Source organism: Eurosta solidaginis, chromosome 5 (genome assembly GCF_040869045.1).
Source record: "Eurosta solidaginis isolate ZX-2024a chromosome 5, ASM4086904v1, whole genome shotgun sequence".
In the NCBI taxonomy this organism is placed as follows: Eukaryota; Metazoa; Arthropoda; class Insecta; order Diptera; family Tephritidae; genus Eurosta; species Eurosta solidaginis.
The window spans coordinates 113,993,529-114,065,617 of NC_090323.1; the positions used below are offsets into that span (position 1 = coordinate 113,993,529).

General features: G+C 40.0%; 1 pseudogene; it reads right to left on the minus strand.

The window, feature by feature from the left end:
- Positions 1 to 19,510: 19,510 nt before the first annotated feature.
- LOC137254258 (protein transport protein Sec61 subunit alpha pseudogene) lies at positions 19,511 to 37,525 on the minus strand (annotated as a pseudogene).
- Positions 37,526 to 72,089: the final 34,564 nt, after the last annotated feature.

Genomic DNA, 72,089 nt, shown 5'->3' on the forward strand with positions numbered 1-72,089 from the left:
CTGAAGTTTTTTGCACTTGCTTATCACTTCTAAGGTACATATGTAGTTATCAGAATAGCAAAAAGAATTCAATTCAAACTATGAAATTAATGTAGCACTTGTTTGAATGTCTGAATTTATATTTGAAACTCAAGTGTTGAGGAAAAAGAGAAAAAAAAATGTTATAAAAGGGAACTGATTTACAGGTGAATAGTTGCTAATGAAATATTTGACAGTTTGTTAGAAGAATTAATTGAAATTGCAGTATACTTGTATTAAAAATCTGTAAAAAGTAATTGAATTTAAAATGGCTCAAAAGTATGTAAGTATGAATTGGTAAAAATCTCAAAATATGGTAATCACGGACGCACCGCTTTATTCAAAAAATCTCAATTGGTTTTTCACGGAACCACCGCTTAAATCAAAAAAATTTTAATTGGTTTTTAACGGACCCACCGCGTATATCAAAAACTATTAATTGGTTTTTAACGGAACCACCGCATATTTCAAAACAATTTTATTGTTTTTTGACGGAACCACCGCATATATCAAAAATCCAAAATTTACACGTTACAAACTGCTTATCAAGTTCAACAGTCTTATATGGTGACAATTAATATTATGTTGGAAAAGGAGCGTATACATAAACATTTTTGTTTGTTTTTTACTTGAAGTAAATAAAAATCTGAAAAATGAAAGATCCGATATTTGAAATTTTAAATAGAAGGTTTGTGAAATGAATTGCAAATTTGAAGAATGGAAGCTTGAAAATTGTGAATTTGTAAAATAAATTGATGAATTTTTAATTTAGAATTTTGAAAACATGAAAAAGGAGAAGTTGGTGAAAATGTTGGACTTTATAAAATGCTTCTAAAATTTAAAAATTGTTGGAAACTGAATTAGTTAAATCTAGAACACACCACTTTATCGTTTTAGTAAAAAAATCCGAAATGTATATATATATTGTACGCACCGCATAAAAGAATTTTTCTGTTTTCTATACATACATATATGTGTTATAAAAAAAACGTAGGTAAAAATGTATCAATACATATACATATATACTTGTTTCGCTGCTTCAACTGTTTGCTGCTGCCTATTTCCGCTATTGCTGATGCTGCTGCTTGTGTCCGCTGTTGTCGCTGCTGCTGATGTTAATTGCTAGTGGTGGTGTTTAAAAATGGCGATGTTTTACAGTTGAATAGCGGCGTGGGTTTTAAATTCCGTTAGTTAGTAGCGTTATATTGTATGAAAAATTTTTCCATTTTTACTTTATATTATCTCCGTTATGTTTATTGTAGTTTTTAGTTGGTTCATTTCATTTTCATTTCATTTTTATTGAGCATTTTTCTTATACCTATCTATTTACATATGTAGCAAAGTTACAATAGCAAAAAAAAAATAAAAAAGTTTAACATTATGAAGTATAAATTAATGAATGCATAATATGTGTATGAGACCGTGTAGATATAAGAAAAATGTAAGGCATTTTTTATGTTAAGCTTAACATAGTGGCAAATGTCATATCTATCAAAAATATTGAAACATTAGTGCAGTGGGGTGACTGCTAAATATAGAAATTAAGTTATAATTTTTTTAAAACCTACATATGATTTTTAGCCTTATTACAAGATGCTACTATTGGAAAAGCTAAAAGTAAGTAAAAGAAAAAATTATGGTGTAGGTATATAAAATAAAGTAAAGAAAGTTACTACTATTATTTGCTTTAAGTCTCTGTTAATAAGCTGCTTATTGAATAGGTCGTAGCAAAACTTCGATTTCATTATGTGAGAAACTCAGAAGAAAGGATTTCACACATTTTGTAAATTGTAGAACATTCCTCTTGGCCCGAATTTCGGAGGGTAGTATGTTGAAGAGTTTCCTGGATACAATTGTATAAAACTTTGTTGAGCGTGTGGTTCTGGAAGGAGGAACAATAACTGTAGGATGAAAGTTTATCCTAAGGTTATAAGTTTCCGACCTCATACTCTGCAGATAACCACACCTAATGAAAAAGATTTTTAAAACTTTAAAATAATAAAGGTCCCTTATTGGAAGAATCCTTAGATCTCTAAAAAGCTCTCTTGAGGGATGCAGTCGATTTACACTAGATATTTTACGAATAACGAATTTTTGTAAAACTAGGATAGACTGAATTTTATTAAAGGATGCTCCCCCCCAACAGCTGATACCATATAACAATTTAGAATGAACAAGCGCATAATAAACTGTTTTAAGGGTGTAGTTAGAGCAGCAACCTCTGAGATGATAGAAACAACGTAAAGAATATTGGAGATAATGCTTTAGGCGGGATATGTGGATGCCCCAGTTCATATTTTGATCTACAGTTACACCTAGATACCGAAAGTCTTCAACAACGTCAATTATAAAGCACTCGTTATTACAAATAGCGAGCGGATTAAAAATACCATACTGAGCCATTTGGCACGAATTATCGTGGAGAGCGAGACGCTCACAACTGGAGGAGTGGAAAACAATGTCTACGTCTGGTCTTATTTTTGCATTCAAGCTAAAAAACATTAGCTTGGTCTTGTTGCTAACAACGAGCTTGTGTTTAGCGAACCACGTTCTTAAAACATGTACATCATGATTTATGCTACTTATCAAGTCGAACGTATTTGATGAGCCGTAAGCTATCGCTAGATCATCTGCAAATGCAGTGACCTTCCCTAAGAATGGCATGTCGAAAATTGAATTTACGTAGACCAGAAATAAAATAGGACCGAGGACGGAACCTTGTGGAACGCCAACTTTAATTGGATTAGAGCTACTGAGGGTTCCGCAGACTTTAACGCGTTGTACTCTTCCAGTAAGATACGATTTGAACCACTCATGTATAAATCCTCGAAAGCCAGTATGATATAATTTATCAAGTAGAATTACATGATCCACAGTATCAAAAGCTTTTGTGATGTCAACGAAAAGTCTCGCGAAATGTTTTTTACTGTCTAATTCTTGGTGAATAAATATACAAAAATCTAATAGAGCATCCTCGGTTGACCGGTTGGCTCTAAATCCAAACTGCCTTGGGCTGAAAAAGCTCTTGCTTTCAAGAAAAAGTAAAATACGGCTTTCTCGAAAACCTTAGAAATGGAAGGTACTAATGAAATTGGCCTATAATTTTTTTATCTTCCCTGTTACCCTTTTTGAACAGAGGAATAATAATCGCACATTTCAAGTCTTCTGGAAAAGTTCCTGAGTATACACTAACATTAAAGAGATGTTTCAGAATGTCTAGTAGGTTAAGGGCTATATTTTTAAGCAATTGGTTGGAAATAGCATCATGACCACAAGAACCGGAGTTGTTAAGTTGTTTTATTATTGTTAGGATCTCAGAGCCAGAGAAAGGTTAAAACAAAAAACTATTGCCTGAACTAGTTCCTTCCCTACCTGACATCACACAATTGCAGGAAGCGGCATTAGATTGACCGACTGAAGCAAAAAAATCATTAAATATATTAGATACAGCAGAGGAGTCGTCAATGATGTTGCCAGGATCACTTAGAGCAATAAACTTTTCATCACCGATGCCGTTTGGGTTGATAATACTATTAACAATTTCCCATTCCTTCTTTGCGTTGCCGCTACATTCTAGTAACCTGTTACGAAAATAAGTATCTCTCTGGCACTTAATATTCTTTTGTAATTGTTTACACAACTTTTTATACCTGGAATGGAGCTCTTGATTATTTGGGTGTTTCCTACACTTTGCACCCAGTCTATTCTTAAGCTTTGTCTTCTTGATAAGGTCACAACTTATCCAAGTGTTTAAGGGGGTGGTAGTATAAAATTTACCTTTTCTTCTTGTGGGATGTAGCTGATGCGGATGGTTCCGGCGGCGGTGGAGAATTGATGTTGACGTTGGTGCTTGGATGATGGTGGTGAAGGTGCGGCTGCAATAGTGGCTCGTTCCAAGTTTATGGTGCTGCAAATGCACTAGAAGTGGAGAATGTTTACCACACAAGTATTCCGCAGAAAAAAACAAAAGGAAGGCACTTGGCAATTTTACAAGAAAAAAAAGAACTGTTTTCACTTTAAGTTCACTTATATATTGTAGTTATATCTTTTAAAAGAGGTTTTACAAATTTTCGTGTCACACCGAGTAGAGTAAAAATTTCGAGTAATAAAATATAAAAAGAAATGTCAAAGCAATAATAAATATATGTATGTGTAGATAGTCACATCTGTCAACCCATTGTTGGGGTTGCCAGAGAGGTGAAATACGCTGGCGTGTTAGCGTACAATACAAACGTCTCAAATACTTAAAGTTAATAAGGAATATGTACGTCATATAGAATATACGTATTTGTACATGCAAATAATTCACGATGCATACTTATACGTAAAAGGTACATATGTAAAAAACTTCAATATAAAATTCAGCTAAATTCATTTAAATTCATGTTTAGGTTTTCTTAAGCCTAAGTTCTATTAAATAGAAGGGTTGGCTGTTGGCGACTACGACAGTCGCTCAAACATCGTCCCCGCCCTAGGCGCGTTCAGCGGCTAGAGCCTCTTGCAGCTCTTGAAGAGTCCGTAGCGCATCTCGTACGAGGAGGTCAGACACCTTTCCCCTGAAAGTGGCAGTTTGCAGCCCTTGAGCGGTGCACCGAACGGTGCGTCGAGCGGCAGTAGATGCTGGCGGTTGTGCTACGGTAGCTGGACGAGACCGAGAGACAGCTGGGCGAGAACGGGGTCGCACGGTGGGGGCAGAGGGTACCTGAGGTGGTACTACTTGGCGACCAGGCCGGGGTGCCTGGGTATGACGTGGGATGCTCGGGGTTGCATCCCGTCGATGTAGCAGAGAGTGATGTCGTAAGCCGCAAGTTCGGCAGCGATCATGTGAGCTGCATTCATCTGTGGCGTGCGATAGCGCTAAGCAATTTAGGCAGAATTTATGCGCCCTCGCGAGAATCCATAGTTGTGGCGGCTTCAGTTGCTTGAAGACTCTGCAATTGCGAAGAGCGTGGGTTTGCATACATACGCGGCATCGTCGGTAGTCGATTTGCAGCGGCGGGCTGCGCGCGACCACTGCTGACCGCAAGGAGTTTCGGGGTGCCCGTTGCTGCTCGCGATTCATGACAATCTGAAAGTATAGTTGTAAATGCCTTTTAGGTGAGAGAAATGTTAAGGCAGGGAGTTTCAGTTGGCATTATGTTGCGAAATACGACTATTAGTGACGGCGATGTGGTAAGAGTGGACAGAGGTGGTTTGAGAGTAGCTACGAATTCTCCGGGGTTGCCCGAGAGGGTGGGCTTCCAATCTGAGGGAGGAAACAGAGCTTGACAAGTGGTCGTGTGAGGGTGCCGGTTTGAGTACGAACGTCAACAACACGTATATGGCCGTCAGGACCTGGATGTATTTTTTCAATACGTCCAAGGCGCCATTCAGTCGGGGGAAGTGAGTCGTCGTGAATGTAGACACACTCACCGACCTTGGGTTCGGGTTGTGGATTTTTCCACTTCTGCCTTTTTTGGAGATCCTTTAGGTAGTCTTCCTTCCACCTTTTGCTGAACTGATGATGTAAACTTTTTACCCTGTCCCATCGGTTTATAAGAGATAAATCCGCGTGATCCACTTCAGGGATAGCGAGGAGGGGGCTACCTCGGAGAAAGTGGCCGGGGGTCAGCGCGGTAAACTCTGTGGGATCTTGGGATAAAGGTGAGATAGGACGAGAGTTTAATACGGCTTCAATTCTTACCAAGAGGGTGGTAAATTCTTCAAATGTGAACTTTTGGGCTCCTGCAGTCCTCTTGAAGTGCAGTTTGAAACTCTTCACTGCAGACTCCCACAAGCCGCCCATGTGGGGAGCTCCGGGTGGAATAAATTTCCAATTAATGCCCTGGGGAGAGTATTTTGCGATTACTTCTTGAGAGAAAGTTTTCATGAAGTCAACGAACTCTTTTTCCGTCGCTCTTTTAGCTCCAATAAACGTTTTGCGTTGTCACTCATCATTGTGGCAGGATATCCACGACGTCCGACGAAGCGAGCGAATGCTGCGAGAAAGGCATTTGTTGTTAGGTCCGAGCACAGCTCAAGGTGGACAGCTTTTGTCACGAAACAGACAAAAACGGCCACGTAGCCTTTCAGTAAGGTGTGAGACCTTAGCAAGGAGGCTTTTATTTGAAAAGGCCCCGCAAAGTCGACACCGGTAGTGGTGAAAGGCGGAGCATATGTGCATCGTTCCGGGGGCAAAGCCGCCATGATTTGCGATCGCATTTGCTGCTTGTGGAGGGTACAAGTTTTGCACTGATGTATGCATCTCTTTATGAGGGGTTTAAGTCGTGGAATATAGAGATCCTGTCTGAGGCATTGCTGCATGAGACGTATTTCGGCATGGAGAAGAAGTTCATGGAGGTACTGTATATAGAGGACAGCGAATCTTGATTTTTCTGGGATAATAACGGGATGTTTTTCATTGTAAGTCAACGTCGAATGAACTAGTCTACCATGAACCCTGAGGAGCCCGTTTTCATCGAGGTATGGGTTGAGGGTTAGTAGAGAGCTTCTTTTATCAATGGGTTTTGCATTTCCTAAGCATTCTCTTTCGCGAGGAAAATATCGGGTTTGCGTTAACGTCACAAGTTTATTTTTCGCTTTGCGGAGATCTTCATGAGACAGAGAGGGAGTGTAAGCGGGTTTACTGCCTCGAATTCGGTCCTTGAGATTATTAATGAACCTGAAGGCATATGCCATGACCCTGAGGGCGCGAGGAAATGAGGAAAATCGATCCAATACATCGGGGTCATCTTCAGCTGAGTATAGTGCTTCGACTCGGCGCATTTCAGGCGGGTTGATGCTGCGGGTAGATGGGTTTGGCCAAGCTTCGGGGGGCTGGGTCAGCCACGCAGGGCCATTCCACCACAGCGAAGAATTTGCCAAGTCCATGGGTTTGCACCCTCTAGTGCCCATGTCTGCTGGATTGTCGCGACTGCCTACATGCTTCCAGGAGGCGCTTCCGACGAGATCCATAATTTCAGCTGTTCGATTGGATACGAAAGTTTTCCAAGCGTGGGGAGGCTTTTCGAGCCATGCTAACACAATTTCCGAGTCAGACCACATGTAAAGATTTGTAAGAGAGAGCTCGAGATGGGATTGTACGACGGCGATTAGTCGGGCAAGGAGTAGAGCTGCACATAGTTCTAGTCTTGGAAGACTGGTAGTGCGAAGAGGGGCAACCTTGCCTTTAGCGACCAGAAGGTGGGACGACGTGGTGGCACCGTGAGTTGTTCGCAGATATATAGTGGCGCAATATGCCTTTTCTGACGCATCGCAGAAACCATGCAGTTCAACCTGCTGGTTCGGCATGTAGTCAACCCATCGAGGTATCTTTATCTCTGAGATGTTGGGTAAATTTTTTGCGAACTGAGTCCATTTAATGAAGCGGAGGGGCTTCACTGGTTCGTCCCAGCCAGTTCCGTCTATCCATAGCTCTTGGAGTAAAATCTTGGCTTGAATCATAATCGGCGTAAGCCACCCTGCGGGGTCAAAAAGTTTTGCGACCGAGGAGAGAATTTGTCGTTTTGTATTAGCGGACGAGAGGGGTATTGAGTCCACTGTATACGAAAACATGTCGGTCAGAGCGTTCCACTGTATGCCGACAGTTTTGGTGTTGCTTGCTTTCTCGAATTCCAAAAGATTGGTATCTAGCAAGTCCTCTTCTTTGATGTTTTTTATTATACTGGGGTGATTGGCCGTTATTTTCCGTAATGGAAATCCTGCTGACGCTAACACTTGGATGACTTGGGAGAGAAATGTTTCAGCAGAGAGAATTTCATGGCTGCCAGAGAGAATGTCATCTACATTTGTTTCTTTCGTCAAAACAGGGACGGCTTTGGGGAAAGTTTCCTTTACATCTTTGGCCAGTTGGTGAAGAGTACGTATGGCGAGGTAGGGGGCACAGTTCACACCAAATGTGACTGTTTTCAGACGATAGTCTTTTATGGGGTCGCTCGGAGATGAGCGAAAGACGATCCTCTGATAGTCTCTGTCGTCTTCATGCATTATGATTTGACGATACATTTTTTCTACGTCTCCGTTGAAAACAAATTGGTAGGTACGCCACTTGAGAATCAGAAGCATCAGATCGGGCTGGAGGGTAGGGCCGGTATAAAGAACGTCGTTGAGCGCATGTCCAGATGCCGACTTCTTTGAGGCGTTAAACACGACCCGCACCTTTGATGTCTTTTTCTCGGGTTTGACAACTGCGTGATGAGGAAGATGAAATGAGAGGCATTTTCCTCCGTAAAATTTTTCATAGGAGCCGGTTTCCTCCATATGATCGAGGGTGAGGTATTCTTCTAGAACACTATCATATTGAGTCTTTAAATCCCCTTTCTTCTGCAGACTTCTCTCCATTCCAAGAAACTGGCTTAGAGCTGAAGACCGAGAGTGGGATAATGGGATTGACTCTGGGAAGCTGGGTTTAAACGGCAGCCTTACGATATAACGACCGTTATCATCGCGTGAGGTTGTGGCTGCATAGAAATTTTCGCAAAACTCGTCTTCTGGGATTATTTGGGGTTTGGTGGGAACTTCCTCCAATTCCCAGAATTTACGCAATAGAGAGTTAAGATCATCGTTCGACACTTCTGACACTTGCATGCAGAAAGCGTTTACCATCACAGGAGCTCTACCGCTCAGAATCCATCCAAAAATGGTTTTCTGCGCTAGAAGATGGGGGGAAAGTTTCTCAACGCCATTTTGGATGATTTGCGGTATTACATCACTGCCTAGGACGAGATCTATTTGCGAGGGGGAGTGACAGTTCGAGTCTGCGAGGTTGAGGTGTGCACATTTTGCTTGGAGCTCGCTAGTGAGCTTAAGCGAGGGGAGCATTTTAGTTAGCCGGGGTAATACTATTGCCTCTGCACTTATTCTGGTTTTGAAATCGGGGGATACCAAAGTCAGAGAGCACAATTTGTTTGAGGTCTGAACTACCTTGCCGCCCATCCCTGATATTTCAAATCTAGAGGGTTTGAATGGGAGTTTGAGTCTATCTTTGGCTCTGGTAGAGATAAAGGTTCGTTCAGATCAATGATCCACAAGAGCTCGTAGTTTAAAAATTTCTCCTTTATGCTCTACGGGAACGATAGCCGTGGGTAAAATTATTTCACAATCGTTTTCGGAATAAAACGATTGCACTTGGCTTTTCTGCGAGCATGAAGGGCTTTCATCCAGAGCATTGGCTTGATCGGGAGTATTGCCGGGTGAGACTGTGGAATTCGTGGTCGCGGCTTGTGAGGCTGTCCTTTGCAATCGTGCAAACATTGATTGCAAGTTTGAGTACTGGAACAGTCTTTCAATATGTGTGACTTAAAGAGGCAATTGAAACACATATTGTTTTCTCTCACAAACCTTCTGTGATCAGAGGTCGACAGCTTCTTAAATTTGAAGCAACCTATAAGGGGGTGAGATGATGTTTTACACAAAGCGCACTTGTACATTGTTCGCTGCTCTGTCATATGAGATTGGGTGTGGGAGGTTGATCTATTTTGAAAGGGATGCGACTGCTGGGGTTTGAATGGTGGCCTAGCTTGTGGGGTGGCTTTAAATTTATTTGGTCGCCATTGATCGACTCGCTCTACGACTTCATATCGAGTTGTGAGGAACTGGTCCATTTGGGGCCAGTTAGGAAGTTCTCTTCTTGAAGTCAGAGACTGCTCCCATAACGTGACTGTATTTTCAGGGAGTTTAGAGGTCACGAGATAAATAAGTATGGGGTCCCAGTTATCTGTGGATACTTGTTGCGTAGCGAGAATTTGTAGGCAGTTATTTACCGACGATTGCAACTTTTGTATATCCTCACTATTTTCCGTAGTGATAGTTTTTAAGTTCATCAGGGCCCGTATTTGGTTATCTACGAGAACTCGTCTGTTCTCGTATCGGGACTTTAGGGCTTCCCACGCTAAGGCAAAGTTGTCATCAGTCAAGGGAAATTGGTTGACTATTTGAGCTGCCTTTCCTTGGGTTTTGTATCTGAGGTGATACAATTTTTGCGCTTGGGAGAGTTTCGGGTGGTTAATATAAACGGCTGTGAACATGTCACGAAATGAGGGCCATTTTTCATAACCACCATAAAATATTTCGGTATCGCAGGGAGGAATTTTTAGCGAAATGCCGGAGTTGTCAGATGGAGCTGGTGTGATGGTAGGGGGAGCGGGGGCATTTGCTTGTTTAAGCAAGTGAAGCTGGTCTTCGATCTGGGCTTTTGTGTCTTCGTATGCTATGAGACAGGACCTGTATATGCTATTAGCAGATGTTGGAAAGTCTTCGGGCAGGTCCTGATCTGGGGTTTCGACAATCTTATCGAAGACGGTTTGAACTCTATTCCAGAATTTTTCTATATTCGAGTTTTTTATTTTGAGTGAGGACTCCGTGTTGTCTTGGAGCGACGTCGACCTAAACCGAGCACAATATTCCAAAAAATTGTCCGTTTCGGATGTAAATTTTTTGGGGGCAGACGAGATTTTAAATTTTTTAACTCCTTGAATTTTGGAGCCACCTTTTTTGGTTTCATCGTCACTCATTTTTGAGCTTTGTTTTATGTCGCTTAGAGTTGAGAATTAATAAAATTTAACTAAGAGAGAAAAAACTTTTTTTTTTGAATAGAGAGTATTTATTTGCTTTTAACTATGTGTGAGGGAGTTACGTTTATATTCACGTTAAATAGCAAGAGAGAATAATTTTCAAAACCAAAAAAAATTTTTTTTAGTTAAATTTATTTGAGGGGTTTGAGTATGTGTAAAACCTAATAGAGAGAGGGGGACAAATTTCCGAAGTAAAGAGGTTTTACTTAATTTGAATTTGAGGGTATGACGAGACAAAATTGACCACTGTGCCGCGGTGCACTGTATTTAATATGTATATATGCGTGAGGGTTAAATATACGTGGGAAAAATACAAATATATATATATGTAAATATGAGTAATTATTTTTTAAGATTTTCACTATCGATATTTTTGTGGACTGTATAAATGGGGATACAGAGTGAAATACTAAATTACTCGGGAAAATTTTTTAGCTTTACACAAGAGAGATATATTTTTTAAACGCTAGTGTACGCACTGAACCACTCTTGTACCACTGTATGAGATTTTGTTTCACCGCTTATGTCGCTTTCTTTCTTTTGTTTATCCCTATGTATGTATACGCAAGTATGGAGATTTACAAGTGTTTTTTGCGTTTTATATTAATTTAAATTGGGAAAAATCAGAAGTTAGCAGAGGTTGTGCAATATATTTAATTAACGACAAGAGATATTTTAATTTAAAATAAGGAAATTTTAAATTATTAAGAGATTTGTCGCATTAAAATATAAGGGGTGCTTTTAGCAAGTGTGCCCACTGTAGCTAACCACGGATTTTTTCTTATTTTGCTTTGCACATATACCGTACTGAGTTTTTCAATATGGGGTTATTGCTATATGTATATATGTATATATATACGAAATGGTATGTGCAAATTTAGTGGGAACTTGAGAAAATTTGGCGGGAAATGAGGATTATTGGCGGGAACTTGTAATCCTCGAAAATGAAAATTGCCTTGATTTTTCTCGTTTATGTGTATTTTTCCGTGATTGGATTGTATTATATCTCATTTAATACTCACGGTTTACGAAAAGGGCGAAGGTACTTGCGTTTTTATTGCGCTGGTTTCCTTAGTGGCGTCGAAGGACCACTGGTTAAGGGGGTGGTAGTATAAAATTTACCTTTTCTTCTTGTGGGATGTAGCTGATGCGGATGGTTCCGGCGGCGGTGGAGAATTGATGTTGACGTTGGTGCTTGGATGATGGTGGTGAAGGTGCGGCTGCAATAGTGGCTCGTTCCAAGTTTATGGTGCTGCAAATGCACTAGAAGTGGAGAATGTTTACCACACAAGTATTCCGCAGAAAAAAACAAAAGGAAGGCACTTGGCAATTTTACAAGAAAAAAAGAACTGTTTTCACTTTAAGTTCACTTATATATTGTAGTTATATCTTTTAAAAGAGGTTTTTCGTGTCACACCGAGTAGAGTAAAAATTTCGAGTAATAAAATATAAAAAGAAATGTCAAAGCAATAATAAATATATGTATGTGTAGATAGTCACATCTGTCAACCCATTGTTGGGGTTGCCAGAGAGGTGAAATACGCTGGCGTGTTAGCGTACAATACAAACGTCTCAAATACTTAAAGTTAATAAGGAATATGTACGTCATATAGAATATACGTATTTGTACATGCAAATAATTCACGATGCATACTTATACGTAAAAGGTACATATGTAAAAAACTTCAATATAAAATTCAGCTAAATTCATTTAAATTCATGTTTAGGTTTTCTTAAGCCTAAGTTCTATTAAATAGAAGGGTTGGCTGTTGGCGACTACGACAGTCGCTCAAGCACCAAGGTTTAATTTTATTTTTTCGTGGAGCGCGGGTAAAGCTAGCAAACTGGATATAATTTTGAAGCAAATTTAAAAATGTAGAGTACGCCTTGGATATGTCAGTCTCTGAATAAACATCAACCCAATCCTCTTGACGTAATTTTTCATTTAGTAGTGAATAGTTAATTTTTGTTATTTTTGGTTTCTCCTTTTTTTTTTCCTTGAAAGGGAAATCCTATCTGGACACCCGTCATGGAGTGATCTGTAATATCCAGATCCAGATTAATACCAGTGAAGGTGCACAAACTGTTGGAACGGCAAAAAATATGATCCAAGCAGGTGCCAGAAGAAATCCTTGTTGGTTCGTTTAAATAGGAAATAAATCCGTTACTCGCCATTAATGCTAGATAGTTCTCAGAACTTGCATTAAATTGTAAACTATCTAAATTCAAATCACCTAGTACAACTGCAAAACTCGATTTTTCATTAATTAAAAGGTTTGAGAATTCCTCCAGAAAGGATTGACTAGATTCAGAGTGAAACCTGTAAACGTAAATCAGGGCTAAAACCTTATTCCCATATTTTAATGAAACTTTCAAGATATCTGCGCTCGTTAAACTATATTTAAAAAATTTGCAATCCATTGAATTGCGTACAAAAACTCTTACTCCACCTGCAGAATATTCATCATTATAGTTAGCAAAAAAATCGTAATTAGGAATATTGTAAAAATTCGTCTCATGAGAATATATCCATATTTCGGATACAAATATTATATCTGGGTAGACTGGAAATGTTTCTAAGTTACACAGTAATGAGTCGAAGTTCTGCCGTAGACTAGGAATATTTTGATGAATAATAAAAAGAGCATATCTGTCAGAAATAACCTGGTCTACAGAATTTAAAGAGCTGTTAATGATGAGGTTGTTGGTGTTGATATCATTAATTTCCATTGGTTTAAAGATAATAATTTAATAATAATAATATTTAGAAATAAAACTAGTCTGGAATCCCAGGCAAGTCATCAAAAGAACGCACAAAAACAACCTTATCATTATCAGCTGTTTGCATTATACTTGAATTGCTAAACCATGCATATTTATAACCCTTTTCCTTTTTAATTTTGCTAACAGCAGCATACAAAGCTCTATTGTAATTAGTTAAGATATTATTTATGTAAATCTTTTGTTTATTGTTGGTCCCTGAAAACAATCCGGTAGTTAGTTTATTCTTGGCCTTAGATTTTGCACTCATTACTTTGCGCTTTACTTCCATTGAAGAGAACCGAACATATAGCACTTTACGTGGTGAAGACGAAGAGCTATTGACCGTTTTTATGTATCGCCTCTCGATTTGGCCAGGCGACACAGAAACACCTACCGCTCTCACAACTATTTGTTCAAGACATTCGTCAATTTTATCATTAGTTAAGTTAGGCAAACCAACAATTTCAATGTCCCTCTCCATGTGTTTCTGCTCACTCCAATTCAGCTTATGCTCCAGCTTAGCGACTCTCTTTTGTAACGCATCATTCTCCCCTTTTAGACTATTTATTGTTGCCAAAAAGTCAGTGTTAATTCCTTTGAGGCTAATGATCTCTTTGTACAAGAGTTCAAGAGTTATTACATTATCACTCTCCACGCTATTTACTGCATTTTCGTTTTCCGAGTTTTTGCTGCTAGACATGTTATCAGCATTGCTCTGCACGGTAGTATGTTGTTGTTGTTGCAGATCATTTGGAAAACCTGTTGTGCTTGGTGTCTTTGGCTTACTATTTTTCTGCAGGTTGACATTTGTGGGTTTAAATTGTTGTTGTAAAAGCTGAGTTGGCGGTAAAGCATCTCGGTGTAGAGAGCTTCGGCGGGCAGATGAGCACGAATCGCACCGATACTTAGCATTCGAGGCTTTCATATATTCTATCTCCGCTGTAGTTATTTTGACACATAAGCCGTGAAAAATGCGATTGCATTCTACACAAACAACTTTAGTTGGATCAAAGCGATCAACCTTATCCTTGCATAGTACACAGTTCATGATTTTGTATTTTAAGTTATTGGCGGCAAATATGTATTTAACAGATTTAATAACTTAGATATTTATTGTCACTTTTTTTTTTTTTTTTTTATTTTGTTGTTTGTACTCTTATTGGTTTTCTATTATTTTTTTGGTTTGTTATTAATTATTAAACGTGAAAACTCAGCGCGCACCCCACACAGCACAAGCAAACACGTCCGTACTCGGCAACAATTTCCACTTATGTGTTTTATTAAATTAAAGATTTTGTAATATTTCTGTTGGATTTATTCGCAGTATTAGTTTCTTTGTTAAATATTTTCTTTTATAAAAGTCTTTAATTTCGTATTACTTCCGTTTAATTTATTCGAATTTTTTTTAAGGTAGTTTTATTATTTAGCCAATGTCCTTTCGTTCTATTATCTCTGCTTCTTTTAAATTTTAGCATTATTTGTCGTATTAGTTTTATTTTATTAATAATTTTCTCTTTGTATTAAAGAATGTTTGTTATTTCACTGCCACTGTTACTTTTTCTACACCACTCTACTCACCACTGCTGCCAAAATAGAAAATGGACGAGGCTCCAGCCTCACGGTCGCTATGTGAGGTTCCATTTACGGAACCTCTGAAAAATTGTCCTTGTGCACTTTGCACGCGCAACGCACTCCATCCCAAACACCAATTGCCACACACAGTACCTTTAGTTTAGTTTTAGTTCTTTATTTATGTTTCTTTTTAGTACAACAAATGTTTTATAGTTTGCTTTACATTTAGTTTATTTTGTAGGATTAGATTAATTATTTTATTTTTTTATAACTTTACTTCTGCTTTGTGTGCGCGTCGCCAAGTTCAAATTTTAATTAATGATGGCGGTGATCTTATTCTTTCTTACATGCTAAACCACAATAAATGAGCATATATTGGCATGTGTTTTATTTTTTCTGTTTATGCTGTTCACAATTAAATATGTCATTGTGAGCAACGATGTTGCCAGATGCTTTACAAAAGTTGATTTTGGGTATTTTAGCCTTACACAATTTAATAACGTCATTCATAGATTTGCGATGATGAGCTTATTTTCGGCCATGTTAGCGCACGATTTCCTGGCTCATGCCACGACGCCGGTATGTGGACGACATCGCCAGTACGTATCAATATCATAAGGGAGCATGTTGCAGGGTCCTTCAAATGGCTCTTGGGGGACTCAGGCTACCCATTGGAACCGTGGCTACTTACTCCGATAGGAACCCCTTCGTCAGCCAATGAAGAGCGGTATAACAAGGTACACCCACAGGAATGCAGCTTTTATTATTGTTACGTGTGCTATATTGCACAACGTCCTAACAAAATGTGGCATTACTCGGTCAGATGATGTAATGGCAGAAAGCACAGCTCCTGGTGATGCAGGCCACTTCAATTGCATCGACGGAGTATGAAGCTGAAGGCAGAAGGGCACGTCAGAGCTGCCCAAATGCTCTGGGGATGTAAGTCGTAGCCACTATCCAGTGGGAAAGTTGGTAATGCTTTACCTTTTCCATCAATAAAAAGAACCATGTAGCAGTAATCAATGAGAAGATCTTTGAAAAAGCAAGCGAATGTACAAAATGTAATTTATGCTGTAAGGTTTATGTCATATACATTACTTTCCTATGACATCGCTGTAGAAAAATTCATTCTTGTTTTCGTTCATAGCTTACATTGTCAAAATTTACTTTGTGAACGAAAACATGCATGCATATTTCTACAGCGATGTCACAGGAAAGTAATGTATATGACATATTAAACCTTACAAAATACATTACATTTTATACATTCGCTTGCTTTTTCAAAGATATTTTCATTGATGACTGCTTCATGCTTCTCTTCATTGATGAAAAATGTAATGCAATACCCACTTCCCCACTAGGTGGTTTATAAGAATAGATTTAAAAAAGAATGTTAGATGTAATAACTTTGGTATAGCTTTTAAATTTGTATACTTTCAATGAAATAGAAAAACAAAACTAAATGATTTTAAAAACAGTTTTATTATTCATAGCTTTAAAGTTTAAACATTTCAATTCAATTTGTGATAAATATTATATTAATAGCATTTTGATGTAATAACCTGTTGAGTTTTTGTTGAGCTTTAGGCCAATATTTTGAAAGAAAAACTTTGTTAAGTTTTATATTCAAATTTTATTTGGTCGATATTTCGGCCTCAGTCTGAGGCCATCTTCGGGACCTGGACAACAATAAAACAATAAAAACAATAAGTGACTATTATTAAACATAGGAAAAGGTATCAAAATATTCGTTTTGCCCTCGATGTCAATAGTCCGAAAGCGAAGATTAATATGTTTATTTCTGTCTAGAGATATTTGCAATCGAAGTTGACAATTTTCTGTCAATTCCAATTTTGTGTCAATTTCTTGTTGGTGCCATCACACATAAGGGTGTTTGGAATCAATTTTTTTGCCAATAACTCTTCACTGAGACAAAAAATTACTTCCGCTTTTTGATTAATAATATCGAAGTCAAAACGCTTCTTTTGATACCCCTCTCAACGTTTATACAATTAGCGACAAGACATTCATATGCTCATTTCATTTGTCACTATTTCATAATTATATAGCAACTTACATTTTTCCATTTCGCAGGAGTCCGCGTCGGTCCTCTTAGGGCGTTAAGGTGCTCCGCCAATTCCGCCCACAACTCCTCCATTCTTCTAGAATTCGTCGGGTCATTTTTATTTTGTTTTATTCAGGTGTGGCTTTGCAAAAACGACAAATAGCAGTCTATTTGCTCTTTGCTTGTGCGATACTGTTTATATATACCCTTAAAAGAATTTATATTATTTATATGCATTAAAATTAACAAAATATAAACGCTTTGCATTTGTTTACACTAACCATTTCCAGCCATTTTTTACCGCCAATTTTATACAATGATACAATGCGAATAGTGATGCAAAGCGGCTGTTATCGATTACTCGTTTTCTGGCCCCATGGTATTCGTTCAATTGTTTTTGGCACACATTTTTTAAACACACATTTCAAACGTGTGTGTGTACATGCTTGTTACAAATAATATTCTTCAAGTTTTAAATAAATAATTTTCTTTATTACATGTGTTTGAAAACCTATTTTCATATGAAATCGATAAAAAATCATTTTGTTGTCATCTCCAATGGAAGATGCAAACCGCTGACTGTCTCAGTATGTTCTCACAACATATCATTGGTGAATTTCTTGTGATTTGGCCTTATAGAATACCAATATGATACCAAGTCACAAAAATGGTCTCTAAAGGAAAATCTCAAATTTAGTGATAGAAGTACAAAATTTAGCTATAAGAATACAAATCGCTAGTTGGGAAACATCGGTAACGTCCGTACTAAAAAAATTTGCAATCATGAAAAATATTTTCGATTTAATGATCATGCCTAACTGATCCGTACGAAACACCAGAGTTCTCAGAGATAAAGGCACTCTTTCAATAAATTCTTTAAACAAGGCATTTTTCTTCGCTTCGTTTAATTTGTCTATATTTTTATGCAAAAAAAATTAATATCTCTTAGGGAAGAAATATGTGTAAATAAAAAAGGTTTATACAATAAAATACATTGTATTTGACCAAAAGGGTTGGTCAAAATATAATAGTTTTCCCTTGTGCGCATTGAAAAAATTCGAATAAATAATCTTTGCGTGTTGCTTGCTAACAAGCAAATCAACAGTATAAAAATGCATGATTTTAAACTTTGCCAATTCTACTCAGTAAACTAATGGTTTATCCTAAGCAGAGCTGGGTAAATTCAATTCCATTACATTACCCATTACATTCCTCAGTAATTGAAAAAAGTAATCAATTCCTTTCCTCCACAGCAAAGGAATTGATTACATTTCAATTCCTCAACAAAAAAAAAAATACCAAAAGTAATTTCGTTTTTTGAGGCTCAAGTACAAAAAATTTAAAATTTCTTTATTTAATAAAATAAAATAATTTAATTTTAAATTATGAAAAATTAATATATAAAAATAATAAATAACACATACAGTATATAAAAAATTAAATTTAATAATCTATAAAAATTAAATAAAATTTATAAATAAATAATTTAGAAATTTTAAATTTTTATAATAAAATGAGTCACAAGCCAAAAACGACAAAAAAGCATTAAGCGATGCGTTGGACCCGGGGAGCGAGAGTAGTGCTGATTCAATGAACTCCGTGTTGGAAAAGCATACAACTGAAAACGGTGTAGAAGAGTGGAGAAGGGTACTGGGCAGAGGAAGTAAGTGAGTCCTGTCGCATTACGGATCAGCACTAAGAATTGCCCCCTGAGAGCAGTGGTCGACCCAACAGAAGCGGAGATCGAGCAGTTGGAATGGGCTCATGAGGCAGTAGAAGTAGGTCGAAAGCAGTTCAAAAGGTTTGCTGCGAGAAACTCTCGGAACTGCAACCACTACGAGTAGGAAGAAGTGGAATGGAAGAATGAAGAGGCAACGTTCGGCGGAAGGCGAAAAATTTGAAAGGACCCCGTCCCAGAGCCGCGAAGCTCATGAGGCAGTAGAAGTAGGTCGAAGGCAGTTCAAAAGGTTTGCTGCGAGAAACTCTCGGAACTGCAACCAGTACGAGTAGGAAGAAGTGGAATGGCAGAATGAAGAGGCAACGTTCGGCGGAAGGCGAAAAATTTGAAAGGCCCCGTCCCAGAGCCGCGAAGCAGGGAAGCCGCATAGACAAGAGCGAGATAGTAACTACCTCGAAAGCTGCAAGTCAGAGGAAGGACATCAAAAGTGGCGAAGTGCAAACTAGGGAAGTAGGAGATAAGCCAAGGTGAGAAAAAGCTAAGACTCCGGCTTTTCCCGAGAAGATGAATGATGTGGCAAGGTAGTCACTGACTTTGGCGCTGGTTGATCGTAGGAATCCTTTCGGACAGATGACTACTGAAAGGTGGAGATCTGTAGAAAGGGAGCTTATTTACTTAATGCTTAAGATGATACGGGAACAACCACGTAAGGCCTTGGTGTGAAGATGATAGCGTCCGCGAGCTTGCTGTTGCTGGAGGAAGTCGTTCGAAACCTCCAAAGCCAAGGCACGAACACGAAGTTCGAGGTGGTGGATAAAGCGCAAATCCCCACGTTACCAAAAGTTAATGTATGGATACCATGCGTAATGAAGTCGAAGGATACACTGCAACTTCTGCAGAATCAGAATCCGATTGTGCTGCAATATCAGCAGGCTCAGCGCTATGATTCGAGCTCACCTGATATATATTTACAAATTAATTAAAAGACTCTTTAAAGTCCTTATCTAACCCTAAAAAACACAATGATAACAGAGGCCGACAGCATCTCAGACCCAGAAACCGGGCTATATATTTTCGAAGGAATTTGAAGCTATGAATCGAAATCTGGCCTCAAAATTTCTCTATCAGTTTTGCTTTTCGAGATATTCTAACCTAAGTGTCTAACCCCTAGAAACCACCGCTACCACACCACAAAATTTCAAAATACGATATCTCAGCGAAAAAATATTTGAGCAAACTCAACGCCATTTGAAAGAAGAAGACTTGTGTTTAGGCCCAATGCCTAACTTTTACCTGATTGACGGCGCCCCTCCCTAATGTTTTAATAATATTTCCAGCCACCCACACTCACGCCTACATTTGTGTGCATGCATGCACATGCATGCGTTTCATACACATGCACGTGTGTGTGCAGGTTGTCAGCACCCATGCACGTATATGTGGGGGTGGCTGTATGTGTGGCCTTTCCCCTCCTTAACAACAGAGGACTTTTTCTCGGCTTAGCGGTTGTCCTCAACGGGATAACCGGCCTCTTTTATGATCGACCGCCAAGCAGTTCACAACGCCCAGGATCACCATTATCATTTTTGCGACATTAAGGTAACATTATACCAATTGTATATTTTCCTTTTACTTCTAATTAAATAATATTTTATAACGAGGCAAATCTTCTTGTGTTTCTTTATTTCATTTCGAGACACCCATCAACCCGAGATCGACCCGTGTGCGCCATTCCCATTTCCGGTTTCCGATGCACTCAGGCCGAACATTGGTCCTCCTCACCAGGAACTGAAAGCACCTTTTTTATATATATACAGTCCACATATCAACCTGCACAGCATATTTTGATTATCAGAAAAATTGTTCCCAAAGATTATAAAAGGATTTGCCGCAGCAGCCAAACAACGAGAAAAGTGGGATTATATTATACACAAGTGACCAGAGCCACAGCATATCTGCCTACAAATTTTTTGTTAAAGGATTGCTACAGCACATTTTAGCAGAACCACCAGATCCACAGCAAAACAAATAATAAGAAGTAAGTGTTATATTTTTTTTTTTTGAGTGTTGTTTTTTTTGCAAAATAAATAAAAAAAGGACCCGTGTAGTGCGCGAAAAAATTAAAATCAAAAAAGAAGTGCAAAAGTGAAGTTATTTAGTGAGCACCATTTTTTTTCTTTCCAATTTCAAAAATTAAATCACTTGGTTTATTAATTTTATTTCGATCCTTGTGATTATCTGGTCTATCCCCCAACCAGTGGTAAGGTTTTCCTGACACAACACAAGGAAGAGGTTAACCTAACCTCACTTTCCGCACGATACCGAATAAGTTTGTTGTTGTTGTTTTTTTGCACATCCCAAACACATTAATTTCAATTAAATTAATTCAGGCGCTCACTTCTTGTAAAAAATTTATTTCTTTCTTCACCTTTTTCCGGTTATTTTCGATTTTCATTAGCAATATCGCACGCACTTTTTCATTTGTTCACAATACACTCATTTATCTGTGGACGTGGCGAGTGGTCCCCCCTTTTGTTGTTGCTACTGAGACCGAAAAGTCCAAAAATAAACCCTTTTTTGTTGTCGCTGTTGTGACAAAAAGTTGAAAAATAAACCTCTGTTGTTGTCGCTACCAAGACAAAAAGTCTGTGGTTACGCGGTGTAGGCTGTCATCCGTCCCATCTCTCTCCTTTTTTATACGTAGCTCTATGAATTTATATATTTAACCCGTACTTGGTATTGTATTCGATTATTGAATTGTATTTTTTATATTGAAGTATCCCTAGAATCAATGCATTGTATCTACCTTTAAAGTTCCCATTGGGTCTCCTCATGGCGTGTGGCAGCCTCCATCGCGCAAAATCCACCAAATTTAATTCGCCGCAAATACAGGATGGCGATATGGCATGATCTCCAACCTGTCAGAAAACCACCACCTTTGTGACAATATCTGAAATTTTGTTCAACAGTTCTTAACAATAGTTTTTACGTGCGAAATTGTATATAATTCTGTGAATATTAACGATTACGCATTGAAAGTGTTTTAAATAAAAATTGCTTGATATAAAACGACTGCGGTGAAACTTACAGCGAAAGAAAGGTAAAAGCATAAAATACCAACAGCAAAGGGACAACCAAGCAGCCAAGTCACGACCACAAAAATCGCGATCCATGCTCTTTTACATATATGTCTGCGTTTTAGATGCATAAACGTTTAAATATATGCACATTTCGCAGCATAATTCAAGCTTTTAGTTAAATAAGCTGTAAAAATTCCAAGTGAAATTGAATTGGGTTATCGTTGCGAACAGGGGTAAAATCAATTTCCAACTGACTTAAAAAAACCACCGCTGCAGCTGCTGTGTTAATTAGTTTGCAATCAATTTTGTACAAAGAACATCAGGCTTTTACACAGGTATAAGCCGTAATAATTGGTAAATTGCAGGAGAAAAAAGGTTGAAGAAAGTTTTTGCACAACATTCGCGAACCAAGGAGCATCTGCCAGATTTATTGTCAGCGCCATCTCATTCAACCACCTCGCCACCACATCATCGCAATCACCGTATTTGCAGCAGGAGGACCCCTACAACAGGTGAGTTCTATAACACCCCGCCCAGTTTATCTAATGGTCCTTCGTCGCCATTGACGAAACCAGCCTCTCAACAATATACAAACACGTACTTATATTAAGCATATTCCCCCGGAAAATTTGGCGGCTCCCGCCAAATAATCTTTTCCCGCCAAATGTAAGCCTTTTCGCGCCAAGAGTAATATTTTCCCGCCAAAAATAAAGTTATATATATATATATATACATTCCCACTAATACTTTTACAAAGTTAACTTTGTCCCTTGCGGTATAATATAAATACATATCCCTACAGCACTATTACTCGGGATACCCAGCAGCAAATTCGGCCACATTTTCATAGTTTAAATTACCCAGCAGTAAAATCTGCCCAACTGGTCCCAGACTATTCCCAATTGAGTCTAACTGGTCCTAACCTACCCACTCTTGACCGATAGGAAAGCTTCTGCCTTTGGTATTCCCTCATAAATAAACACCAGGCAGTCCCAAAATAACAAAAATTGCTAAAATAAAATTAAGCAAGTCCCTCTTTAGAATGACTACCGTGGTCGAAAATAAATTTATATCCGAAACGGATATCTTTTCGGATTACTGCGCTCGGTTCGGCATAACCGAGATCCAAGATAACACCGAGGCATCCCTAAAAATAATAGATAAAAATATCGATGTGTTCTGGGAACGGGTACAAAGCGCATATGACGCCGTCGTAGAGTCAGATGACAACGAACTTTCCGACGACTTTAAGGCCTCAGCCTTCAATAAATACCGCGCCTGCCTTATAGCATACGAAGACACAAAGGCAAGAATAGGCGATCAGCTCCAGCTAAGGGTACTAAGCAATCCCGTCCCCGCTACAACTACCACTCCCCAAGAAAATTCCGGGATGCACCTCAAAGTACCCGCCTGTGACACCGAAGTCTTTTACGAGAGTTATGATCAATGGCCGTCCTTCCGTGACATGTTCACGGCGGTCTATATCAACCACCCCATACTATCGAGCGCCCAAAAACTGTACCACCTCGGGTACAAAACCCAAGGAAAAGCCGGCCAGATAGTAAAGCAATTTCCACTGAGTGATGACAACTTTGCTCTGGCTTGGGAAGCTCTTAAATCCCGTTATGAAAATAAAAGAGTCCTGGTCGACAATCAAATAAAAGTCCTCATGAACCTCAAGCCCATTCCGACTGAAAACAGCGAAGACATCCAGCGATTGCAATCCTCCGTTAATAACTGTCTCCAGATATTAGCAACCCAACAAGTATCGACAGACAGTTGGGACCCCATCTTAATATATCTGGTAACCTCAAAAATACCGGAAAATACAGTTGCGCTTTGGGAGCAATCTTTAAGCTCCAGACGATACCTACCCAACTGGGCCCAAATGGAACAGTTTCTGACTACTCGCTACGAGATAGTGGAAAGGGTGGATAAATGGCGACCAGCCAAATCCCGATATAATCCACCCTCCACTAATTTCTCAAAGCCTCCCTCAAGTCAAACCAATCCCCAGTTCAGGCAGGCTCAAACCCCTAACCAAAACCGCAACCCCCCGCAGAACAACAACTATTCTTAAAATCGCACAAATGCTCATGTGGCCGAGCATCAAAAAGTATACGCCTGCAGAAAGTGCAAGCAGAACTCCCACACGCTACAAAGCTGCTTGCATTACAAAAAGCTGGCAATCCCTGAACGGAAAAAATTCGTGAGAGAAAGCAATCTCTGCGAAAACTGCCTGTCCCAAACCCACCTCGTAAAAGATTGCACAAGCACAAGAACGTGTATCTACTGCCAAGGTCGCCACAACTCCACCCTCCACGATACCGGAATATCACACCAAACCAATGGCCCTCGAAGAGCGGCAGCCCAGGTGGCAACTAGTCAGGACGTTACCAACCCAGATCCCAACGAGGAACTTCCCACCACCTCAAACGCTGCCCGCATCAAATCGTTGCATACAGAAAACGATAGCAAGATTATTCTCCCCACAGCGATAGTGTCCATAGACCACCGAGGGGACTGCTTCAGGCTCAGAGCCTTAGTGGATCAAGGGTCAGAACGTAGCTTCATCTCGTCGAAAGCTCAAATGAAGCTAGGCCTCCAATATACCCACTCCCTATTTGAAATATCGGGAATGGGAGGCGGAGTAGTACAAACCTCCAACAAGCTATGCTCACTGACCCTAGTCTCAAATGATCACAAGGTGAAAATAAAGGCCCAGGCAATAGTGCTACCTCGGCTCACTAGGCAACTCCCAACACTCAGGCTAAATAACGACCAAATGCGTAAATGGTCCCATCTCAAGCTAGCAGACCAGAACACTCAGAACCCCTCCCAAATTGATCTGGTATTAGGCAGTGACCTTATCCCACAAATAATGTTAAATGGCATAGAAAAGATCTCGCCCACACTGCTAGCACAAAACACGATATTTGGCTGGATAATAAGTGGTCAAACCCCCGAAAAGGTCGGATCACACTCCTCTCAAGCGTGGGAAATGACGAATGTTCAGCTGAATGAACAGCTAAGGCAATTCTGGGAAATCGAAGAAATACCCAGAACGCGAATGGAAACCCCAGAAGATAAAATGTGCGAAGACTTTTATCAAAGCACAACCACTCGCATGGATGACGGTCGATATATGGTTCGGCTCCCCTTTAAACCAACATTCCCGAACGATATCGACCTAGGTCAGTCCCGTACTGCAGCCCTACGTTAGTTCCATGGCATGGAACGTACTCTCGCAAAAAAGGGCGATCTCAAGCAGCAATACGACCAGGTACTCGAGGAATATCTGTCCCTAGGCCACATGGAAGAATGCAGTCCCAATGAAATAAAATCCCTGGGTAAATACTGCTCATTCTATCTCCCTCACCATGCAGTCGTAAGGCCAGACAAAAAGACAACAAAAGTCAGAGTTGTGTTCAACGCCTCCAAAAAGTCGGGTTCCGGTCACTCCCTCAACGATGTTTTATGTACCGGACCAACCCTCCAACCCGATCTCCGACTTATGTTGCTGAAGTGGCGAACATATAAATATGTGTTTAATGGCGACGTCAAGAAAATGTACCGCCAAATTCTCTTGCACCCCGATGACCGAGACTACCAACGGATAATATTCCGATTTCCATCCACGCGCAGCCCCAATACTGAAATCCGAGACGTATGTTGATGATATTTTATCTGGCAGTCATGATCTCCAATCAGCCGAGCAATCCCTAACAGAGACTATAGACGCTCTCAATTCAGCCGGCTTTCCCCTAAAAAAGATCACGGCAAACCATCCCGACATCCTCCAAAAAATATCAAAAACTGATCTGCTGGAAACAAACTTTCTCGAGTTCGAAAAACTAGCACCGCCAAGACCCTGGGCATCCAGTGGAACGCCGTAACGGATACATTCTCGTATACCGTCGACTCAAATCCGGCATCCACTGCAGCCACGAAGCGGCATATTCTCTCCTCCATAGCAAAACTTTTCGATCCCGCAGGGTGGCTAACGCCAATTATGATCCAAGCAAAAATCTTTATGCAACAGCTATGGCTAGACGGGACTGACTGGGATGAGCCAGTGAAACCCCTCCGTCTCATCAAGTGGGCGCAGTTCGCCGAAAATCTCCCAACGATCTCGGATATTCAAATATCACGCTGGATAAACTACCACCCCGATAAACCAGTTGAGCTCCATGGCTTCTGCGACGCCTCGGAAAAGGCTTATTGCGCGACACTTTACGTAAGAACCACCGTAGGAACTCAAGTATTCTCTCACCTTTTAGTCTCTAAAGGGAAAGTGGCCCCCCTAAAAACCACAAGTTTGCCACGACTAGAGTTATGCGGCGCGGTCTTACTAGCCAAGTTAGTCGCAGTTGTCCAATCCCATCTCGGCCTCAATCAGCGAAAGTTAACACTGTGGTCGGACTCCGAAATCGTTTTAGCCTGGCTTGAGAAACCACCTCACTCCTGGAAAACCTATGTCTCCAATCGAACTGCGCAGATCATCGACCTCATCGGCAATTCCACTTGGCGAGATGTACGCAGCAAGGATAATCCCGCAGAAATGGGCACCAGAGGATGCACCCCACTCGAGCTAGCTAGCTCATCGCTATGGTGGAATGGCCCAGAGTGGCTTTCCCGACCCCCCGAGGACTGGCTAACACCAACGGCCAGGAATATTGTACCCCCCCAACTTCGCCGAGTCGAATCACTGCATGCAGCGGAAGAGTCAGAAGACTTATTGGAACGGTTCTCCTCCTATCCCCGCGCCCTACGCGTAACAGCGTACATGTTGAAATTTGTAACTCGGCTGAGAAATGCTGTAGGACGCAATCGTACCCCTAACGATCCCGCCCTCTCTTACGCCGACGTCATGCGCGCGAAAAACCGTCTGCTGAACTTGACTCAGTCGAGATTCTTCGCTTCCGAAAGAGCCTCCCTCGAAAATTCAAAACCAATCGGAAAGCGAAGTCCACTACTGGCACTTGACCCCTTCCTGGATACAAACGGGATTCTCCGTGCCAACGGAAGATTAGTAAACGCCGACATGACCTACAATGAGTGCCATCCCATCATTCTCCCCGAAAAGGCTAGATTTACTACCCTTTATATAAGGTTTCTGCACGAGAGCTTCCTTCATGCGGAAGTCCGCCTCCTGCAACAAGCTATGAGGCAGGAATTCTATACCCCCCGACTCAAACCTCAGCTGAAAAAATGTATTTTCCATTGTAAAGTCTGCACCATCCATAAGCGACAAACGCAATCCCAAATAATGGCAGCTTTACCCCCCGAACGATGCACTTTCGCGCCCCCCTTCACTACTACTGGCGTAGAATTCGCCGGCCCGTTCCGAATAAAAGCTTCGATGCTCCGATCTCCAACACTCGTAAAAGGCTATGTGGCCGTTTTCGTTTGCTTCACCACCAAAGCCATCCATTTGGAATTGTGTTCGGATCTCACCAGTAAGGCTTTCCTCGCTGCCTTCGCCCGGTTTGTAGGGCGTCGAGGGTACCCGAAACAAATGATGAGCGACAACGGCACAACATTCATTGGGGCTAAGCGAGCTACCGAAGTAGAGTTCGTCACCTTCCTCAACGAAGTCTCGACAGATATTGTCCAAAAGTATGCGCCACAAGGCATCGATTGGAAATTTATACCTCCCGGCGCACCCCACATGGGCGGATTATGGGAATCTGCCGTCAAAAGCCTTAAAATCCATCTTAAACGGGTCGCCGGAACACACTGCTTCACCTTTGCAGAATTCTCGACTCTATTAATTCGTATCGAGGCCGTTCTCAATTCTCGTCCTATCCCCCGCTTTCTCAGGACCCAGCGGATCTCACCGCCCTCACCGCCCCGAGCCGAACTATGAACACCTCTCTCTAATCAACCGTTGGGACCGGTTGAAAGTTTTACATCACCAATTCAGCAAACGCTGGAAGAATGACTATCTCATGGAGTTACATAAGCGGTATCGATGGCAAACCGCTCAACCTCCCCCTAAAATCGGCAATCTAGTCGTCATTAAGGAAGACAACCTACCCCCTACCGAATGGCGCCTAGGACGCGTGGAAGACACCCATATAGGAAGAGACGGCCATATCCGAGTAGTCAACGTACGCACGCAAAACGGTGTGCTCACCAGGCCTATCACAAAATTGTGTTTCCTGCCACCAGCGGAACCTAATTCAACCTCGTATGGTCCCCTATCATCTCCCGACCTAACTACAGTCCACTAAGATTAAAGATTGACACCATCTCAGAACATAACTGAACCATCCCGTATCTCTCACAATCAGTCTCTAACCTGGCGATTCCTCTCAGACATACCACTAATGTGCATTCATATCCTCTCCTTTCACAGATGGATCGTCAGCGCCCTCCGGTTCCCACACCGCGTCGCTCGCTGGAATCGCGAGTCGTAGTACCCGCAGCCCGACACGTCGCATCACCCCCGCGGAGGCTGATTACCGCAAATGTCGTCTCTGTTTGCAGCATCACGCGCTTTTGGTGTGCCCTCTCTTTCAGGCAATGCCCACGCATCAGCGGTTGGTTATAGTCAAGGCACACCAATTCTGTAGCAACTGTTTGGCATTATCGCATCGGACCAACCAATGCACATCTACTGAATGATGCCGGGACTGCGGGGCTTCCACCACACCATGCAACACGGCGGCACCGGAGGCCGCCAAGCACCCACCGAAGAGGAGTCTCATCCACAACCACGCCGTCGCGTTGCTACACATCACCGTCGTCGTCGTCAACAGCAGCCTGCGAGGTCGCCTCGGCGCACGCCTACCGCGCATCCAACCCCGCGACGCAGCGTCGGGGAGCGTACCATCCGGTGCCCCGCGACCGGCTTGCGCACCGCCACATACAAAACGAAGGTGGGAAAAATCCTGATCCAGGAAGCAGTACGCGCCTTGCAGGAGCTGAAGCACACATTAGGCGCTTAGTGCGCCTAGGCGGCACAGGATGGTTACGCGGTGTAGGCTGTCATCCGTCCCATCTCTCTCCTTTTTTATACGTAGCTCTATGAATTTATATATTTAACCCGTACTTGGTATTATATTCGATTATTGAATTGTATTGTATCGAATATCTATGAATTTATATATAACCCGTATCTTGCATTGTATTCGATTATTGAATTGTATTTTTTATATTGAAGTATCCCTAGAATCAATGCATTGTATCTACCTTTAAAGTTCCCATTGGGTCTTCTCATGGCGTGTGGCAGCCTCCATCGCGCAAAATCCACCAAATTTAATTCGCCGCAAATACAGGATGGCGATATGGCATGATCGCCAACCTGTATTTGCGGCGAATTAAATTTGGTGGATTTTGCGCGATGGAGGCTGCCACACGCCATGAGGAGACCCAATGGGAACTTTAAAGGTAGATACAATGCATTGATTCTAGGGATACTTCAATATAAAAAATACAATTCAATAATCGAATACAATGCAAGATACGGGTTATATATAAATTCATAGATATTCGATACAATACAATTCAATAATCGAATATAATACCAAGTACGGGTTAAATATATAAATTCATAGAGCTACGTATAAAAAAGGAGAGAGATGGGACGGATGACAGCCTACACCGCGTAACCATCCTGTGCCGCCTAGGCGCACTAAGCGCCTAATGTGTGCTTCAGCTCCTGCAAGGCGCGTACTGCTTCCTGGATCAGGATTTTTCCCACCTTCGTTTTGTATGTGGCGGTGCGCAAGCCGGTCGCGGGGCACCGGATGGTACGCTCCCCGACGCTGCGTCGCGGGGTTGGATGCGCGGTAGGCGTGCGCCGAGGCGACCTCGCAGGCTGCTGTTGACGACGACGACGGTGATGTGTAGCGACGCGGCGGCGTGGTTGTGGATGAGACTCCTCTTCGGTGGGTGCTTGGCGGCCTCCGGTGCCGCCGTGTTGCATGGTGTGGTGGAAGCCCCCGCAGTCCCGGCATCATTCAGTAGATGTGCATTGGTTGGTCCGATGCGATAATGCCAAACAGTTGCTACAGAATTGGTGTGCCTTGACTATAACCAACCGCTGATGCGTGGGCATTGCCTGAAATAGAGGGCACACCAAAAGCGCGTGATGCTGCAAACAGAGACGACATTTGCGGTAATCAGCCACCGCGGGGGTGATGCGACGTGTCGGGCTGCGGGTACTACGACTCGCGATTCCAGCGAGCGACGCGGTGTGGGAACCGGAGGGCGCTGACGATCCATCTGTGAAAGGAGAGGATATGAATGCACATTAGTGGTATGTCTGAGAGGAATCGCCAGGTTAGAGACTGATTGTGAGAGATACGGGATGGTTCAGTTATGTTCTGAGATGGTGTCAATCTTTAATCTTAGTGGACTGTAGTTAGGTCGGGAGATGATAGGGGACCATACGAGGTTGAATTAAGTTCCGCTGGTGGCAGGAAACACAATTTTGTGATAGGCCTGGTGAGCACACCGTTTTGCGTGCGTACGTTGACTACTCGGATATGGCCGTCTCTTCCTATATGGGTGTCTTCCACGCGTCCTAGGCGCCATTCGGTAGGGGGTAGGTTGTCTTCCTTAATGACGACTAGATTGCCGATTTTAGGGGGAGGTTGAGCGGTTTGCCATCGATACCGCTTATGTAACTCCATGAGATAGTCATTCTTCCAGCGTTTGCTGAATTGGTGATGTAAAACTTTCAACCGGTCCCAACGGTTGATTAGAGAGAGGTGTTCATAGTTCGGCTCGGGGCGGTGAGGGCGGTGAGATCCGCTGGGTCCTGAGAAAGCGGGGGATAGGACGAGAATTGAGAACGGCCTCGATACGAATTAATAAAGTCGAGAATTCTGCAAAGGTGAAGCAGTGTGTTCCGGCGACCCGTTTAAGATGGATTTTAAGGCTTTTGACGGCAGATTCCCATAATCCGCCCATGTGGGGTGCGCCGGGAGGTATAAATTTCCAATCGATGCCTTGTGGCGCATACTTTTGGACAATATCTGTCGAGACTTCGTTGAGGAAGGTGACGAACTCTACTTCGGTAGCTCGCTTAGCCCCAATGAATGTTGTGCCGTTGTCGCTCATCATTTGTTTCGGGTACCCTCGACGCCCTACAAACCGGGCGAAGGCAGCGAGGAAAGCCTTACTGGTGAGATCCGAACACAATTCCAAATGGATGGCTTTGGTGGTGAAGCAAACGAAAACGGCCACATAGCCTTTTACGAGTGTTGGAGATCGGAGCATCGAAGCTTTTATTCGGAACGGGCCGGCGAATTCTACGCCAGTAGTAGTGAAGGGGGGCGCGAAAGTGCATCGTTCGAGGGGTAAAGCTGCCATTATTTGGGATTGCGTTTGTCGCTTATGGATGGTGCAGACTTTACAATGGAAAATACATTTTTTCAGCTGAGGTTTGAGTCGGGGGGTATAGAATTCCTGCCTCATAGCTTGTTGCAGGAGGCGGACTTCCGCATGAAGGAAGCTCTCGTGCAGAAACCTTATATAAAGGGTAGTAAATCTAGCCTTTTCGGGGAGAATGATGGGATGGCACTCATTGTAGGTCATGTCGGCGTTTACTAATCTTCCGTTGGCACGGAGAATCCCGTTTGTATCCAGGAAGGGGTCAAGTGCCAGTAGTGGACTTCGCTTTCCGATTGGTTTTGAATTTTCGAGGGTGGCTCTTTCGGAAGCGAAGAATCTCGACTGAGTCAAGTTCAGCAGACGGTTTTTCGCGCGCATGACGTCGGCGTAAGAGAGGGCGGGATCGTTAGGGGTACGATTGCGTCCTACAGCATTTCTCAGCCGAGTTACAAATTTCAACATGTACGCTGTTACGCGTAGGGCGCGGGGATAGGAGGAGAACCGTTCCAATAAGTCTTCTGACTCTTCCGCTGCATGCAGTGATTCGACTCGGCGAAGTTGGGGGGGTACAATATTCCTGGCCGTTGGTGTTGGCCAGTCCTCGGGGGGTCGGGAAAGCCACTCTGGGCCATTCCACCATAGCGATGAGCTAGCTAGCTCGAGTGGGGTGCATCCTCTGGGCCCATTTCTGCGGGATTATCCTTGCTGCGTACATCTCGCCAAGTGGAATTGCCGATGAGGTCGATGATCTGCGCAGTTCGATTGGAGACATAGGTTTTCCAAGAGTGAGGTGGTTTCTCAAGCCAGGCTAAAACGATTTCGGAGTCCGACCACAGTGTTAACTTTCGCTGATTGAGGCCGAGATGGGATTGGACAACTGCGACTAACTTGGCTAGTAAGACCGCGCCGCATAACTCTAGTCGTGGCAAACTTGTGGTTTTTAGGGGGGCCACTTTCCCTTTAGAGACTAAAAGGTGAGAGAATACTTGAGTTCCTACGGTGTTTCTTACGTAAAGTGTCGCGCAATAAGCCTTTTCCGAGGCGTCGCAGAAGCCAAGGAGCTCAACTGGTTTATCGGGGTGGTAGTTTATCCAGCGTGATATTTGAATATCCGAGATCGTTGGGAGATTTTCGGCGAACTGCGCCCACTTGATGAGACGGAGGGGTTTCACTGGCTCATCCCAGTCAGTCCCGTCTAGCCATAGCTCTTGCATAAAGATTTTTGCTTGGATCATAATTGGCGTTAGCCACCCTGGGGGATCGAAAAGTTTTGCTATGGAGGAGAGAATATGCCGCTTCGTGGCTGCAGTGGATGCCGGATTTGAGTTGACGGTATACGAGAATGTATCCGTTACGGCGTTCCACTGGATGCCCATGCATGATCGCCAACCTGTCAGAAAACCACCACCTTTGTGACAATATCTGAAATTTTGTCCAACAGTTCTTAACAATAGTTTTTACGTGCGAAATTGTATATAATTCTGTGAATATTAACGATTACGCATTGAAAGTGTTTTAAATAAAAATTGCTTGATATAAAACGACTGCGGTGAAACTTACAGCGAAAGAAAGGTAAAAGCATAAAATACCAACAGCAAAGGGACAACCAAGCAGCCAAGTCACGACCACAAAAATCGCGATCCATGCTCTTTTACATACATGTCTGCGTTTTAGATGCATAAACGTTTAAATATATGCACATTTTGCAGAATAATTCAAGCTTTTAGTTAAATAAGCTGTAAAAATTCCAAGTGAAATTGAATTGGGTTATCGTTGCGAACAGGGGTAAAATCAATTTCCAATTGACTTAAAAAAACCACCGCTGCAGCTGCTTTGTTAATTAGTTTGCAATCAATTTTGTACAAAGAACATCAGGCTTTTACACAGGTATAAGCCGTAATAATTGGTAAATTGCAGGAGAAAAAAGGTTGAAGAAAGTTTTTGGACAACATTCGCGAACCAAGGAGCATCTGCCAGATTTATTGTCAGCGCCATCTCATTCAACCACCCCGCCACCACATCATCGCAATCACCGTATTTGCAGCAGGAGGACCCCTACAACAGGTGAGATCTATAACACCCCGCCCAGTTTATCTAGTCTGCAATAAACAAAATAAATAATAAACTTCGAAGTTCAATAGTTTTTATTTAGGGCTGGGCAGGCATTTTAAATCTGAAGAGTTCTATTTTTCTAATCGGAAATTTTCTCGTTAATAAACGTAAATAAAACAATGGAAACCTACATCCGTTTAGCAGAATCAATCGCAGAGTTTGATAAAGATTACAGCCTTATTCCGGAGAGCGACCATAGCAAACACGCCCTTGCAAGACAGCAGGAAGAGTTGCGGCTCTTGTGGAAGAAGGTAAAGTCTGCGTTTGATTCGCTATTGGGATCTGATGAGGTGTCAGCGGATGACGTTATGGCGATCAGAAAGATGCAAAAGGCAGCATACGCAATCTACGTGCGATGTTCAGCTTCTATATCTGCTGAGGCAGAAAAATACGAGAAGGATGAAAAGAACGTCAACCCTGAGCAAGAACCTCATGGGCATAAAATTCGCCTCCCCGCTTGCGACACGGAAGTTTTTATAGGGGATTATCTGTCTTGGCCAAATTTTCGCGACCTTTTCACGGTAATATATATAAACAATTCCAGCTTGAAAGGGGTGAAAAGTTATTCCATCTCAACAACAAAACGCAGGGCGAAGCAAAAGATATCGTTAAAAAATGCCCTCTCACAAATGAAGGCTTCGAGATGGCCTGGAAAAACTTGTGTGAAAGATACGGGAACAAACGTATCTTAGTTAACACACAACTACAAATTTTATTTAACTTAAAAAAGGTAGAAAGTGAGTGTGGCAGTTCAATAAAAAAGCTACAAAATGATATAAATAATTGTATTTCGTTCCTCAAATGCCACAAAATTGACACGTCGAATTGGGATGCAATACTGACTTATTTATGCTCAACCAAGTTACCAGAGAGCACGCTTCTGCGAGTTAACCCCAGTAGAAAGGATTAAATTTATTAAATCCACAGGTGGCTGCCTGAATTGCTTATCCCCAGGTCACACCGTGACGAAGTGCACCAGTGCCTACAACTGTTCCAAATGCCACTCTCTTCACCACACGCTCCTGCATGCGGATACATCCCAGCACACGGCTGTACGCAATCCTTTCAAAGATGCGGATAATATCCCAACCACATCAGCACAGGCGCGACAATCTTCAAACCAGAATGTAAAATCCTGTCATGCCAATTCCAGCACAGGCGTGCTATTAGGAACTGCTCGCGTACTCATTCACCATAATGGTACCGACTTCTCCGCGCGGGCATTAATTGATTCAGGGTCTGAATGTTCTTTCATGTCAGAAAGACTGAAACGCAGAATCAATTTGCCGGCGAGGAAAATGCATGCCCAAGTGTCGGGCATCACCAATGCAGTATCTGCTCAAGTTAGAGAGGCATCCACCATCGAATTACGTTCACCAGTGGATCCATGCTTCAGCTTGACTACTCCAGTTATGATTCTAGCCAAACTTACTGGGAATCTGCCATCCTTCCATATCAACACGATGACTATGCAGGCATTCCCAGACTTGGTTCTGGCAGATAAGAGGTTCTACGTCAACGAAGATGTAGACCTCATACTTGGTGGAGACATATATCCCCAAATTATAATGAGCGGTCTGAAAAAGAATGTACTTAATACACTTCTGGCCCAAGAGACAGTGTTCGGTTGGATACTAACCGGTCGAGTTAAAGCACCGAGTCCAACGAAGAGCATCGTGTCATTTTACAACGAGGTTGCATTGGACAACCAATTAAAAGCTTTCTGGGAGATAGAAAATGTTCCCAAAAATAAAATGCTTAATGAGGAAGAAAGGTATTGCGAACAGTTATTTAGGGAAACGGCAAAACGTGATGAAAATGGGAGGTATACAGTTTCGCTACCATTCAGGCGGGGACCGTCCCTAAAGCGCGCATGTTCACAATTCTTCAGAAATGAGGGACGATTACTGAAAAACCAAGATTTATGGAAAGAGTATGTTCGGGCGTTGTCAGAATACGAAACAGTGGGACATATGAGAAAAATCAAGGATAATATACCATCCGACGATTCGGATAATTATTTCCTGCCGCATCACGCCGTTGTAAAGGCGGAAAGTACCACTACCAAGGTGCGCGTCGTCTTCAATGCGTCAAGTCCTACGGAAAATGGCACTAGTCTAAACGACATACTCCACCCAGGTCCAGTACTCCAAGCGGACTTGCCCATTTTAATTCTACGTTGGAGACTGTACCGCTCTGTCTTTAATAGCGACATAGAAAAGATGTATAGGCAGATTTAGGTGACCGATAATCACGCCAAATTTCAAAGAATTGTCCATCGAACATCCCCCAACGAACCCATCAGTCTTTACGAACTAAAGACTGTCACATTTCGTGTAAACTGCGCCCTCTACCTCGCGATACGGTCACTTCTACAATTGGCTGATGATGTAGAAAATACGCACCCAATAGCATCGGGTATATTACGAGAAAGTATGTATGTCGACGACGTTTTATCTGGAGGACATACAATAGCGTCAACCATCAGAGCAAGAAACGAGATTCGCGAAGCATTACACTCAGCTGGCTTTCCATTGCGCAAGTGGACATCAAATTGTGAGGAAATCCTTCAGGTCATCCCCAAAACGGATTTGCTCAGCGAGGACTTCCTAGCGTTTGAAGAGGCTAGCTCGGTGAAGGCACTCGGAATACGATGGAACGCGCACTCAGACATGTTTTACTTTACAGCAGGAGTTTTAGGGAATGGCGAGAACACCACCAAACGCGCAATCCTATCCGCTATAGCCAAACTTTTCGACCCTTTAGGCTGGCTTGCACCAATGGTCATAGTGGCAAAAATACTAATGCAGCATATCTGGTTAGAGGGCATCGGGTGGGACGAACCTGTCTCCCCAACTACCTTAGAACGGTGGGAAAATTTCACCCAACACTATAACGAAATAGATAACATTAGGATACCGCGATGGGTAAATTTTACGCCCGAGGACGACATCGAAATACATGGTTTTTGCGATGCATCGGAAAAGGCATATGCAGCAGCAATCTACATGCGCGTAAAAAGGGACGATAAAATTTTCATAAATCTCTTGCTAGCCAAAACCCGAGTAGCCCCGGTGGAAACCATCTCACTACCACGTTTAGAACTTTGCGGCGCCGTGCTGCTCGCAGAAATCATGGAATCAAAATTCCGAAACATTCATTTGGGGCCAGCAAAAGTTCACCTCTGGACGGATTCAACCATCGTACTCGCATGGATAAGAAAGCCGCCCTGTTCCTGGTCAACCTTCGTCGCACACCGAATCACTAAGATCATCGATATGGTCGGTAGCAAGGACTGGCTTCACGTGGACTGGGAATCTAATCCAGCGGATCTAGGAAGCAGATGACTACTTGCATCAGAGTTGGTCAACAATTCGTTGTGGTGGCAGGGACCTTCTTGGCTGCAAGAAGACAATTCCCACTGGCCAGGACAAGAGACCGAATACAAAACGTCCGCTGAGGAGATGAGGGAACAAACATATGCCACGACAAGGGTAGATCAATACATTGCCCTGGAATTTTACAGCCAACATTTGTGAGATCACATACAAGTTGGAAACCAAAGCCGATTGTAAACTGATGGGAATGTTTGAAGTGTAGAATAGTTTGATGGGATAACTGCTGTATTGGCCACGATAACGTGCCTGACTTAATTCGCAAATCTACTCGGAAGCCTTGGAAGTATATGACGACAGCAAATACCACAACAGTTGCTAATAAATTTATCAAATTTGGCAAATTCTGACGATAGAAAGCTTCACGAAACGCACGTACTTTGTCAGTTCGTGTCGCCATCAAGTGGAATAATGCAATTACAGCATCTTAAAATTCTGTGCCTCTGCCAGGTGTCACCGTAGTTGATGAGAATGCTTTCCACACAATAGTTTCACAAATGCTTGTGGCAATAAAACAACAAATACCGGAACCTAAGCCATAGCCTTCTTGCAGCAGCTCATCAAGCAGTAATACAATTAAGCGCAGCAAATAGTTATATAATAATTAGCAAACATACACCAGCGCCAATTTCCGATGGATCACCATACATTCCAGTCAGAACATAGACGATAGCTTGACCAATTGTTAAAACCATGCCAAAGAATTTTTGGGTACCATTAAATAAAGCACGATCTTTAGGCGTATCACCGATTTCAATGATTTTGGCTCCTGCCAGCAGTTGCATAATCAAACCGGATGTCACAATTGGTGACATACCCAATTCCATAAGTGTACCACGATTCGAAGCCAAAATCACACGTATCCAATAAAATGGATCAGCTGAGTCCGAGCTCATAATACCGAAAAGCGGGATTTGGCAACAAACTAAGTAGAAGTGTTATATATACCGGAAACGAAATAAAAAATAAAGAAGAAATTAGTAGAGCTGTAGAAGAGGAAGATATTATAAGAATTTATCAATATACTTACCAAACCACGTTATACTCGTCCGGATGAAAATTCATTCAATATGTGTGTATCCATATTTCATGAATGAATGACATTTCTGAATGAACAAAGAAAGGTTGCCACTCGTACAACATTTTCCTCCAGCCGTGAACACGTTGGAAGCGATCCACGGGAATCAGGATTCGGATCCTTAAGCGCAACAAGTCCGATTGTTTAGGACGCGGTCTAGGTAAGGTGTCCTACACCTCTTGTCAACAGCCATGGTTCGGGACACACAAGACGAACCGGAATCAATAAGGGGCCGAATACCGTCATTCCGCTTATTTATATAAAAAAAAAAAAAACATATTTAAGAAGTATCGATGAGACAGCAAAATTTGTTTCTGGCAGATACAGCGAAATATAAAATATAAATTTTTCCTTTATATCGCATAAAATTTTGCTGTCCAAACATCTTTTGTGGCGGGCAGGAAAATTGTTGGTTTTTAGCACCAACAACACAAATAACAACGACTCAAAAGAGCCCACATTCTACAATCTCTACCCGGTTCGGTACCAAAACGTGCGAACCGGAACTCGTAAATGCTTATTTTTCTGCAGCACTAGTGTGCCCGTGGCTAAATAAAACGCTACCGGGTGACACAAAATAAGACACTAAAGACCCAGGCACATAACGTGCGGGGAAAGAGGCCTTGCACATATGAATATTTTTTTTTATGCAGCGACAGATGTTTTTCCCCTTATGCGCGCTAATAAAATTTCCCAAATCTCAATAATACAATTAGGGACCACTCGCCCCTGCATTTCGAGAATGACTCGACCCAGTCAAAAATGGGTCGTTTTGCCGCTTTGAAACGTAATGCGGAGACTGGACCTATTCGTCCACCCCGAAACCGAGATGCCAGCCGAACCGGAGCGGAGACGCGGTCTCTTCGCCCGACCATACCGCCTACAGCCAAATCTTTTCGACCACTTCTGCAGCACGAGAGGAAACGGCTCCAACAAGGGACAGCGACAGCACAGCGCCATACATATAACGGCCGAGCGGAGACCCGGTCTCTTCGCCGGCAAACCAGGAACCCCCAACGGAGACGACATTCGCGCGACCGCAGAGCGGAGACAAGGCCTCTTCGCCTGCACCACCGACATAAGCCACAAGATCGCAGCCACGGATGCAACCCGCTGCAGCTCACCACAGTGTCCGCCTTCCGGTCAGGGCTCGTAGCCCAGCATTCAGCGGCCACCGCCACCATGATACCAACGGTAGCGATCACACCCACCGCGGTCGTGAAGATAGAAGCTGGGGTGCGGCTACACCTCGTCCGTGCCCTAATCGACGGATGCTCCCCCACCACCGTGATCGCAGATGAGCTCGCCCGGGAGCTCCAACTCCCTACCAGCACCATTGGCGGGCAAGCAGGATGCCTACTACGCATACGAGGAAGACACGGTCAAAATAAACGAATTGCAACCCATGCGGCGGTCGTGTCCAATTTTCGGCGAATGGCCCCCACGACCAGCGTCAACAGCGCCATCGCATCCCCGTATGCACATCTCCGTCTGGCGGATCCACAATTTTATTCATCCGCCCCGATCCGCCTCGTACTAGGGACAGACGTATATTCGGAAATAATGCTACCAGGGATTCTGCCCACCACGTTTGGCCCTTTGCTAGCTCAGGGTACCATCTTCGGTTGGGTACTCTCGGGCACAACGAAGGCCTAACATCAAAATGTTCGGCAACGATCGAAATACATGAATTTTTACACTCTTATACTTTGTTATTTTTATGGAATTTTTGGTGTACACAGTTGAAAAAGACTTGCATTGTGAATTCGTACCAGCGAAAAATCTTTCTATTCCTCCATTGCTATATCTACGTGTCAAATAATAGCTGACAGTGAGAACGGCTGTCGCGAATGGCCAGATAATAGAAGAAAGGTTTGTTTTTCTTTTGCTCGCCGTTATTAAATTAAAGTGCCATGAATTGCACATTTGTTTCAAATCAGCTTTCTTTTAAATTTGTATACAGAAAATCAGACTACATATTAATATTAATTTCTAAAATCATGTTTATAGATTAAAGTTGAGCCACTAGATATGCAGGCATTTTAAATTATGTAAATTAATCAAATCTACAAAAAGGTTTGAAAACCACTGGTGAGGTAATTATCTAAGTAATCGAACAGCGATTGAGCAGGTGATCGAAGCTGTTTACTATTGTGAACGCCTTTATCAAACATTCGCCAATTGTATGAATTCACAATGGAGGTATGCTTTTACACTCCTTTATCATTACAATCAGTTATTATTTATTGAATTTTTCTTCATACAAAATCCTTTGTTTGTTCCTTTCCAATGAATTTGTAATAAACGGCAAGAAATATCAACACGTATATCTTCTTACTTCTGTTCGCAATCCCTAGCTCTAGGCAAACCTGGCTCAGGCCTTGAACCATAACGCGAAAGTGCCGAATGACCGAGGCATCAGCAACCAAGCTCGCACACTGCGCAAACCATCTTGCGTGTCGCCAAGCCGGCGGACTGGCCGGCGTTATGTTAAGTTAGATATAATTAGTTAGAAGTTTTTCATTTTTTTCCTCTTCTACACGGTCGGTGATCCTTGGCGGACTGTGACGTTGCGTACCGCAAGGGGGGGCGGCATGTTTAGGCCCAATGCCTAACTTTTACCTGATTGACGGCGCCCCTCCCTAATGTTTTAATAATATTTCCAGCCACCCACACTCACGCCTACATTTGTGTGCATGCATGCACATGCATGCGTTTCATACACATGCACGTGTGTGTGTACAGGTTGTCAGCACCCATGCACGTATATGTGGGGGTGGCTGTATGTGTAGCATTTCCCCTCCTTAACACCAGAGGACTTTTTCTCGGCTTAGCGGTTGTCCTCAACGGGATAACCGGCCTCTTTTATGATCGACAGCCAAGCAGTTCACAACGCCCAGGATCACCATCGTCATTTTTGCGACATTAAGGTAACATTATACCAATTGTATATTTTCCTTTTACTTCGAATTAAATACTATTTTATAACGAGGCAAATCCTCTTGTGTTTCTTTATTTCATTTCGAGACACCCATCAACCCGAGATCGACCCGTGTGCGCCATTCCCATTGCCGGTTTCCGACGCACTCAGGCCGAACAACTTGTATTTAAAGATGCCATGGTTTAATTTTGGTGAAAGAAAACAACTGCAAGACTACTTAACCTCAAATATGGGCAAAAACGGTGTTTTTCAACCAGAGCTGATAGAGCAATTATGAGGCCAGATTTGGATTCAGCGCATCATAAACCTTCGAAAATATATAGTCCGGTATCTGGGTCTGAATGTTGGTTAAATTTTGTCGGCCTGTGTAATTTATCCATCGCCTTTCGCGATACAACTCTGGTGACTCGAAGACATGCGTGAGCGGTTTTTGACGGAAATTTTTAATGCCAGGAATTTTTAATTCTCCTGGTGAGGGGAACATAGACACAAACACGACGTGAAACTGGTAAACTACAATTATCTGAACCTAGAAGTCCAAATCCACGGTCACTGTTTACGACGTGGAATATTGAACGTTCACGTCGATGGTGCTGCGCTTCGGATTGTGAGCCATTCAAATATCTCAGGAGAAACATTCGATCACACTCTCACCTTCAAGACGCCATAGAAGTTGTATCTAAAGTACAAATCCGCAAAAAAATCCTCAAGGCTCTTGCACTTGGGAAAAAGATGAAGAAACGTTGCTAGCCACGTACAAGCAATTGGCCGGCCATTCAACAGCAAATCTAAACTACGATGATACAATCCTACCATAACCTTCATTATATAGAGCGAGAAGAAATGAATTGCAAGTCATTGAAGGCAGTGCTTGTGTTTTAAAAACATTTTTTTATGGTCCAAAAAGTTACTATGGCCTCATCTCAAAAATTTTTGTATACTAAGAACTTTTCAATTACTTTTGCAATTTCTTTGAGGAATGGGAAATAAGAAAGTATTTTTTCCATTCCTTGTAATGTAATTGGAAAATTTTCGATTACATTTGCAGCTCCTTTCGAAAGTACTTGGGCAGAAATTACATTTGAACAAAGTATTTTTTTTTTTCTCAATTACAAACAAAAAATTGTTTGTACTTGAGGATCAAAAAAGGAAATTACTTTTGGTATTTTTTTTTTTTTTTTGAGGAATTGAAATGTAATCCATTCCTTGTCTGTGGAGGAAAAGAATTTATTACTTTCCTCAAGTACATGTAATGGGGAATCGACGGGTATTGATTGAATCCCAAAAATTTTTGTATACTAAGAACTTTTCAATTACTTTTGCAATTTCTTTGAGGAATGGGAAATACGAAAGTACTTTTCCATTCCTTGTAATGTAATTGGAACATTTTCGATTACATTTGCAATTCCTTTCGAAATTACTTGCGCAGAAATTACATTTGAACAAAGTATTTTTTTTCTCAATTACAAACAAAAAATTGTTTGTACTTGAGCCTCAAAAAACGAAATTATTTTTGGTATTTTTTTTTTTTTGAGGAATTGAAATGTAATCATGTCTGTGGAGGAAAGGAATTGATTACTTTCCTCAAGTACATGTAATGGGGAATCGACGTGTATTGATTACCTAATGTCACAACACTAGTTGTTAGAGTTTTAATTATTACTTTAATAATTCATTTTGTCAGGATTTACAGAGTTTAATATATATATTTGATTAATTTCATTTATTGCAAAAGGATACGAGACGCACACGCGTCGAGCGTTCACGAGTAACTTCAACTAACTAACTTCTTCTTCTGTCTTCTTTATTCGGTTCGTGATGGTTCAAATGTTCAGGGTTACCAGATTGGTTGACAGCTCGGCCCTTTCTGATAATGACATCGCCCCCGATGTCTGTAGATTGATCATGTTCGTTATGATATAAATTATCGTCGCTATCAGATAAATTGTCATCGCTTAAGCCATCGAGTTCAAGTGGCATTGAACACCAAGGCTTAATTTTGTCGGCGGCATAAACGGATGTAAACATCTTTTGGCTTTGTTGCATACCATCGATGTCGGTGAGAAGGTAACGATCCTTCCCAAGAACTTTCGCTATTACATGGGGACCACGGAATTTGGGTTCGAGTTTACGTGACTCCCCTGTAGCAAATGGTTGGTTGTGTATCACCATATCGTTAACGTTGTAGATGGAGGGCGTTTTGTGCTTATAATCGAAGCGCTCCTTCCATTTTTGTCGCTGAGTATTGATTGAGGACATAGCATTGTCCCGTTTTTCTAATGTCGTTTCTTCATTATCATCGTCGATTACTGCGGCCAAAAGTTTATTATGAATTATGTCGTTTAGTTTGAAATCGAATATTAGTTCGTTGGGAGAATGCCCAGTTGTCGAATTTTGTTGCGAGTTTATTGACCATTGTAGATTGCGCAATTGGTCGTTCCATTCTTTCGGATTCGAAGACGTTGTACGAAGGTAATTTAATATAACTTGATTTGCACGCTCCACTTGACCGTTAGCGCGTGGAGTTCGTACCGCAGTTTTTATGTGTATTACGTTGTTTTCGTTGCAATATTTGACAAATTGTTTGGATGTGAACGCAGTGCCACGATCCGTTAATATTCGAGTAGGGAGACCAAAATAACTCGAAATCCCGTTTAATGCTTGAATGACAGGTAATGCTTTGGTACTACGGACCGGTTTTACAATGATATATTTGGTAAATGCATCACTTATTGCAAGGACGTACGTATTACCGCGTTTACTCTTAACAAACGGCCCCAAGTGGTCGATATGTAAGAGTCTAAATGGTATAGGTTCGGTTAGTTCGGTGTATAACACACCTTCGGGTTTTCCTCCTTTCGTTTTATTATAACAGCATTCTATACACGATGCTACATAATCTTTGACGTATTTTCGCATTTTCGGAAACCAGATATGTTTGAGAATGCGTTGAATGGTTTTATCTACACCAAAATGTCCAAAGTCATCATGGAAGTATCGAGCTATATGCCAACGTACAGCGTTTGGTACCACATAAAGTAGCTTGTTATCTACTCGTCGATATAATCTGTTTCGTTCAAAAGAATATTCTTTTCGGAATTGTTTCGCTTGGGTGGACACAGTTTCGTCCCTTAGAACTGAAATTATTTCTCGTATGTATGGATCTTTTAGTTGCATTGTCAACAACCAATCGTCGTCAACTACATCAACACGTTGTATTTTGTCAGCCGGGATAGGAGCACGGCTCATTGCATCGACGTGAGTCATTCGACTACCTGGTCGATATATAATCTTGTAGTCATACTCCTTCAAACGGACTAACCATCTTGTAATATGTGGTATTGATGGCGTCTTAGCTTTCAGGTTCGAAATGGCAGAACAGTCAGTAAATATTTTGAATGACTTACCCAGTAGATAAATGCGACAGCGTTGCAATGCTTCCACAACAGCCAATACCTTGAGCTCGTAACTATGATAGGTTGATTCAGCCGGTGTACAGTGACGGCTAAAATACATTACAGCTTGCCAACCGTCGTGATCGCGTTTCGATTGTAATAGTACTGCTGCGATTCCTATACTGCTTGCGTCGGTATGCACCTGATGTTGCTCATTGAAATCGTATAGAACTAACACTGGTGTACTACATAATTTATTAATTAACGTGGAGAACGCATTTTGTTGGGCTTCGCCCCATTCAAATTTTTCAGCACATGCTTTCGTTATTAGTCTTGTTAACGGACGCGAGAATTATGAATAATTTTCGACGAATTTTCTAAAAAATCCGGTTAACCCGAGGAAGCGGCGAACTTCCGTTTGCGTATTAGGTATTTTAAAGTTCTTTATTGCTTGTATTTTCCGATCACCTTGTTTGATACCATCGCGTGATATTTTATGTCCGAGAAACTCGATCTCGTCTTTTAAAAAACCACATTTGTCCAATCTTAACGTTAGAACGTTCTCTTTTACGACACGCAGAAAATCATCTAATTTGCGTATACCTTCTTCAACTGATTTGCTAGGTATAATCACATCGTCCAAATAAGCAATTATATTTTTCGATTTACACTGTTCGATTAATTTATTCATAGCTTCTTGAAAAACTGCCGGAGCATTAACGAGACCAAATGGCATCCGGTTATATTCGTAATGACCTTCCGTCGTCACAAACGCGGTTAGCTTTTTCGAATTTTCATTTACCTCGATTTGGTGATAACCCATTTTAAAGTCTAAGGTCGTGAAAAACTGATTACCAGATAACATCGCGAAAAGTTCATCAATTATTGGCATTGGATATGGTTGTTTTTCGGTAATTTTATTTAGTTGTCGGTAGTCCACGCACATTCGGAACTCTTTGTTTTTCTTTTCCACGAGCACAATAGGCGATGCGTACGGAGAATTTGATGGTCGGATTATTTCACTTTTCAACAGATTTTCGATAATCTCTTTTAGGATAGGGCGATGCGCGAATGGCAGTCTATATGGTTTCATATTAATTGGCGTATCAGACAACAATTAAATATTCATTTTAACTATACTCGTTTTACCCACTGAACTCGATTCAGCAGAGAAACATCTATCATGTTTTCGTCACATCTCATTTAATTCACCGAATTCACCATCTGTGATGCTTAGAATTTCGTTATTTGGTTTTTCGACTACCCACATTTCTTTTCCTTTGAATACGAATTGTTTGTTAGCGTCATATATTACGTTAATACCGATTAACACTGAATAATCAATCATTTCATCATCTACGATTAGCATTTCCGTCTCGGACGCGTTTTCGTCTATATTAAGCATTACATTCAATTTGCACGTACATTTATATGATGCTCCACCGAAACCTTTTAATGTAACACAACATTCACCGATTTTAGCGATTTTATGCGCGAGTGATTTTCTTATTAACGTTCTACTGCTACCCGTATCTATAAAAGCATTTGTCTTTACACCATTTATTTCAATATTTTTAATTATAACATCACTTTTGATTTCATTCACGGTGTTACAATAATCTTTCGGCGTTTTCATTTTACAATTGTTTGTGGAGGTCCCCACTTTCGAACACTTTGTACATCGTTCGCGTTTTTGTGGCTCAGGACAGTTTCGCGACAAATGCCCAACCTTATTACAATTGTAGCATATCGTTGTTTTTCTCTGATTCTCTATTTTCGTATTTGCCTTTGTCGGCTCTTCGTTTTGTTTTGCATTTGCAAAATTCGTGCTTTTCAAATTATTGTGCTTACAATAATTCACAATCGCTCGTAGCAATTCACTACATGTTTGATAATTATGCACAGATACACACTGCTTTAAACCGTTTTCATTTATACCATTAATTATGTATTTTATTATTGACGCATCGTCAACTTTACCTCGGCGACCAGTCGCCAATACACGATAGTAAAATGCTTCTACACTTTCACTATTATTTCTTTTCATGCTCATAAGTTCCATATGAATGTCCGCAGCATATAAAGAACATGGAAATTCGTACACAAAATGTTGCCAATCTGTAAAGATTTCCGCACTGGCAACTATCCACATTTTTGCAACACCTTCTAGTTTCGTTTGTATTGCATACAATAGAATTTTATCTTCTCAACAATAAACACTACGCAGTTGGTTAACACGATTTATAAATTGTTCTGAATTTATTGGCGCATATTCATAGTCGAAATAAAATAGGTTTTAAATTTAGTTGCAGCTTTTTTGACAGATAGCTCATAGAAAATTATGTCAAAAAGCTGCAACGAAATTTAAAACCTATTTTATTTTGACTATGTTTATGCGCCATTATCTTTTTACACGGATCGTACGACGGTAGAATTGCAATTATATCACGAACGTCACCAACAACTGAAATTCTCTTTCTATTATCTTCTTTGTTTACATTTGCAAATTCTTGCGACGTTATTTTTTCTTGTCTCGTTGGCATTGCACTTATTCTTATTTCGTTACTGTTCACACTCCGTTTGCTGTATTGGATATGAATTTGTCGCTTCATTTCTACAACAAAAATTTTGTCGTTGGTATTTCAACATGTTGTTGCGCTTTCATGTCGGTTAGCATTGTATCACTGCGCGGTAGGTTAGCGTTGACTGCGTTTGCGGCAGAGAATATTGGCTGCGGCGTTATCGTTTGCGCACCCCAATGAACGTGTCTGCTGCCACTTGCGCTAGCCGTTGAATTATGAATTTTCTGCGGCTCTTGAACGTTTGGCAGATAAAATGCGTTGTATGGAGTTGTATACGTATGAACTCCGTATGACGTTGTTGGTACAATATATGCATTCGAATTTCCATATAAACGTTGACCACATACGTCGGTCGATGGAATTAGCGTATTGGATTGCCCTTGTACGTTGGGCAGAAAAGACGAGGGGTACATAGGCGTGCTACCATAAAACGTCGGTAGAAAAACGTTTGCTTCTGTACTTCTACACGCAAATCGTGTTTCGTTTTGCAAAGGTGCCATTATCGCTGCACTATTTGCCGTAGTTTCGATGCAAAAATTTTCGAATGTATTGTAAAAGAAAAAATTATTTTCTCAATAAGTCGTCTAATCTCTGTAGATTAGCATGGTTTCATGTCGGGAAGATCAACCACGTCTAACTTGGCAGTGTTTTCGGAATATTGCATCGACGCTTTTACTAATCGAGCCCAAGTAGATACCGTGTATACCGACTTTTCAAAAGCCTTCGATAAAGTTAATCATAGTATTCTACTATCGAAATTACATTGTTTTGGTTTTCATTCTGTTTTTTTGAAATGGATTAAATCATATCTCTCCAACCGTAGTTGTACCGTGGTAGTTTATGTTATGACCTCATATCCCTTCATAGCTTCTTCAGGCGTTCCTCAAGGAAGCATACTGGGCCCTATTCTTTTTGTGATTTTCATTAATGATATTGCCAACTGTTTTGAATCTTCGCAATTCCTGCTATACGCAGATGATAAGGAGATTTTCAACAAGATTACTTGCCCCTCCGATTCAATTAAACTTCAGAAGGACCTAGATAATGTAGTTACTTGGTGCAAAAATAATAAACTTGCGTTAAATATTAAAAAATGCTTTCATGTCCCTTATTATGAATCCCGTTTACTCATTCCTACTTCCTACCACATTGGGGCGCGCAACTAAGCACTGTGTCCGAGGTCACTGATCTTGGGGTGGTCTTTGATTCTAAGTTTTCTTTTCATAGTCATTTAAACTTTACAATAGCTAAGGCTTACTCGATGTTGGCTTTTGCTCGACGATTCAGTTCTGATTTCACTGACCCATATACTTTAAAATCACTGTATACTACTTTCGTACGTTCGAAATTGGAATATGCCGTATTTATTTGGCGGCCGTATTATGCTTGTCATATTTATCGTCTGGAAAAAATTCAAAAAGTATTTATTAAGTACGCTCTACGTCCCCTTCATTTTGATCCTCCTTTTCGTTCCTATGAATCCAAATTTTTGCTTATCAATATTAAGACTTTGAACTGCAGGAGAACTTTTTTCTCTTTAATATTTGTTTTTAATTTAATCCGTGGGGCTGTTGATTGTCCGTACCTGTTAGAACGCATTTTCCTTGCTATTCCACATATATGCCTAAGAAATAATGCGTATTTTTTTGTGGGATTGGCAAGAACTAATTATGCTGCAAATGCTCCTCTTTCCAGAGCTCTTAAAGAGTTTAACTTGCTCTCAAATTCGTCAATTTTGGACTTTTCCTACTCTGAAAATACTTTTAAATTGTTACTTAACCAAATACTAAATTAGTGGTTAAGCCTTTATATATGTCATTAGTCTGTAAGAAATGTAACAATTTCGAGATGAGTAAATAAATAAATAAATAAAATCGCGAGTACTCCATGCATGCATGTATGGAGTACTCGCTATGGACCAACCGAGTGCTCCAAAATTAACCACAATTCATAAAAAAATATGGTCCAATTAACATTGCGATGTCCAGCTCCGCATTACATCAGAGTAATCCATGGAGTACCCAAAGTCCAATAAACATCGTGTAGTGATTACAATCGTTAAAAACGAGCAATGATCGGCTTGCAATATGTTCGTGTAGAAACATGAGTTGGTCCATTGCTGCATTACAGTGGAGTATAATGGTAAGTACTCCAGTGGACCACATGATCCAACGATTTTTGCAGGGTAGCGCAACTAACAGCTGATCGCCCAAAATTAGCACACACACACGCAAACATCACTAATGGCCATATTACGAAAATCTTTAAGGAAATGCAAGCAAATTTTTTAAATAGACATAAACTGTGATATATTTTGCAATAAATAGCATCTAGGACACTTTAATTAGAGTAGTTAAGAGAAAATGTTTGCTTATATTCAATGATTTAGCTTTTTTTCTACATTTATTTTTAATATTGATACAAAGGTTGAAGGTATATTAGCCGTGTGTTTTTTACACGCGTATACGTTTACGTTTGCTCGTAAAAAAAATCGCTTATCCTCGCTTAGATAATGCTTCTAGCGGCAACTAGCTACACAACGCACATCGAGTTATTTGAGTAATCTCAACATTATTTTTTGGCTTTAAATAATTTAATTTTGTTACTCATGGTAATTACAGTTATATTTAACTATTTATTTTATTTTATTATATATGCAGTGGTCAAAAAAAGTCTACGGACAGCAAAGTTTCTTAAAAACTCATTGTTTTTTGCTTTAAATTGTTTAATTATGTTATTCATGGTGATTTCAGTTATATTTAACTATTTATTTTATTTTATAATATATACAGTGGTCCAAAAAATTTACAAGCAGATCGCACGTTTCGCTGATTTTTGGCATTTATTTTTATATGCCTGGCATCGAGAATTCTAACACAATTTATTAAGTAATTATCAAACAAATTTAAGCCTGCGGAAAAATATTTGTATATGTTTCTGGCTTCTGCTGCCTTTTCTTTGGCAAAAGAGCTTTGTCGATGACCTCAGGTCCATGGATCAGAATTTTGTGAAGTGTTGGCGTCATGGGATGGCATGAGTAGCGCTCTATGTATATAAATCTGTGCTGTTTCTCTGGCGTAAAGAGAAAATTGGTCTGTGTTGATGTCATATCCACTTGAAAGTACCTCTAAAATTGTTTTGAGGCGGTACATGAGGTTGTTGTCGATACCAGTAATTTCAGCCGAGAGTTCTTGATTTGCGAAACATCGTCTGCTAGTGTTCCCATCGTTCGTGTTGCCAAAATTTGTCTTCGGAACATCTACTATGGGGTCCATCTTGGTTTTGAAGTCTTCTTGAATTGCAAGCTTTTTCTGTTTCACAATGGCTTTTTCACTATCGGATTTAAGTTGACACTTCTTTACTGGCAGTTTATAAGCTAGATGTAAAATAGATTCAAATAGACGAATCCTAGCATGTAAGATTGACAAATCAAAATATAAAGTCTCCGCGTTAACTAAACCCTTTTTCTGTAAGCAGTTAAAATACTTTGATGTCAAACCACAGATATAACATTTCATTGAAGATGTTGTATTAGTGGCAGCATTGCACACCTTCCCATCAATCACGGTAAGCATCAGTTTTTTTTAATTCTTTCAGTTCAGTTTTTCAGTTTTTTGCAATTGCTTTTTTGGCATTTTGTATGCTGGTAATTTCGTCTTTAATCACATCTGCAGTTTCCTTAATGAATCGGAGCCTGATTGGACGGCAGTAGCCTGAGAGGAGTGGGGTTCTGCCATAAAACTTTGCTATTGGTGGAGCCAATAAGACGTAGGTGCACAAAAGAACTTTGGAACAAGTTGACATCTGAGTCGGAGTCGCATTCCAATTTTTGTTTATATTGAGCCTGCCGCGTGCCATCACAGCCCCACTTGCATATGTGCATCAGGGAACTGCGTTGCTCATCTTGAAGTGTTTCCAGTACCTCTTAAGGATCCTTCAGTAGTCTGGAAGCTGTGTGGTTCATTAAACTCTGAAGCGTAATTTCGGCTAAAGTTTCTGTGACATGGGAGGAGTCTTTATCAGGGTAACAATCTAGCTTTGCTTCTTGTATTTTGGTGTAGCAAGGATACATGTTGGGGTTATAGCTTCTAATGGTTTCGTATTGTGATGTTGATAGTTCAGCTTCTATAAACATAGACAAAGCTTGTTTAGGACTTAACTTTTCCTTTAATTTTGATAGGCTCTCTCTAAATGCCTTCTTGTATTTCGTCGCTTGACGTGGTGACGAAATTAAGTACTGATGCAGCATCTCTTTTGCCTTGCTCACCCAATTTTGATTGGGCAGCGAATGTGAGCACTTCCAAATTATTACTTATTCTTAACCCCTCTGTCTTTCTAATTTTGCTCCTCTCGCTGGAGGCAGAAAAAAAAACTGTCGTCGTCCTCTAGATGACTTTTTAACTTTGGGTAAAATGAACGTTCCGCTTAGCCACATTTTGTTTTTCATCACAAAGACTTCCTCTTTGTTTTGCGAGTTCACCCATTTGGTCTTTATCTTGGATTTCAAACGACGTATGTCTCTTTCGAGTTTCACGGTATCTTTTTTTGAATAAGGTCCGAAGATTAGAAGGTATTTGTCTAAACTGTCTAATTTCCCGTTAATACTTTCCGCATCTGATTCTTTCATTTGATTGAATAATTCGTTATGGGTGACCAGAGGAACCTTAATTAAAAAAAATCTTAATAGCCTAATTAGTCATCGATTGCAGTTTTTTAGGTACATTGGCCAAATAGATCTAGGATTCGGTATCAGCACATTGATTCACCAAACAAGATCAAATTCTACAATTGCGTTTCTAAACGTGAGATTAGCGTCCAAACTGAGCTTCATAAAAATCAGACATCTTTTAATATAACCCGCAACAAGAGTAGGGGGCGTGGCACGGTACCAATCATCACCATATTGCATATATCTTTTTATGCTACAACAAGGTCATGCGCCGAATTTTAACGAAATTGGAGTACGTTTACTATTTTTTATTGCTCACCCTATGGAGATGGCACCACTCTGCAACGCTCAAAATTACCAATTTTTTTCAAAAAGCGGGAATAAGCGGGACCAATCTTTCCACAAAATACAGGCTTTCTAAAAAAAATTGGAATCAATGCGGGGCACTAAAACAAAACCTTTTGAAAAAAATAGATTGGAAAAAAATGTTGCCCCAATACATCACTTTTTAAAAATTGTATTACGAAGGCGTTAAGGACTATATAAATCTTAAAATACATAAATATTATACACACTTACCTGTTTCATAAGAATCCATGGCTTCTTTTTTACAAAGTTCACTGAAACCAGTAAAAATAAATATCAATTGAAAATGTATATACTCTAAGAACGTGAAAAACTGCCGCAAGATACGCACGAATGGTTCAACATTGAGTGGATGTCCACACTAGGCATTTGGCCTACTAAAAATAATTTTTTTTTATTTGCTGCGTTTTGAAAAATTGATTTTTGGCAGCCCAGATAGCTCAAATACCTCTATGTGCAACGGTTGCGAATAATAGTGGACACACACTATTTGTTGAGGTGATACATAGAATTAATGTAGAGGTGAAACATAGATGCATATTTCAGTTACATCTGAGTATAATGCGTATTGAAATTTAGTAGTACTAATTTATGCGCAGCAATTTCGGAGGAGTATTTAAAGTTTGACGCTTAGCAGTCCATATAAAGTTTAAGCGTAAACGTCTATAGATGTAAAAAAAAACAAAGCTATTGATGTAATGCAAATCTACTCTTCCTGTTGTTCTTCATTCTTCTAATTTGTGTCGTGCTATTTAATTTTCCTACAAATCGGCGGAACGGGACCTATATTTTTTATGCCGACTCGGAACGGCATCTGCAAGGCAGATGAGTTTTCACTGAGAAGCTTTTTATGGCAGAAATATACTTGGAGGACTTGCAAACCACTACCGAAGGGCGACCGCATCGGTTTTGTAGGCGGAGCCACTCTACCACCATACCACGGCGGTCGCTGCACAAGTAGGCAATTGAAAAGTCCCTTCATACTCGACGCGCCTCGGTCTATCGGTGTCAGTATTATCAGGACCAGATCGAAAAATCGCACCCAGCTGCTTGGCTTAGCCCTGATCAAAAAACCCGGAACCAAAGCCATGACTCAATGATCAATCAATAACAAAATTACCAATGCCAGGCAAAAATACCCAAAGACCGCATTTTACGGACTATAGAAGGTTCAAATATCAACTGGGACCGTCATATTGGGCATCAAGAACTAAAAAAAAAAATTCCGCATGAGCATGATTTGGAGGCTGATTGGAACAATTAATGAAAATGCAACAAGAAAAAAACTCGGCAAAAGACGGAAGGTCTCAAGGCTGATGTGCAGAGTGTATTTAAGTTATGGAGGTAACACTTTTCCATTGCTAATCAGCAAGGGATATTATGTGGCCGATTCCCTAACTCCATAGATGGAACGTACCGTCGGTCTATGAGAAAATAAAAATGATAATCTTTCGATTGGCAAATGCCATTGGCCATGGAATTTATGCACTACTTGCAAAAGTGTTAGAACATGGATATAAAGTGCAAAATCGTGCATTAACGCTTTTCCAAAATATTGTCGCTCGACCGCATGCCCCCCGTGCTTACTCCAATACTTAAGAAATTCGATCACACAAACAACAGGTTAGTATCCTGAAATCTTGCGAAAGTTTGATACTCACAACACCTTTATCAGGCAATACTATTATGGACAAAAGAGAAATTCAAATTATTATTATATCCGCAACGAAAAAAAAAAAACGTATCGTTCATGATAATTATCAAGGAACGTTAAAAAATAAAGTTTTACTTATCTTTATTATTAAAAAAATTCTTGTATTTTCGTTTAAACATTATTACAAAGTCAAGTTTTTGATACATTTTTGAATTCGGGCAACGTTTTCAATTTTTAAGCTTGAAATAATAATTTAATTGGATCCCTGAAAAAACTTCTGATAAAGGCTGAAAAAAGCTTAGGCAAATTCACAACTATCAACGTAAACGGAGAAAAAAAGCCCGAAAAAACCTAGAATGGCAATATTGCTTTGCATACAGCCCATTGCTCTATTTATTATCATCGACTAAGGATGTTTATAGCATATCTCCACTTAGAGCTTTATTCGAGATTAGGCTTCTGAAAAGATTAAACGGTAGATCTTGCAAGTTTCACCATACAAAATTAAATTTCGAAACGCAGAAGATTTAAGTTAAATCTGCATTAAATCTTCAATCATTGTTCAATCATATTTCAGGTATGTCAACCTACAACTCATGTGTCATGTAAATGTTTGATAGGAAAATATTTTAAGCTAGAAAAATTTTTTTAATTATATATGACACATAGTTTTTAAAGATTTTCAAGCAAAAAATCATTAAAAAATGTATCAAAATATAATATTCAGATATGTTTTTGCTTTATAGAATAAGTTAAAAATATATGTATGTGTTTAATATGAAAGTGTGGCTGAATATAACTCCATAAAAATTTAAACTGTGCATTGGGACCACATTGAGACCACAAATTTTTTCAACATGTAAAAATCAAACGCCGAATATCACTACAGTGGATACAGTGTAGGTTACATTTTGAGTTCCAGGTGGAGATATGCTATCTATCTATACTATAATAAATCTCTAGAAAATCGTGTCTGTACATCCAAGATTTCTAAAAAACAAGTAAGGAAGGCTAAGTTCGGATGTAACCGAACATTACATACTCAGTTGAGAGCTATGGAGACAAAATAAGGAAAATCACCATGTAGGAAAATGAACCTAGGGTAACCCTGGAATGTGGTTGTATGACATGTGTATCAAATGGAAGGTATTAAAGAGTATTTTAAGAGAGAGTAGGCCATAGTTCTATGGATGGACGCCATTTAGGGATATCGCCATAGAGGTGGACCGGGGCTGACTCTAGAATTTGTTTGTACGATATGGGTATCAACTGAAAGGTGTTACTGAGCATTTTAAGAGGGAGTGGGCCTTAGGTCTATCGGTGGACGCCTTTTCGAGATATCGCCATTAAGGTGGACCAGGGGTGACTCTAGAATGTGTTTGTACGATATGGGTATCAAATGAAAGGTGGTAATGAGTATTTTAAAAGGGAATGGGCTTTAGTTCTATAGGTGAACGCCTTTTCGAGAAATTGCTATAAAGGTGGACCAGGGGTGACTCTAGAATATGTTTGTACGATATGGGTATCAAATGAAAGCTGTTAATGAGTATTTTGAAAAGGGGTGATCTTTAGTTCCATAGGTGGACGCCGTTTCGAGATATCGCCATAAAGGTGGACCAGGGGTGTCTCTAGAATGTGTTTGTACGATATGGGAATCAAATGAAAGGTGTTACTGAGCATTTTAAGAGGGATGGGCATTAGGTCTATAGGTGGACGCCTTTTCGAGATATCGTCATTAGGGTGGGCCAGGGGTGACTCTAGAATGTTTGTACGATATGGGTATCAAACGAAAAGTGTTACTGAGCATTTTAAGAGGGAGTGGGCATTAGGTCTATAGGTGGACGCCTTTTCGAAATGTCGCCGTTAGGGTGCGCCAGGGGTGACTCTAGAATGTGTTTGTATGTTATGGGTATCAAATGAAAGACGGTAATGAGTATTTTAAAAGGGAGTAATCCTTAGTTCTATAGGTAGACGCCTTTTCGAGATATCGCCATAAAGGTGGACCAAGGGTGACTCTAGAATGTTTGTACGATATGGGTATCAAACGAAAGGTGTTACTGAGCATTTTAAGAGGGAGTGGGCATTAGGTCTATAGGTGGACGCCTTTTCGAGATATCGCCATTAGGGTGGGCCAGGGGTGACTCTAGAATGTTTGTACGATATGGATATCAAACGAAAGGTGTTACTGAGCATTTTAAGAGGGAGTGGGCATTAGGCCTATAGGTGGACGCCTTTTCGAGATATCGCCATTAGGGTGGGCCAGGGGTGACTCTAGAATGTGTTTGTACGATATGGGTATCAAATGAAAGGTGGTAATGAGTATTTTAAAAGGGAGTAATCCTTAGTTCTATAGGTGGACGCCTTTTCGAGATATCGCCATAAAGGTGGACCAAGGGTGACTCTAGAATGTTTGTACGATATGGGTATCAAACGAAAGGTGTTACTGAGCATTTTAAGAGGGAGTGGCATTAGGTCTATAGGTGGACGCCTTTTCGAGATATCGCCATTAGGGTGGGCCAGGGGTGAATCTAGAATGTTTGTACGATATGGGTATCAAACGAAAGGTGTTACTGAGCATTTTAAGAGGGAGTGGGCATTAGGTCTATAGGTGGACGCCTTTTCGAGATATCGCCATTATGGTGGGCCAGGGGTGACTCTAGAATGTTTGTACGATATGGGTATCAAACGAAAGGTGTTACTGAGCATTTTAAGAGGGAGTGGACATTAGGTCTATAGGTGGACGCCTTTTCGAGATATCGCCATTAGGGTGGGCCAGGGGTGACTCTGGAATGTTTGTACGATATGGGTATCAAACGAAAGGTGTTACTGAGCATTTTAAGAGGGAGTGGGCATTAGGTCTATAGGTGGACGCCTTTTCGAGATATCACCATTAGGGTGGGCCAGGGGTGACTCTAGAATGTGTTTGTACGATATGGATATCAAATTAAAGGTATTAATGAGGGTTTTAAAAGCGAGTGGCCCTTAGATGTATATGTGAAGGCGTTCTCGCGATATCGACCAAAATGTGGATCAGGTGATCCAGAAAATCACCTGTCGGGTACTGTTAATTTATTTATATATGCAATACCACTAACAGTATTCCTGCCAAGATTCCAAGGGCTGTTGATTTCGGCTTGTAGAACTTTTTCATTTTCTTCTATTTAATATGGTAGGTGTCACACCCATTTTACAAAGTTTTTTCCAAAGTTATATTTTGCGTCAATAAACCAATCCAGTTACCATGTTTCATTCCTTTTTTTGTATTTGGTATAGAATTATGGCATTTTTTTCATTTTTCGTAATTTTCGATATCGATAAAGTGGGCGTGGTTATAGTCGGATTTCGGCCATTTTTTATACCAAGATAAAGTGAGTTCAGATAAGTACGTGGGCTAAGTTTAGTAAAGATATATCGGTTTTTGCTCAAGTTATTGTGTTAACGGCCGAGCGGAAGGACAGACGGTGGACTGTGTATAAAAACTGGGCGTGGCTTCAACCGATTTCGCCCATTTTCACAGAGAACAGTTACCGTCATAGAATCTATGCCCCTACCAAATTTGAGAAGGATTGGTAAATTTTTGTTCGACTTATGGCATTAAAAGTATTCTAGACGAACTAAATGAAAATGGGCGGAGCCACGCCCATTTTGAAATTTTCATTTATTTTTGTATTTTGTTGCATCATATCATTACTGGAGTGGAATGTTGACTTAATTTACTTATATACAGTAAAGATATTAAATTTTTTGTTAAAATTTGAATTTTAAAAAAAAATTTTTAAAAAGTGGGCGTGTTCTTCATCCAATTTTGCTAATTTTTATTTAGCACATATATAGTAATAGTAGTAACGTTCCTGCCAAATTTCATCACGATATCTTCAACGACTGCCAAATTACAGCTTGCAAAACTTTTAATTTACCTTCTTGTAAAAGTGGGCGGTGCCACGCCCATTGTCCAAAATCTTACTAATTTTCTATTCTGCGTCATAACGTCAACGCATCTACCAAGTTTCATCGCTTTAACCGCCTTTGGCAAAGAATTATCGCATTTTTTCGGTTTTTCGAAATTTTCGATATATAAAAAGTGGGCGTGGTTATAGTCCGATATCGTTCATTTTAAATAGCGATCTGAGATGAGTGCCCAGGAATCTACATACCAAATTTCATCAAGATACCTCAAAATTTACTCAAGTTATCGTGTTAACGGACAGACGGACGTACGGACGGACATGGCTTAATCAAACTTTTTTTCGATACTGATGATTTTGATATATGGAAGTCTATATCTATCTCGATTCCTTTATACCTGTACAACCAACCGTTATCCAATCAAAGTTAATATACTCTGTGAGCTCTGCTCAACTGAGTATAAAAATAAAATTAAAGAAAAAAAAACTTTTTTAAAAATAAGCTTTTATTATTTTGGTTAATAAAATTAACTAAAAAGTAAACAATAAATTGACTCTAAAGAAATATAACACTTTATAAGTTCATTGTAAGCTTAAACGATAATTAGGCTTTTTCGTCTGCGACCAAAAAATTCTATATTGTACATAAATATATATTTTTAACATTAAAACTTATCACCTAAATTATTAAATCTTACAGTTTATATCACAGTCCTAATTGTTCTAATAAAAAACGTGTTAAATTTTGATGGTATAATTAAGAACATTTAGGATCCCATTTTCTTGCTATCGCAATGTAACACGCTTTTATTAGAACAATTAGTACTGTGATATAAACTGTAAGATTTAATAATTTAGGTGTAAAGTTTTAATGTTAATAATATATAATTATGTACAATATAGCATTTTTTTGTCGCAGACGAAAAAGCCTAATTATCGTTTAAGCTTACAATGAACTTATAAAGTGTTATATTTCTTTAGAGTCAATTTATTGTTTACTTTTTAGTTAATTTTATTAACCAAAATAATAAAAGCTTATTTTTAAAAAAGTTTTTTTTTCTTTAATTTTATTTTTTACTTTTTAGTTCGTTTTATTAACAAGTAATAGAAGCTTGTTCTTAGAAAAGCTTTAAATATAAGTATAGGGGGTGAAACAAAAACACATATTTCAGTAACATCTGCGTATAATGCGTATTGGAATTTATTAGTACACATTTTATGCGCAGCAACTTCTGAGGTGTATTTAAAGTTTAAAGCATTGTAAATATAAGTATTGAAGTAATGAGCCTGGGCATTCGCGCAATTTTAGTGATGTAAATTGCATGGCGCCAGCGCCAATGCGGTGCTAGCTCAATGGTAGCTCATTGACGAAATGACTCCAAGCGAATTTTTGACGCTACTTAGTAGTGAGTGCGTAGTACATTTTACTTGCGCTATTGAGTGAAACGACTTTTGTGTGTCAGGCACGAGTTTGGTGTTATTGGCGCTACTGGCAATGATGACACTGAGCTGTTGACGGTAGCGCTGGTAGTTCAGATTTTGAATCAGAGAAAGAATTGATGACCCGTGTGAATTATTATGGCTTTGGCCGTGTAAATTATTATGGTGTATTTGTATATTTTAGATTTAATGCACAATTAATATTTGTGTGTTTGAGCGGCCAAATAATAACAGTAGATAGTATTGCTAAAGTGCTGCTTAGTTGATGGAATGTCGCTAATTTCCTAGCGATGATCAGCAGATTGTATTTCGTTCAACGGACGCGCGAAATTGCCAAATCTGCTCAAATTTTTCAAGATTTTCCATTCTTGATTTAACTTAAGCTGTTATGCCAATATTTTTCAGCCAGCTTTTTTCAAATAGGTAATTTTTCCAAAAGCAAAATAAATTACAGAAAAGATTACAGAGTTAAACAGCCATAAAAATTCAGCTATGTTGGTTATACACAGAAATACAACAGAGGGTTGTGTCACCGCTTTTCGCAAGCGTTGAGATTCACCACGCGTGACACGCGTGATTCACCACGTCCAAATATCACAATCCACGGATAGGTACCGGCGGGTTTGTATGGGACTTAGGCTGTTATGCCAAAGTAAATACAAATCTTTATCGATAACTGTGTTATCGATTAATTTATCGAATTCTAACAAAGTAATATTGCATTGTCATCGGAGTTATACATGTGTGCAAAATTTCAGCTCAATCGGACACCGGGAAGTGTATCAAATTTAACTTGCAAGATTCCATTACAGGCAACAAAAGTGAAACTAAATAAAAGCTTATAATGAATGTACTTGACGTTTGGAATGTCGTAGAATCCATCGGCCCACTTGTTTCTGTTTGTCTGTTTGTCGGTTTGTCTGTTTGTCTGTTTGTCTGTATGATATCGATACTCTCGGAAACTAACGAATGGATTTATATGAGACTTTCACAGATGGATAGCCTGTAATCCAGAAGGGAATCCAGAACTTATTTCATTAAAATCGCGTGGGAAACAAAAAAGATATAGTTGTTTAAGCTATAATTAAGCTACTTTTAAGGATTTTTTTTTGAAAATCGAAGGAAAATGCACTTAGTTTCCAAACAAATATCAAAGAATGCCTTTGTAAAGCTCTTTTTCAATTTCATATAAATTAAAAATCAAATTCATGAATATATACAGTGGCGTACCAAAAAAAAATTATTCACGCTGCCATATTACGATAATCGGTTAAAATGAGGTTACCTAAAACCTCTAAATATGCGTACAATATGGGCATCAAACAATAGAGGAAGGTCACATGTTTCATTTGAATTTTGTGATATTTCGATAAATTAATCGATAACTGAGTTATCGGTCAAAATGTATTTGCTCCAAAATCTATAAATTTACCTACAATATGAAATACTTTTAGCTAAGATTTTAAACCTTTTACACGCGTTAATCAGGGACTCAAACCTTTTGGTGCAATTCAATTTATCTATTCGCTGACAGGTGGCGCAAAGTTTTCGTGTGTACTGCGATGCTTTGGTAGGTGTGCGATTGGTTGTCGTACACATACACTAAATAAAATTTTCGTAAATGCTCTAATGCCAAATGTCGGAAAGGTTATTTGTTATGTGCCCATTTAATTTTCATTGCATTATTTTTAGAAACATTATGCCCAAAAAGCGTTCAAATTTATCTAAACGCACTAAAGCTGCTAAGAGGTTAAGACTAATGCGATCACAAGAATCGAGTGAAAATTATGAAACGAGGCTTTCGGCAAATAGAGAACGTATAGCATTTATCAGGTCTATGGAAACTCCTTCCGAAAGTGATGCGCGCCGACATATTGATAGGGAACGCCATGCTTTGTCGCGCGAATTGGAAGCACCGCACGAAAGAGAAATTCGTCTTAGTTTGCAGCAAGTTAGGACTAATTTAAATCGATTTTTTGAAAGCAGTGAAGGTCGACATACACGACTCAGCACTGACCGAGAGCACCATGTATTGTCTCGAAGTTCTGAACCTGTTGTCGAGAGAGAGTCTCGGCTAAATGATCAGCGTATCCGCTCAGCAAACTTAAGGTCACAGGAAACAAGTGACAAAAGGGACAATAGGCAGATGGCTGATCGTGAAAATCACGCCCTGTCTCGCGAATTAGAAACCTCCCCTGAGAGAGAAATTCGTTTAAGTACGCAGCAAGTTAGGACAAATTTAAATCGCTTCTTTGTAAATGAAGAAGAACAACTTATACGACTCAGCAATGACCGAGAGCGCCACATATTGTCTCGAGGTTCTGAACCTGTTGTCGAAAGAGAATGCCGTTTAAATGATCAACGCACCCGCTCAGGAAACTTAAGGTCACAGGCAACAAGTGACCAAAGGGCCAACAGGCAATTGGCTGATCGTGAACGTCACGCGCTGTCGCGCGAATTAGAAACCTCCCCTGAAAGAGAAATTCGTTTAAGTACGCAGCAAATTAGAACAAATTTAAATCGCTTCTTTGAAAATGAAGAAGAACAACATATACGACTCAGCAATGACGGAGAGCGCCACATATTGTCTCGAGGTTCTGAACCTGTTGTAGAAAGGGAGTCCCGGTTAAATGAGCAGCGCATCCGCTCAGCATGTCCAAGGTTATGCCAAACAAATAATGAAAGGGTCGATATGTTGAACGCCGATTGTGAGCATAGGACATCCGAAACGTTTTCGCATCGTGAGGAACGTTTGATAAATGATCGACATCGCCATAACATTACTAGAATGCTGGAAAGTAGCAACCAACAACGCAGCAGTATAGTTATGACTGCCGAAAATTACGAACGCCTACGTGAAGATCAAGAAACATACAGGGCCAACGAGAGGGAAAGAATACGCGGAATACGGCAGTTGGAGGCAGAGGAAAATCGCCAAGTTCGCCTGCATGTTGACCGCGTGCAACATACGCTAAGTAGGGAACAAAATGACTCTGAAGAGCTTCCCCCAAATATTGATGTAGGTAACGGCTTACTCTCCTGGATTACTAAGACAAAAAGTGCTTCTGCATATAACCCTTTAGTAGATTATGGTAAATACTCATTAATTGGTGAAATGAATTTGAAATGCAGATTTTGTGAAGTCCTTAAATTCCAAAAAGAAACGGTTGGAATGTGTTGTTCCAATGGAAAGGTCAGTTACGACATTTTCCTAAATCCGCCTGAAGTTTCGAAAGCTCTGTTCAACGGTGATCACTCGCAGTCAAAGCACTTTTTAGAACACATTCGTGCGTATAACAGTGCATTTCAAATGATATCTCTTGGAGCAAAACAAGTTACGGAACGACCTTTTATGGCTACCTTCACAGTCCAAGGGCAGGTTTATCACCTTATTGGTTCATTGTTACCCGATAATGAACCAAAGTTCCTGAAAATATATTTCGTAGCGAATTATGAAGATCAGGCGGCTATTAGAAACGAAAACTTTCCAGAACTTAATCGTAGTCTGATATCTATTCTGCAAAATATGCTACATGATGTAAATCCATACGTTCGCGATTTTAAAAATGCCCTTGATTTCGTTCCCGAAGAGCAAAATAATAATTATAAATTTGTAATATGTGCTGATAAAAGGCCCGAAACAGAACATCCAAGAAGGTACAATCCTCCTACTATAAATGAAGTTGCAGTTGTTTTAGTTGACCAAGAGTGTGAAAGGCGCGATATTGTTTTGCGCACTCATGACGATCGTCTTCATCGTATATACGAGACACATCGATCATACGATGCGCTTCAATACCCATTAATTTTGTGTAACGGGGAAGATGGATATAACTTTGAATTACATCAAATTAACCTTACTACTAGATTGCCAAACCCACGTAAAAAGTTGTCGTCACAAAAATTTTATGTATACATACATGCTACAGATAAGAGCAAACAGTTTTGTATACTTGCAAAGATTTCGTGGACTATTTAATCAGTTTATCGTCGATATGTATGCTAAAATTGAAACCGGGCGTTTGGCTTACATACGGACTAATCAAAGAGGGTTGCGTGCTGAGGAGTATGTGCACTTACGTGATGCTATGCAACAAGATGGAGGTACAGAAAATTTGGGCAGATTAGTAATACTTCCGTCCAGTTTTACGGGAGGTCCACGATACATGCACGAACGTACACAGGATGCTTTTTGCTACGTTAGAAAATATGAAAGCCCGATCGCTTTATAACGATGACAACAAATCCGAAGTGGGCTGAAATTACACAGCAACTTTTGCCCGGTCAAAATGGATACGATCGGCACGACATAATAGCTAGAGTGTTCCACTTAAAACTTAAAGCTCTAATAGGAGAATCTCTTTGGGTCAGCTTTGTGCTTTATGTACAGCGTTGAGTGGCAAAAACGAGGTCTACCACATGCACATGTACTTCTCTGGTTGGAAGACAAAATACGCCCTAACGATATTGATAATGTGATATGTGCCGAATTTCCAGACAGCAACACAGATGCCACACTATTTGACATAGTAATAACACACATGGTCCATGGTCCTTGCGGGATATTAAGGGAACTTATAGAACACACCATACGGGAGAGGATGGATATCCCTCTTATCGGCGACGGTCCCCAGAAAAAGGTGGGTTTACTGCCACTTTAAGATAACGTGGTGAAGATATAATTTTGACAATAGATGGGTCGTGCCATATTCACCTGTACTCTCCAAAACGTTTCAGGCCCACATCAACGTGGAATTGTGCAGTAGTGTATCATCCATTAAATATATATGCAAGTATATAAATAAGGGCAGTGACCAGGCAACGTTTGCGTCAAGGAATGAGAATGTCGAAATAACTAGATTTTAATCAGGGCGTTATATAAGCTCTTCAGAGGCCGTTTGGAGAATACTAAGCTTTCCCATTCATGAGCGATATCCCCCTGTAGTGCATTTGGAGGTTCATCTAGAAGGAGGGCAAAGGATATACTTCAATTTCGAAAACGTGACAGATCGAGTAGAAAACCCGAGGCAAACCACTTTACTGGCATACTTTCGGCTTTGCGAAAGAGACAAGTTTGCGAGGACATTAATGTATGAGGATGTTCCCTCTTATTACACGCATGATAAGCAAAGAGGTGTTTTTAACCGCAGGAAACGGGGTAGATCTGTAGATGGGGATCCCGGCATTTCTAAGGAACATGTCATTGGACGTGTATATATGGTTCATCCGAACAATGCCGAGTGTTTTTACTTACGGTTGTTGTTGCATACAGTACGAGGACCTACTTCCTTTTCGGAACTTCGCACTTTTTTGGGAGTTGAATATCCCAATTTCCGCGATGCTTGCCGAGAACGCCACTTGATTGACGATGACAAGCATTGGGATGATGCTACATCCAAAGCAAGCATTAGTGACAGTCCAAGCCGGTTGCGACATTTGTTTTGCGTTTTAGTGGTATTTTGTTCTCTATCGAATCCTATGGCTCTGTCGGTAAAACACAAGGATAAGCTGTCAGAAGACTATCTCAGAAGCAAGCGATGCCATATTGAAGGAGAAATTAACAACGTAATGCGGGACAGAGCTGTTAATCAATGCTTAATCGAACTTCAGAATACAGTTTTGTCAATGGGGGGAACTTACTATCCCAATACGGCTTACCTGAACCATCTATAGACGGTGAACGCGTGAACAGGGAATACGCAAGCGAAATTTGAGCTCATATTTATGGTGTAACATTAAAAGAATGCATTTAACAGAAAATATGCGCGCTCGAATCGGAGGCAAGATAAATGCGCAGAACTTCTCCGAAACTTTGCTAAAGATTATAAATGGTACATACCCCGAAGAAGAGGGCAAAATTACACTGCCTGATAATTTGTGCCGTACCGTACATTCTTTGCAAGAACTAATTTCTATTGTTTATAATGATCTAGGAGTATGTCATGATAACTTTTGGCTTTGCGAGAGGGCTATCTTGACGCTACGAAATGACCAGGTTTTGAAAATCAATTCGTATATACTCAACGATATTCAGGGAGAGGAGGTCGAATACTTTTCAATCAACAGAGTTTTGGAGCAAGATGACTCAACAAATTTCCCTGTGGAGTTTTTAAATAGCCTTAGTGCACCTGGACTTCCATCCCATAAAATTATTTTGAAAATCGGCACACCAATTATTCTGTTGCGTAACCTAAGCCCACCAAAATTGTGCAATGGAACGAGGCTCAAAGTTGTTTCTCTAAAACAAAATATAATGAAGCAGAAATTTGGCAGGCAGTGACAGAGGAGGGAGAGTCTTTATACCACGTATCCCCCTTATACCAAACAACTTTCCCTTTAGATTTAAACGTGTTCAATTCCCGGTGAGCCTTTGCTATGCTATGACAATTGTTATGTACCGAGTGAAACGCACAGAAGAGTTGTTTGTTCATGACTTCACTTTATTGACTAACTGTATGCTTATTCTAGACTCGCCATGAGATACGAATAATAATTGAGGTAATTCTTAAGGTGAGTATATATAATTGGAAGTGAGTTATGTTTAGTTTGTAATTCACAATGACGATACCTAACACGCCCCTCCCCCTTTTGAATTAATTTTATGTTTTGATTTGATTTTGGTGGTGTTTTAATTGCTATTAGAGCAGATCTATGTAGTAAACTGATTACTAATGATTTGATAGATGGTGGCGTTGAACAAATCTGTGTAAGCGTTAAGTTTAATGACAATAAAACAATAATAATCGTTTTGTCTTATATTCCGCCAAGTAGTGAAATTGCTGTCTATCGAAAACATTTAGATAATATAAATAGTGTCATAAGTACTGCTAATCCGTCTGATGAGATTATATATCTAGGCGACTTTAACTTAAGTAATATCTCCTGGTCAAGTGGCTGTAATAATTTACCCACAAATATCAGATCCGATATCGATGTGCTTGTTGTTAGCACCTTGTTCTCGTATGGCTTAAAACAATATAATACTCAACCAAACAGTAATGGTAGGTTCCTTGATCTCGTTTTTGGATCTGATGATTTAAGAATATCTTGCCTGGAGTGTCTATCTCCAATCTTGGAAAACAGTTTACATCACAATGCTTTGGTTGCAAATTTCGAGTTTTATAGCTTTGATAAAAACCCAGTTGTAAATATTTCAGAATATAACTATTTCAAGGCTGATACTCAAGCGATAAACGAGTTTATCCTCGACACTGATTGGTCCTTCTTGGACTCCGCTAATGGGCCTGAGGCTTCTTATGAGCTCTTAAAGCAAAGGCTTTCATTAGCAGTCTCGAATTTTGTTCCGCTAAAACGGAAAATTCTGAACAACAGGCCACCCTGGTTCAATACTAAACTTAATAATATTAAAAATAAAAGACGTAAGGCCTTTAAGAAATATAAAAGGAGCAGGAGTGAATCTGATCGTCTTACCTTTGTCAGGCTTAAATCGAATTTTAACTGTCTCAATAAGTTCTTGTTTAGACAATATATGAATAATCTGGAATCAAAACTGAAGACGAATCCATCTAGTTTCTGGTCGGTGATTAATTCCAAGAGGCAGACTAACGGATTTCCGACGTGCATGGAGTATGACGGTGTATCGTCCAGTAATACGGTAGATATTTGTAACTTATTTGCCAAATTATTTCAGAAGGTATACTCAGATCCTACCTCTTCACCTAGTCCGACATTCTACTCTGGTTCTCCGCGTCAAATTTCTTCTTTTGATATTACAGCCGAAGATGTATTTCTGTCAATTTCAAAATTGAATAATAGTCCGAAATCAGATAGCGAGGGATTTTCTCCGTTATTCTTCAAACTATGTTCAAATACAATTTCTGAACCCCTGGCAATTCTTTTCCAAGGATGCTTGAACCATGGGATATTTTTAGACTCTTGGAAGTTATGCTCCATAAATCCGGTATTTAAGTCTGGTGACCGCAATGATATTCGCAACTACAGACCTATTGTTAAGCAGAGTACTCTGGCAAAACTATTCGATAGTATCCTTCATAGCAAATTGTTTCACTACATAGTCAAGGCTATTGTTGAGTGTCAGCATGGGTTTTTTCCTGGCAGGTCTACTTCTACCAATCTGGCTTTAGTCACTAGCCAAATTGTAGATGCCTTTGAGAACCATGCGCAACTAGACGTCATCTATACTGACTTCTTGAAAGCATTTGACAAGGTCGACCACTCTATACTCTTGCAAAAACTGGGGATGTACGGAGTGACCGGAAGTTTGCTGAAGTTCTTCTCAAGTTTCTTATCGAATAGAAAGCTTTTTGTGTCAATCGGAGCCAACCAGTCTACTGCGCTTATTAACGCTTGGTCTGGAATCCCACAGGGAACCCACCGTGGCCCTCTGTTGTTCCTAATTTTTATTAATGATCTACCTCAAAAATTCAAATTTGCTAAATGTTTAATGTTTGCAGACGACGTCAAACTCTTTCTAACCGTACGGGATACTTCCGACTGCATTAACTTGCAATATGATCTCGATTCTTTTAATGAATGGTGTTCAAGTAATAACCTACTTTTAAATACTAACAAATGCTGCGTGGTTTCCTATTCTAAAAGGGTCACTACCACCTTTTTCAACTACAAATTAAATGCTGGATCTTTAAACCGTTGTCGAGAGATAAAAGATCTGGGTGTAATGTTTGACAACCAACTTTCTTTTTCTGGTCACATCGACTTTATTATTTCCAAATCTTTTGCAATGGTTGGGTTTATTAGACGTAATTCCAGGGACTTCAAGGATCCGATGACTTTGAAGGCACTTTTTACGGCATTGGTAAGAAGTCGTCTGGAATATTGCTCGATTATATGGAGTCCATTCTATGAAGGTAGCTCACATAAAATTGAGAGAGTTCAAAGAATTTTCACCAAAATTGCTTTGCGTATGCTTCACTGGCCCGATGGCCTCCCATCATATATCAGCAGGCGTAAATTGCTCGGACTCCAGGCTTTGTATGACCGTAGAACTTGTATCTCACTCATGCTTGCCTATAACGTTATCAACGGTAATATAAACTGCCCTGATTTATCTAATTTATTCGTTTCATATATTCCACCACGTGATCTAAGGCACACCAGACTATTTGTTGAAGTAACTCATCGAACGAATTACGCGTTGAATGAACCCATATCCAAGGCTTTACACCTAGCAAATCGATATAGTGGTCTTCTTAACTTTAATAATAGCATTTATAAATTTAAGCTTGAACTTTTCTCTATTTTTAACTAGTCTGTAAGGAAGTTTGTACTTTTTAGACCGAAATATAAAATAAATAAATAAATAAATAAATAAATAGATATCTTGTACTTAAAAATAAACATAAAAATTAACATTTCGCATTCGAATTCAAAAATGTGTGTTTCATACATTCGGTTAATTGAAATATAACTTATTTGACATATACGACATACCTGTGTATGATATAAATATAAAAAGTTATTATTTAGAAACTTTTCCGTCCTTATTTCTAGGTCTCAGTGTTCTAGTGTTTACATTATTTTTATGATTTTCAACTTCATTGTTCAGCGTATCTCTTTCTTCCCCATTTGTGATACTTTCATTTTCTTCGATGCTGTTTTCTACTAAAGTGTTACGATTTTCACTAACTTCTAAATTATCATTTGAGCTTTGCAATGATTCGGCTGATGTACCCAGTGTGTTTTCTATTGATTGCATTTGCGTATGGTTTGAACTATTACTTCTTACACCTGATCTCATTTGATCAGTGTGTCGCTTAATTACTCTGTTATTTGGTAACGTGCAATAATACGAACGTGGACCAATTTGATTCTTAACAACTGCGACGGACCACGACTCTTTGCTAGGATTAGAATAATCCCGTACGAAAACATTTTGACCTTTTTTGAAAGTAACAGAACGTTTGCCCTTGTAGTTAGCAATACTTTTATTTTGTTTTTCACAAATTTTATCGCGAATGAGAGGAGGTTTATTTATTTATTTATTTATTTATTTATTATTTAAAGTCGACGACAAACTATGGTCGACTGCATAATATAAAAGATATATAAATATACAACTCAAAAGATAAAATTTAAGATATATCGAGCTTTCAACAATGTTATATTACAAACAAAGAAATATTAATGAACATTACTATTTAATTTCAGAATATAATAATAATAAGAAATATGAGCAGAAATAAGATATTATGCCGAAATCTTATACTGGCGGAATGCATCAGATTCCGCTCAGCATGACTTCGGAATGCAGTGGATTCCAATCTCCCTGTTGGAATGCAACAAGATTCCAATCAGCATGTCATGGGAATCCGGCAGTGCTAAGAGTAGTGTAATGAGGATACGCCATCACAAGGCATAAAAAAGTAACATGACCTGTGTTGTTGGAAGATCAAAACGAGTTCTAATAGATCTTCCAAGGAATATCTGCGCTGGACTTTCTTCTGTTGAACAGTGTTTTGTGTTTCGATAGTCCATCAAAAATCTATTCAACACAACATCAAAATTTTCATTATTTTCAGAATTAAAATTTGCTAAGATTGATTTTTTTAGAGTTTTGACAAAGTTCTCGGCTTGTCCATTAGTAGATAAGTGACCTGGAGCTGTTAAAATATGATTTATTTTGTTTCGTTTCGTAAAGTCTTTAAAATCATTGGACACGAATTGTCTGCCATTGTTACTTACAATGGTGGTGGGAATGCCAAAACGACAGAAAAGTTCTCTTAGCTTGGTAATCACGAAGTTGGTTGTGATTTCCTTTGTTCTAAAAACTTCAACCCACTTCGAATAGGCGTCAATAATTATGAAAAGATAATATCTTTTAATCGGACCAGCAAAATCCATGTGTAATCTTCGCCAATTAGAATCTGGTAATTGCCATGGTATAAGAGTACTCTTCTGTGGAGACGGTGAAAGTTTTTGGCAATGAATGCAGGATTTGATTAAATTTTCAATATCTTTATCTATCTTGGGCCACCAAACAAACGACCTGGCCAATGACTTCGTCTTCACTATTCCTAAGTGAGAATCATGTAATGATTGGAGCACATATTTCCTAATTTTTTGTTGAATTATTACTCTATAGCCCCACAGAATGCAGCCCTGGTCTACTGTAAGCTCAACCTCTTTGTTGGTGTACCCTTTAAAAATGTCATCCTTTAGTTCCCTGACTAAACCTTTTTGTATAAATTCCTGCACTTTGGATAGAATTGGGTCACACCTTGTTTCACGAGCAATGTCTTTAAAATCAAGACTAAGAACATTGGATTTTTCAACTAGGTTGACGAAACTGCATTCGTTATCAGATGTCTCTCGCATAGTCTGCTGTGGCATCCGCGACAAATGATCCGCAGTATTCAAGTGTCCTTTTACGTATTCTATTCTGTAGTTGAATCGCGAAAGTACGAACGCCCATCTTTGTACTCTAGCAGCTGCAAGAACTGGTAAACCTTTATTTTCAATAAATATTGAAATCAGTGGCTTATGATCTGTTTTCAAGATAAAAAAATTTCCCAATAAATAATGTTTCAATTTTGTGACCGGAAACACGATCGCCAGTGCTTCTTTTTCAAGCGTGCTATAATTTTGTTCAGCTTTTGATAAAGCTCTGGATACGAAGGCAATTGGCTTTGAGTTGTCCGATAAGGAATGAGACAAAATACCGGATATTGCATTGTTAGATGCATCCGTTGTGAGTATGATCGGTATCTTTGGGTTAAAGTGTACCAAAACTTGGTCTGACGTCACATCTTTTTTTATCGTTTCATAGGCTTCCTGGCAACTTTTTGACCAATGAAACGTTAAATTTTTTTGCAATAGTTTATACAAAGGGATTATCTTTTCAGAAAAATTTTTAATAAACTTAGAGTAGTAGTTGACCATACCTATAAATGCTCTAAGCTCTGGTACATTACTAGGAACAGGTGCCTGTAATACCGGCTCTATTCTATCTTTATTTTTGCTAAGACCAAATTTGTCGATTGTAAATCCTAAATAAGTAATTTTGGATTTGAAAAACTCACATTTGTTAATGTTTAACTTAAGCCCTGCTTCCCTAAGTTTACACAGCACTGCCTTCAAGTTCCGAATGCATTGTGAGTTGACTCGTTCGGACGTGTTTTGTCTTCGCTCCTAATTTCTTTTTTATAAACTGTATAATTCTAATAAGAAAGTGACTTCTTAAAATTGCATTTTACAACAGTTTGATGCTACCCAGCATTATGAGATAGAGACTCTTTATATCGTCATAAAACAATTAATTAATTCTATTCTATGATATGAAAGAATAAATCATTTCTATTGTTAACAACAAAAATGCCTTGTGTTTGCGGCCATAGAGTTGATAGAAATCAACCGAAAGTGCAGAAAGTGCAGTGTGCAAAGTGCAGTGAGCTCTTTCACGTGAGTTGTGTTGGTATTCGTCCGACTGATGTCGAATTTTTGCAAAGCTCTGAGAAATGTTTTTTTTGCAAAACTTGTGCTGCTCAGCGTCGGAATTCCCTCCGTTCACCTCCTCCACCTATCGCAAAGGAGAAATCATCTACTGCCAATAGTGCTGATATCGGTAATTCTTCTGTATCCAATGCTAAGAGTGACAATGATATTTCTCTTAGAAATGTAGATAACCAACAAGTGTCTTTAAAATCTTTGTTTAAGTTGATGGCATCTCTTCAAGCCGACAATATTCGTGTGTATAATTTGGTAGCTGATCTTAAAGCAGTTAATAACAAATTGGTGTTGGAATCTGCAAATATGAATTCGGCTCTTCAAAACATACATAGCAACCTACTTGAAAAAGATAATATGATTACTTCTCTCACTGCTGAAGTAAAGATACTGCGAGACTCTTTGAATGCTGCTCTTGATAGTTTCAAGCATAGAGCTAACAAGAAAGCTGACTACCCTTTGTTGCCCGCTAATAATTCGTCAACTTATGCTCCTACTACAATATCTGTCGTTGGTACACATTCATACGCACATATTGTCAATCCGAATAAGAGTTTCCCCACACCTACCCTGTCATCTACCATTACAAAATATAATGATGTTACTCATGCAAAAACAACGGATAGTTTAATGCAGTCAACGGTGTCATGCGCTGTGACGTCGACATTAACAGATGTTATTTCGTCGTTTGCTTCATCTCCTGTTCCTAATAATAGTGGTGTTAATGCATGTACGCTGATAGAAAATGCCAATGCTTGCGCTACCTCTACGGCTGCAGTGACTGCAGTACCAGCATCAGCTGCTTCTGTTTCTTCTCATTTGCGCTCCGCTGAGACAAATAATTTCGTTGATAATGCGCAGTGGGAGAAGGTGACGTACAAACGGACTAGCAACAATAATAAAACTCGCGCTGTTACGACTACAGTGACTGCGGCTACATTATCGGATGTTGCTGGTTCTGAAATAATTACCGTGGATGATAAGCCCACAAATAATAATAATAATAACAATAATGC